Source organism: Telopea speciosissima, chromosome 1 (genome assembly GCF_018873765.1).
Source record: "Telopea speciosissima isolate NSW1024214 ecotype Mountain lineage chromosome 1, Tspe_v1, whole genome shotgun sequence".
In the NCBI taxonomy this organism is placed as follows: Eukaryota; Viridiplantae; Streptophyta; class Magnoliopsida; order Proteales; family Proteaceae; genus Telopea; species Telopea speciosissima.
The window spans coordinates 69,305,417-69,356,449 of record NC_057916.1 but is presented as its reverse complement, the minus strand read 5'-3'; the positions used below and the strand labels follow the sequence as shown (position 1 = coordinate 69,356,449).

At 38.5% G+C, this 51,033-nt stretch overlaps 4 protein-coding genes across 5 annotated transcripts; all 4 read left to right on the top strand.

Moving 5' to 3' along the window:
* The first annotated feature begins 3,994 nt into the window (after positions 1–3,994).
* On the top strand, positions 3,995–6,023 carry LOC122643387 (probable aquaporin TIP2-1). Its single transcript, XM_043837014.1, has 3 exons — positions 3,995–4,149; positions 4,238–4,488; positions 5,591–6,023. Exons 1-3 carry the CDS (start codon positions 4,023–4,025, stop codon positions 5,960–5,962), a joined length of 750 nt encoding a protein of 249 aa, XP_043692949.1. The 5' UTR covers positions 3,995–4,022; the 3' UTR covers positions 5,963–6,023.
* Positions 6,024–11,636: 5,613 nt separating this feature from the next.
* Positions 11,637–13,678, top strand: LOC122659929 (probable aquaporin TIP2-1). The gene is made up of 3 exons (XM_043855092.1): positions 11,637–11,763; positions 11,852–12,102; positions 13,246–13,678. The coding sequence occupies exons 1-3, from the start codon at positions 11,637–11,639 to the stop codon at positions 13,615–13,617; spliced, it is 750 nt and encodes a 249-aa protein (XP_043711027.1). The 3' UTR covers positions 13,618–13,678.
* Positions 13,679–19,637: 5,959 nt separating this feature from the next.
* LOC122659918 (probable aquaporin TIP2-1) lies at positions 19,638–21,705 on the top strand. Its single transcript, XM_043855082.1, has 3 exons — positions 19,638–19,791; positions 19,883–20,133; positions 21,279–21,705. The coding sequence occupies exons 1-3, from the start codon at positions 19,665–19,667 to the stop codon at positions 21,648–21,650; spliced, it is 750 nt and encodes a 249-aa protein (XP_043711017.1). The 5' UTR covers positions 19,638–19,664; the 3' UTR covers positions 21,651–21,705.
* Positions 21,706–33,790: 12,085 nt separating this feature from the next.
* Positions 33,791–49,955, top strand: LOC122648789 (3-hydroxyisobutyryl-CoA hydrolase-like protein 1, mitochondrial). Of its 2 annotated transcripts, XM_043842015.1 has the most exons (14): positions 33,792–34,026; positions 34,101–34,181; positions 34,287–34,355; positions 34,502–34,568; positions 34,858–34,937; positions 36,507–36,590; positions 46,422–46,506; positions 46,780–46,865; positions 46,951–47,072; positions 48,063–48,123; positions 49,003–49,101; positions 49,190–49,291; positions 49,376–49,417; positions 49,509–49,955. In XM_043842015.1, the coding sequence occupies exons 1-14, from the start codon at positions 33,895–33,897 to the stop codon at positions 49,626–49,628; spliced, it is 1,230 nt and encodes a 409-aa protein (XP_043697950.1). In that variant the 5' UTR covers positions 33,792–33,894; the 3' UTR covers positions 49,629–49,955. The 2 variants fall into 2 exon arrangements, with proteins under 2 accessions (XP_043697951.1, XP_043697950.1); XM_043842016.1 differs by lacking the exons at positions 49,376–49,417; positions 49,509–49,955 and having other exon boundaries at positions 33,791–34,026; positions 49,178–49,297.
* Positions 49,956–51,033: the final 1,078 nt, after the last annotated feature.

Here is a 51,033-nt window from a genome sequence, read left to right as displayed (position 1 = left end):
GGAGGGTGTGTGGAATCAGCAGGGGTGGCATTACAACTTTTCATGGAGATGAGATGGTCATTTCCATTAATTGAGTATACTAACTTATCGCTCTCTTTAACAATACCCCACTAATAAGGAATTATACATATAAATAACCTATACTTGTGAATACATCGTCGTGGTTGTGATTTTTTTTTTTTTTTTAAATGAAGTGGGCTATATTGCCCAAGGAGATTAAATTTAATGCTCCTAGAATAGATTTGGTCTTATAGCTACAATTCATTGGAAAGAAGCTGATTTGTTACCCTAACGTGGGTCATGAGTGTCAAATATCTATAATATGCAGCAGGATTTGAACAAGATTGCTACGAAAGTCAATGCCGGTTTACGTGATTGAGAATTATAATTTTAGTCAACTACACAAGTACAGTATTTTTTTTGGGGGGGGGGGGGCGGGGTGGTTTAGAACGCAAGTACATTGATTTACCAAATGTTTGATCTTTATTATAGGGCCTTTTTTTTTCTTTTTTTTTTTTTTTTTTGTCTTTTAGACTATGTGTGGCAACGTTAAAAGGCAAAAAAGAAACGATTCTAGTGTATTTTCTTTTGTCTTTTTTTAATTTATAGAGGAAAAGAGAAGAGCCACTGTCCTGTACTCAATACGAAGAGGACGACCGTTGCAACTTGGTGATCTTTCGAATCGCACAACAGATTCGAACAATGTCTGTGACCCATTTTACATGGAGTTTGAGTTTTAAGAACCCTAAATCGCATGGTTCTGCTTATGATTTTGGAGTAGTAGAAGACGAACTTTTCTGCAGTATTTATCTTCCCGGTCCCCTTTCTTCAAACTCTAGACATCTCTGATTTTCATTTTGTTCACTAAATTTTTTTCTTTAAATGCACTTACATAGTCATGAATTGTTCTACTTATGATTTTGGAGCATGGTTACAAACTTACAGATGCATGAACTTAATCTGAACTGAATTAATGTTTAAACCAATAGACTTCACCTTTCGAGTCTCAACTCTTTCATTGTCCTTTGTATTTAATTTTTTATTTTACTCTTCGGTTGTCACTGTCACGTGGACTTGAGTCATCTACAACCAATAATTTAGTTGAATTGATGAGAGTTGAAAGAGAAAAACTATTAATCATGAAAATAAGAGTGTAAAATAATAAAGTAGGCTTGCATCAGAATCCAATACTGCAACAATGGCGCTCTAGGGCATTGGCATTGAAATTCAACAATTGTGTTTATGGATCGTCAAAGCAAATGCTTTGGAGCGTTCTAAACAAAACCCCCCCCCCCCCCAAAAAAAAAAAAAAAAAAAAAAAAGACAACAAAACAAAAATTCTCTGATCATTGCCCTGGCCTTGTAGACGATGCATCACAAGGATGCTACGGGCATGTTTTGATCTCCAGCTATGATCTTGTAAAAATTCATACCCCTCTTAAGTCCTTACTCATTGTTAAGTAATTTTCTGCTTAATCTTGCGTATCAATGAGGATGCTTAGAGTGTTCTATGTACATCGATCATTCTCTGTTATCTTTATTTTGTAAGCACTTTTAGAGTAGCATTTGAGATATTTTTATTGTCATACTAAGAGAAAGTTATTAGATTTCCACCCAAGAGATTGGTTCTCAAAGAAAGAACAAGTGGATATGGAACATGATTATATCAATTGTTTTTGTTTTTGTTTTTTGTTTATTTCAACTATGGATATATGTGTAATAATAATTGATTCAAATTCATGGATGTACTATCTAAACAATTTTAGTAGTTTTTAATTGTGATATTTGGCTTAAAAAAACATTAAGAATAAAAATTGGGCGAATGTTCTTTGAATCGCAACACACTGAGGTATTATAGGTTGCGCTTAGACACATGAGGCAGGACACGACGAGAATTTCTATCATTCAGGGGGGTTAGGGCTGTCATTTTGCCTACTCCATTTCTCTAGGGGCAGATTGCCCCTTCTTTTTTTGATGAGAAAATAAAATATATTAAACGATTAATTAGAAATCATGTACGCGGATTTAGTTGAGTAAGCAGATTTAGCTAGATTGCTAGGTACTGCACTACAAAAAGGATCTCCCTTAGACGTATGGTAGATATCAGGTCCTCGGTCGTTTATCTACAATAGGTCTTTTAATAGAGACCAAGGCCAAGGATTAGAAGTTGGAGATGGAAGAAGATTAGTGATTTGTTGATTTGAGCACCACACTTCTTTAATCTTCAACTCCAAATTCATTGATAGATCAAGTCATGTTCTAATATTAATAACATTTGGATCAATTCCACTGCAATTCTTAATATAGCCTGCCGCAAGCAAATGGAATCTACCATCTAGCAAAAAAAGAACAGATCATCTTACTAAGGTTACTCGGGATTGCTGGTGTCCTGCACAGATTAAAATAGGATAATTGAAATAAGGAAGAGAAGAAAAATTAGCTAAACCTACCTCATCTTCAATATCCAAGTTTACATAGTGGAATGCAATAGGGGGGTGGGTAAATATCCAAATTAGACAATCAACTTTTAGTCTGTTTTAAAATACAAGTGGGATCAGGCTTTTCTAGATCAATCACCACTTTGTTTCTAGCAGTCCAAATAAAGTAACACTTAATAAAAAAAACTTTGAAAAACCAATCTAAAGAGCTCTTATCTAGGTTGCGATTAAATAGGGTCTCTATGCAAAAATTTTCCAACGATGAATGTGAGAAGCATTCAGTTTTTAGTCCCAACGGCCCAGCAGTCTAGATGTGTTTGGTCCAGTCACATGAAAGGAATGAGTGCCAGTAGGATTCGACACAACTTCCACGTAAAGAACGAGCATGATCGACCTGAAGCCACTTGGAAATGATCTCCTCGACAGGAAGATCTGCATTTAACACTTGCCAGAAAAATATTTTGAATATAGGGTGAATTTTCAATTTCCAGAAAAATTTCCACCAAGAGGATTAAAAAGAATTATTATTGGAATCAAAAGAAATTAAAGATTTAGTTGCTAGTTTAGTATTAAATTTGTCATTCTTGGCCAGAGTACACCATCAGCTGTCATCTATCGAGGAAAAGTTGATCCTGTAAATATGAGAAGACATGCAAAGGAATTGATTCATCAATACAGGCTGAATTTCATCTAGAATCAACAACATAATGCAACGGTTGCAGCCTGCCCCTTGAGCAGAGAATATTTTCTCATAAAAATTATAGTGTATGTGGCATTTTATGTCATTTTTGATAAACACAAAAAACTATTACGTTAGGTGCGATTCATCCAGATTTTTATTTTTCTTTCTAGTTATGGAAATAAATTTTTTCCTTCAATATTACCATACAACATTTAAGAATCCATAAACGATAAAAAAAAAAAAAACACACACACACACAGAAGAAACATGTACAACTGTGCGGACCCAGAGCACGTTCACATCATATGCTGGGTCTTAGTCCCACTACTATACAATCATAGAGATATGAACGAATGAATAATTATCAATTTCTTTTATGTTTTGATATACTTGAACCTTGTTAGATCGTGATTACCTTGATTTATTAGACGGGTTCCAGAGCTTTCTCTCAAATCTTGACCACACACCATTAGAACTATACATACCCTTTTTTGCATTTTTAATTTGTGGGTTGCAACACATTAACATTAATTACTAGGTAGGAGGTTGTCTTGACGTTCATAATGTAGAATTTTTTGTTAAAAAGAAAAAAAGGCCGGTAGGTAGGAATTTGGCATCCAATCATACAGTCTCCACTCTCACTGTCTTCACCATAACATCCAAACACATGTTCTAATCAATCACTTTTATTGGGTGGGTTTTTATAACCTTTTATTCCCAAGTGGGTCCATGGCCGGTGCCGGCAATGTTACACCCTGTGAGTAGTCCTATTCTGTCCTTTTTAGACTCTAAACCATTATATAAACACCCATACCTTAAGAACCTGTAGTAAGGAAATCTCTTAAGCCTTAATCAGGAAATTAAGTACTTCTCACCTTTCTGCAACAAACTAATCATCAAAGATGGTGAAGCTTGGATTTGGATGCTTTGGGGACTCCTTTAGTGGTTCTTCTCTGAAGGCTTATTTGGCTGAGTTCATAGCCACCCTTCTCTTTGTTTTTGCTGGTGTTGGCTCTGCAATTTCTTACAGTAAGTGGGCTTCTTCAATCTTCAAATTAAACCCTTTTTGTTCTTTCTTTTTGACAACTTTATTAATGGCTATGTACTATCTATGCAGGTGATCTTACATCAGATGCTGCATTAGACCCAGCTGGGCTTGTGGCCATTGCCTTAGCTCATGCATTCGCTTTGTTCGTTGGTGTGTCCATGGCAGCCAACATCTCCGGTGGTCACTTGAACCCGGCCGTCACCTTCGGATTGGCCGTCGGTGGTAACATCACCATCCTCACTGGCATCTTCTACTGGGTTGCACAACTGCTCGGCTCCATTGTTGCCTGCTTCCTCCTCCAATTTGTCACCAACGGCAAGGTAAGATTGTCTATTCCTGGACAGAGATCCATATTCACTAGTTCCGCCTCGGTTATCTTGGACCTTGGATGTGTGATTCCAGCGCCCATAGGAACACGCAAAAATACCACCTTGCTCTTGTGTGCACTCTCATTGGCCCTGTGCTAGTGTAGACACTACATAACCAGATAGCAACCCTTGCCTTATCTTTATATATTATTGGGATATTTTCACCTAATAGCTTAAGCATTTGAACTGCATCATTAGATGGGCGTATTAGCCGGTCCACATACCTGATCTTGTATCGGTAGATTAACAATTCTTCTTTGGGGTAAATCTGTTCAAAGAATGATTTATTTATAGAAATTGAGGCCAGAACCGTCTGGTTCGGCTCGACACGGCTGATCCTATATCAGTGGAAGAGTTCTTATTGGGGTTAAATTTGTCCAGAATTATTTATCAAAATTAAAGGCAGAACCGATATGACCAAATGTTATTTAAGTTAGAGGTATAAAAAGGTTTTCAAAAATACTTTGAAAGTATACTTGTCATCATATTATGGGAAAATGAATGCCACCTGATCTTTGTGCTGTGGTGTGTATCTGTGCCCAGACACAGCTGAGTGAGAAATGATCGCCCCGCCCCCTTGGAAGGGTAGCGGTGTGTCAATCATTTCACACCCGACTGTGTCTGGGCGCATGTATATGCCAAATCACACGATCGGGTGATGTTCTTTCTCCCTTATATTATTATCAAAAGCTATCATTGTCATTTACATTTTTTGAGTAAATATGTAAAATGACAGTGTTTATCCTCATTGAAAAAAATAAAAGTTATACTAAAAAGGTCAATAAAATAAAAGGATTACAAATTATTTGACACCTGAGGGTACTACTAAAAAACCCCCTTACATAATTGACAACATAAAAGAAATCATCAATAAATAGTAAAGCAATGGTCCCAAAAAATGAATATGATGAACCCAAACAGAGTGTACTAAACTTTAAATATTGAAATCATTGTTTAAACAAGGGAGAGGAAGAGATTCCAAATTCACAGAATATTAGTTCTAATCAGTGAACCTAGTTTCTCTGACCCGGTTCTTTCGGTCTGGTTTTTGCAGTCCGTTCCAACCCATGGCGTTGCTTCCGGCATGTCAGCTCTCGGAGGCGTCGTGATGGAGATTGTCATAACCTTCGCATTGGTGTACACCGTCTATGCCACCGCAGCTGACCCCAAGAAGGGATCACTTGGAACAATTGCTCCAATCGCAATCGGGTTCATCGTTGGTGCAAACATCTTGGCTGCTGGTCCGTTCAGTGGTGGTTCAATGAATCCGGCTCGCTCATTTGGACCAGCTGTTGTCAGTGGAGACTTTGCTGGTAACTGGATTTACTGGGTTGGCCCACTCATTGGAGGTGGTTTGGCCGGGTTTATTTATGGCGACATCTTCATTGGATCTTATGCCCCAGTAGTCGCTGAAGACTATCCTTAAAATTAAGGGATCTGCGCAAGCTCCTTACTTGTTATCTGAAGCTTTTGAGGTTTTCTTTGTGGAATAAACAAATTAATGTGTAAATGTTTGCTTCATTCTCCTCTTCTCTCCATCAAATCCAATGGGCTTTGTAGTTTTGTAAGCTTTGATAGTTTGTACCTTCTTATGTCGATAAAAAGAATGTAGAAGTGTTTTAGATCATGGTCGGACCATTCAGGTCTGGCTCCTGATGGCTAGACCCGGTTCATTTCACCTACATGATTATCCTTGGGGTCCTAGAGAGTGAAGACAAGAATTTAATCCCTCTCACCAACTGAAGGTTTAAAGGGTTCTTCTGACATCAATAAGGGAGATGATTGAGTTTTAAAACTTTAAATAAAGGATGCAAACATAAGAACCTTGCCAAGTAGGGGAGCAAGTTTGGCCCTAACGGATTGAGCCCTCCTTGGCCCGTCCTGAGCCTGAACAAAGTCTGGGTTGAGATACCTTAGACCTGAGCTAAAGTTGGGCCAGGTTAGGGTTGAGGCTTTGGGCTGAACCTGATCCAGCCCAACCCGACCCTCTCTTCTTCTTGCTTTTCTTTTTTCTTTATTCTTTTTCCTCTTCTTCTAAGGTGGCTCATGAGTACACATTTTGGTGAAAGTTTTCCTTTACAAGGTGTGAAGGGTTTCACCAACTCATGATCATCCATGGTCATTATTATTTCCTCCTAATCAAAATTAAAAACACCCTCCTCCCTATTCATGATACCCATCACCCATTATCACAGATCAAAGGCAATCTGGATCAGCTACCCACATGGGGGTTGGTGAGGATAGATCTGACCCCTCCATGGGGCATAGATCCCACACCCCTATGGAAGGTTCAGATCTGTCCCCACCCGTCTCCATATGGATAGAGTGATATGGATAGAGAAGAGCCTAGAGAATTCCAACTTGATTCTACCCAACAAAAAAAAATTTCCAACTTGACAATTGACAACGCTTGCTCAACAGCTAGCCTATAAGGCTCTGGAAAAACAGATGTAATCTTTCTTATGTTTATAATATATAATTTTCATTTTCTTAAAAAAAAAAAAAAACTTGACAATTGATACCAGGTGGGGACCTGTTAATAGAATATAGGGTCTCACAAAAAAAATAGAATCTAGGGTCGATCCTACAACCTTTTGTTTTTTTTGGAAATTATCAGCAACACCACCTCTAATAGCCCCTGAAATTAATGCAATCCCACTAAGCATCAAAATTTCAATTTTGGATCTAAAACTAACGGGTTAACATTTATTCTGTTATGTTTACCAAAAAAACGTTTATTCTGTTAATTAGTGATGTCAGCAGATTAGTTTTTTTTTTAAAGACTATTTTGCCCTTGTTTTTGACCTTTATTTTTTTATTCATTTTTCTTTCCTTTACTTCTTCTTCTCCCGCCACCGCCAGCACCACCACCTCCTCCAACCTTCTCTCGCTCTCCTGCAACCACGCCACCACCCTCTCAGTCTCCCCCGCCCCACCATGCCTTCTCTTCCTTCAATTTCCGCCAAAAAAATTCGTCCTTTTTTAGCGGGTTTCAGAATTAGGGTTCCCTGGTTCTTCTTCTTTTTCTGTTTTAAGGGTTGTGAAGTTGCAGAAATCGAATTGGGGATTAAGGATTGATTTGTGAGAGATGGAGAAATCAACAGCTACAGCGTTGTTTGTAGGATGGGAAGGGGTTACACACACTTCTGTCTTTCTCTTGAGTTTTTATACCCATTTCTCACCTTCTATCTTCGTTTAAGAATAGAAACGAAACGACGAGGGTTTAACCTTAGCCACCATCTCTATCTCTTCTGATTCTAATAATATTCTTTTTTTCCTAAAAAAAAAGTGCTGCTGGAAGCCTGGAAGTAGTAGTATTGACTTCATTTTTTATTCTTCTTCTTCTTCTTTCCCTCTCTCTTCTGTGTATGTGGTAATGGACTCTGCAACTTTGGAGGTGAGAGCTTCTTCGGCCTGCTTCACCACATTGTCGAACCCTAAATCTTATCCTTTGAGGAATTACGGTCATATTGAGGACAGGATATCATTGTCACGCAGGTCCCTGTGGCTTAAATGTGTCCACAATCCCAACCCCCAATCTCATTTCTTCTTCTTCATCATCGTCGTCGTCTCCTCTGAATTCCAATACCAATATCCAAAACCCCAGCTCTTCTGTCCCCTGTTCCACTGTGGCTGAGGCTTCGTTGGGAACCACTGACCTTGCCATCTGCAAGCTTCAACGTTTTGTTTCCGAGTTCCAATCGCTATCCGAGCCCATTGATCGTGTTAAACGCCTCTTACATAATGCCAACCATCTTCCTCTGAAATCCAATACCAAAATCCAAAACCCTAGCTCTTCTGTCCTCTGTTCCGCTGTTGTTGAGGCTTCGTTGGGAACCACAGACCTTGCCATCAGCATCAGACCTTGGTTGCAATGGATCAAAAACCCAGAATCCCAACCACATGCCACTGTCTTCTTCGCCAAGTTCTATGGCCGTGCTGGGCTCTTGAACTTCATTAATGCCGGACCTGAACACCTCCGTCCTGGTGATACCCCTCTGCGGTGTGCTGGTAACGGTAAGAAGGTGGAATGGGGCTGGGGTTTTTTATGTTAGTATAGAGGGTAGTTTAGTAATTGACATTACACTCAATTAACCCTATTAGTTTTTAAGCTAAAATTGAAATTTTGGTGCTTAGTGGGATTACATTGATTTCACGGGCTATCGGAGGGGGTGTCGTTCATAATTTTCCTCTCTTTTTTTCTCTCCCTGTTAGCTATTTGTTTGTTTTTCTTTGCGAAGAGAGAATCTCCTTACGATGAAGATCCCCGGAAGATTGGTTTTTTTCTAGTACAATAGAGGGTGGGAGATAATGACGACAGAGATCAATCATATGGTCACATCATTAGTAGTGAAATAATTCTTCTTCCTCCAGGGGCGAAGGAAAACTTAATTATAACTGAAAATATCAAATATCTGTAATATAGAAGAAGTGCTAGGAATGTCATGCGGGTTTACGTGATTGCAAACTATAATTTTCATCAACTATACAAGTACAGTATTATTTTTTTTTTCGTGTGGGTAAAACGCAAGTACAATATTGGATACTTCTTCCAACTCCATCCCGTTCTCCATGGCCCTTTGAAGTTCTGAACCTCTTTCTACAAATACTGGACCGTGTCAAAGGAGTGTCTTTTAAATCTCTTCATGAACCTTCTCTTCGTGATTGGCTAAAGTATTATAATAGACTAACTCATAGAACTAATACTTGTTATCTTTTTGACTCTCATATTCATTTGCCCTTCTAATATATAAATATTTCTTTTTCTCATTAAAAAAAAAAAAAATACAGTATTGGATATTGATTGAGGCGTGGACTAGACCATTGTCCAGATAATAATATTCCATTAGAATGCAAAGTTTTACTTATCACAATGAGATCAGATATATCACATAATTAAAATTTAAATCAGTCTAACCCTATTTTGATTTACCAATTATTCATGTTTGATCTTCATTATAGGTCATTGTTTTGTTCTTCAATCACTAAAATAACAAAAATTAAATGAAACTTAACTCTTGTAGATCTCAAGATTGTAAAATATTCGCTTCTTCCAAATTTTAATTTCTAAAGTTCTGACCGATTTAGATCAGAACCAATAGAGACTGATCCCGTGTTTGATTCCATATACTTTATCAATCGACTATAATTTCTGATTCTCTTAGGAGTCTTATAGTAAGCTCTTCTCTCGTATTCCATGTAAAGTCCCACCTCTATCTAACTGTTTGCACCCTGTTTTTGGTCAATTGGTCAAAGATAAAACAACCATTAGGAGATATATGATCGATGAAGGGCATCCACAATTCCATTTGAACTCATGTGATCTCGTTCAAAAGAATTATGAGGGGTATTGTTTACACCCTATTTTCGATTTATTTTAGTCATAGAGAAATAGACTGAAATCTATTTCAGTCAAGACTAACCTGTTAGTCAGTGACCAAAAAATGGTGAGAAATTGATCAATGATCGAAAACAGTCAAAAAACGGTCATTGGCCAATGAACGATCAAAGATTGACAGATTGGCAGTGACCGATAAACGGTCAATAGGGTGGTTATAACCAATTCTCAAAGAAGTGGATAGTTGTGAAATTTCCTGATAACTACATAAACACCAAAACTGCTGAGGATGCCTATAAAAAGAGAAATTCAAAACAAAGGAAGACACCCAACAAATCAACCCAAGTCTTTTATCTTAGGAGCAGTGTAACGTAGATTTTCACCTAACAACATGTCTTTTGGCTTACTTCAAAAGACATCCATTTTCATCAAGTTGCAAGCTTCAATAGTTTCTAGAAAGTAAGTGATTTGATCATAGAGTTGTAGTGTGAATACCAAGTTGTAAGTCCCATCAATTTCGAATTTGACAAGTTGTAATGACTTCAACAAATATGTTTTACAAAGTAAGAAATTTGATTTCTTCTTCTTATTTTTGGCATTTCAATCTTTGTATTTTTAATAATCCTTGGAGTACCAAGGCACCGGTAGAATCCATCGTCGCCTGGGGCAAATAAGAACACTCTCCCCAATCAACAACGGTCTCAAGACCGAAGGATTTTAGGGGAAGTAGTAACGTTCACATCATATGTTACGTCTTAGTCCTACTACGTGTTGGTATTATAAACTTATATAAAGCTTCTACAATCACAGAGATGTGAAACAATGAATAATTATCAATTTCTTTATGTTTTGCTATACTTGAACCTTGTTAGGACGTGTTTATCTTAATTAATTAGAAGGGTTCACAGCTTTCTCTCAAGTCTTGACCCCACCATTAAAAAAAAACAGGGGAGAAAGAACGGTAATTGGTGTTGTACTTGGGTGTTTACCTACGTCCAAACACAGCCCAACACGAAAAAGGCCTCAAGACCTATGGGCGAAGGGAAAGTCTTAGGTAGACAGTCTTTATGGAGTATAGACTTCCCAAAAGGTAACAGAGGCATACAAAGGTTTCCTCGAACAAAATGGAGATTGACCCTCGAGTGCAAAGACAGAAAGGAGATTGACTGCAAGACCCACCCATCGAGCAAGGATGAAAGTCGACAATAGTGATCCGACGGTACCAAGTGGAAGCTAGGACCATCATGGAAAAAGGAAAAAGACCAGGGACAGCATCGGTCTTTTTACATCTATGTCTAGACATAAATACATGCTCAGACACAACACCGGTTAGCGTAGCTTTTTCCCCACCCCCCTCCAAAAAAAAAAAAAAAAAACGCCTACTTTATTTTTTTTTAATATATGGGTTGCAAGTTGCAACACATTTACTTTAATTACAAGGTAGGTAGTTGTCTCGACGCTCATAATGTAGAATAAAGGCCGGTGGCTAGGTATCCAATCATACGGTCTCCAGTCTCACTGTCTTCACCATAACATCCAAACACATGTTCTAATCAATCACTTTTATTGGATGGGTTTTTATAACCTTTTATTCCCAAGTGGGTCCATGGCCGGTGCCGGCAATGTTACACCTATGAGTAGTCCTGTTCTGTCATTTTAGACTCTAAACCATTATATAAACACCCCTAATAAGGAAGTCTCTTAAGTCTTAATCAGGAAATTAAGTACTTCTCACCTTTCTGCAACAAACTAATTATCAAAGATGGTGAAGCTTGGATTTGGATGCTTTGGGGACTCTTTTAGTGGTTCTTCTCTAAAGGCTTATTTGGCTGAGTTCATAGCCACCCTTCTCTTTGTCTTTGCTGGTGTTGGCTCTGCAATTTCTTACAGTAAGTGGGCTTCTTCAATCTTCACATTAAACCCTTTTTGTTCTTTCTTTTTGACAACTTTATTAATGGCTATGTACTATCTATGCAGGTGATCTTACATCAGATGCTGCATTAGACCCAGCTGGGCTTGTGGCCATTGCCTTAGCTCATGCATTCGCTTTGTTCGTTGGTGTGTCCATGGCAGCCAACATCTCCGGTGGTCACTTGAACCCGGCCGTCACCTTCGGATTGGCCGTCGGTGGTAACATCACCATCCTCACTGGCATCTTCTACTGGGTTGCACAACTGCTCGGCTCCATTGTTGCCTGCTTCCTCCTCCAATTCGTCACCAACGGCAAGGTAAGATTGTCTATCCCAAGACAAGATCGATAACTTCACCAATTAAACAAAGAAAATCTAACATTTTGGTTAAGATGTTCCACGTCGGTTATTTGGGACCTTGAATGTGTAGCTCCACTACCTTACCCCTATGTGCACTCTCGTTGGCTCATGTACTGGTGTAGACACTACATAGCCAGTTAGCGTTCTCTTGCCGTATCTTTATATATTATTGGGATATTTCCACCTGATAGCTTAAGCATTTGAACTGTATCATCAGATCGGGCGTATTAGCCGGCCATGCTTGGTACCGTTACATACCCGTTCTTTTATCGGTGGAATGATTCTTGGAGGCAGATCTATCTAGAAAATGGTTTATTTATAGAAATTGAGGGCAGAACCGTCTGGTTTGGCTTGGCGCAGCTGATCCTATATCGGTGGAAGAGTTCTTATTGGGGGTAAATTTGTCTAGAATCATTTATCAAAATTGAGGGCATAACCCATTCAACGAAAAGTTATTTAAGTCAGGGATAGAAAAAGATTTTCAAAAATACTTTGAAAGTATATTTATCATTAGGGAAAAGGAACACTAACCAATGTTGTGCTTGGGTATGTACCTGCGCCAGACACAGCCTAGCATGAAAGACCGGTGTGCCCTTGGATCTTTCTGCCTTTCTAGGGGATGTGTTTAGCATTGGACACCGATTAGCGTTGGTCTTTTCGCGTTGGGCACCGATTAGCGTTCTTTCCCCCTTATCATTATATTATTATTATTATTATTTGGATAGATCTTATCATTATATTATTATCAAAAGATTTCATTGCCATACAGAATTTTCGATTACATATGTAAAATGACAGTGTTTTTCTTCATTGAAAAAAAAAAACGTTATATTAAATAATAAAAAAAATAAGATTATAAATTATTTGATACCTTAACATACTAATTAAAAAACCCCTTACATGAAGTCATCAATATTAGTAAAACAATGATCCCAAATAATGAATAGGATGAGTCCATATAGAGTACTAAATATTAAATATTGAAATGATTGGTGTAAAGTGTAAACAAGGGAGAGGATGAGGATCCTAATTCACAGAATATTAGTTCTAATCAGTGTACCTGGTTTCCCTAACCCGATTCTTTCGGTCTGGTTTTTGCAGTCCGTCCCAACCCATGGCGTTGCTTCTGGCATGTCAGCTCTCGGAGGCGTCGTGATGGAGATTGTCATAACCTTCGCATTGGTGTACACTGTCTACGCCACCGCAGCTGACCCCAAGAAGGGATCACTTGGAACAATTGCTCCGATCGCAATCGGGTTCATCGTTGGTGCAAACATTTTGGCTGCTGGTCCATTCAGTGGTGGTTCAATGAATCCGGCTCGCTCGTTTGGACCAGCTGTTGTCAGTGGAGACTTTGCTGGTAACTGGATTTACTGGGTTGGCCCACTCCTTGGAGGTGGTTTGGCCGGGTTTATTTATGGCGACATCTTCATTGGATCTTATGCCCCAGTAGTCGCTAAAGACTATCCTTAAAATTAAGGGATCTTCGCAAGCTCCTTACTTGTTATCTGAAGCTTTTGAGGTTTTCTTTGTGGAATAAACAAATTAATGTGTAAATGTTTGCTTCATTCTCCTCTTCTCTCCATCAAATCCAATGGGCTTTGTAGTTTTGTAAGCTTTGATGGTTTGTACCTTCTTATGTCGATAAAAAGAATGTAGAAGTGTTTTAGATCATGGTCGGACCATTCAGGTCTGGCTCCTGATGGGTAGACCCGGTTCATTTCAACTACATGATTATCCTTGGGATCCTAGAGAGTGAAGACAAGAATTTAATCCCTCTCACCAACTGGAGGTTTAGTTGTTTAAAGGGTTCTTCTGACATCAGTAAGGGAGATGGTTGAGTTTTAAAACTTTAAATAAAGGCTGCAAACATAAGAACCTTGCCAAGTAGGGGAGGAAGTTTGGCCCTAACGGATTGAGCCCTCCTTCGCCTGTCCTGGCCCGTCTTGAACCTGAACAAGGTCTGAGTTGAGATACCTTAAACCTGAGTTAAGGTTGGGCCGGGTCAGGGTTGAGGCCTTGGGCTGAGCCTGATCCGGCCCAACCCGACCCTCTCTTCTTCTTCCTTTTCTTTTTTCTTTATTTTTCTTTATTTTTCTTCCTCTTCTTCTAAGGTGGCTAATGAGTATACATTTTGGTGAAAGTTATCCTTTACAAGGTGTGAAGGGTTTCACCAACTCATGATCATCCATGGTCATTATTATTTCCTCCTAATCAAAATTAAAAACACCCTCCTCCCTATTCATGATACCCATGTCATCTCATAAACACCCATCGGTCAAGGGATTCTTCTATCACAAATCAAAAGCAATCTGAATTAGCTACCCACATGGGGATTGATGAGGATAGATCTGACCCCTCTATGGGGCATAGGTCCCATAACCTAAAGACAGATCCCACACCCCTATGGAGGGTTCAGATTTATCCCCACCCGTCTCCATGTGGATAGAGTGATATGCACAAAGAAGAGCCTAGAGAATTCCAACTTGTTTCTACCAAAAAAATATATATATATTTCCAGCTTGACAATTGACAACGCTTACTCAACAGCTAGCCTATAAGACTCTGAAAAAACAGATGTAATCTTTCTTATGTTTATAATATATAATTTTCATTTTCTTAAAAAAAAAAATTAAAAAAAAATAAAAACTTGACAATTGATATCAAGTGGGGACCGGTTAATAGAATCTAGGGTCTCACAAAAAATAATAGAATCTAGGGTAGATCCTACAACCTTTCTTTTTTTTTGGAAATTATCAGCAACACCACCTCTAATAGCCCCTGAAATTAATGTAATGTCATTAAGCATAAAAATTTCAATTTTGGCCCAAAAACTAACGGGTTAACATTTATTCTGTTACGTTTACCACAAAAAAAAAAAAAAAAAACATTTATTCTGTTAATTAGTGATATCAGCAGGTTAGTTTTTTTGTTAAAGGCTATTTCGCCCTAGTTTTTGACCTTTATTTTTTTATTCATTTTTCTTTCCTTCTTCATCTCCCGCCTCCGCCGCCACCACCACCTCCTCCAACCCTCCTTCTCTCGCTCTCCTGCAGCCACGCCACCACCCTCTCAGTCTCCCCCGCCCCACCATGCCTTCTCTTCCTTCAATTTCCCCCCAAAAAATTCGTCCTTTTTTAGCAGGTTTCAGAATTAGGGTTCCCTAGTTCTTCTTCTTTTTCTGTTTTAAGGGTTGTGAAGTTGCAGAAATCGAATTGGGGATTAAGGATTGATTTGTGAGAGATGGAGAAATCAACAGCTACAGCGCTGTTTGTAGGATGGGAAGAGGTTACACACACTTTTGTCTTTCTCTTGAGCTTTTATACCCATTTCTCACCTTCTATCTTCGTTTAAGAATAGAAACGAAACGACGAGGGTTTAACCTTAACCACCATTTCTATCTCTTCTGATTCTAATAATATTCTTTTTTTCCTAAAAATAAAGTGCTGCTGGAAGCCTGGAAGAAGTAGTATTGATTTCATTTTTTATTCTTCTTCTTCTTCTTCTTTCCCTCTCTCTTCTGTGTATGTGGTAATGGACTCTGCAACTTTGGAGGTGAGAGCTTCTTCGGCCTGCTTCACCACATTGTTGAACCCTAAATCTTATCCTTGAGGAATTACGGTCATATTGAGGACAGGATATCATTGTCACGCAGGTCCCTGTGGCTTAAATGTGTCCACAATCCCAACCCCCAATCTCATTATTTCTTCTTCATCATCGTCGTCGTCTCCTCTGAAATCCAATACCAATATCCAAAACCCTAGCTCTTCTGTCCCCTGTTCCACTGTGGCTGAGGCTTCGTTGGGAACCACTGACCTTGCCATCTGCAAGCTTCAACGTTTTGTTTCCGAGTTCCAATAGCTATCCGAGCCCATTGATCGTGTTAAACGCCTATTACATAACGACAACCATCTTCCTCTGAAATCCAATACCAAAATCCAAAACCCTAGCTCTTATGCCCCCTGTTCCGCTGTTGTTGAGGCTTCGTTGGGAACCACAGACCTTGCCATCAGCATCAGACCTTGGTTGTAGGGATGTAAACGGATCGGAACCATGCCATGTCTTCTTCGCCAAGTATTCTATGGCCGAATACGGATACCTCTAAACGGATTAATGCGGACCTGAATTTTCACCATCCGTCCTGGTGATCCGACCCTCTCTGCGGTGTTCTCTCTAACGGTAAGAAGGTGGAATGGGGCTGGATTCTCTCTTTCATCATATTCTAGAACTTGTTTAATCCTCAAAAACCCTAAAAATCATTATTTACTTAATTTTTTATTATTAAGTATTCGGATTTTTTTGGACGGATTTTAATCGGAGTATTCGGATTATTTTCCTGATATCTCTAAACGAATACGGATGCCCCTAAACGAATACGGATGCGACGTGGATTCGATTTCTGGTTATCCATTTACATCCCTACTGATTGGTTGCAATGGATCAAAATCCGAATCCCAACCACATGCCACTGTCTTCTTCGCCAAGTTCTATGGCCGTCTTGGGCTCATGAACTTCATTAATGCCGGACCGAACACCTCCGTCCTGGTGATACCCCTCTCCTGGTGTCTTGGTAACGGTAAGAAGGTGGGATGGGGTTGGGTTTTTAATGTTTTAGTGTAGAGAGTGTTTAGTAATTGACATATCCCGTTAGTTTTTTAATCAAAATTGAAATTTTGGTGTTTAGTGGGATTGCATTAATTTCACGGGCTATCGAAGGGGGTGTCGTTGATAATTTTCCTTTTTTTTCTTTTTTTCTTTTTTCTCTCCCTATTAGCTATTTGTTTGTTTTTCTTTAAGAGGAAATCTCCTTACCATGAAGATCCGGAAGATTAGTTTCTTTCTAGTATAATAGAGGTGGTAGATAATGAGAACAGAGATCAATCATAGGTGCCACATCATTAGTAATGAAATACTTAACTTCTTCCGCCAGGTGAAGGAAAACTTAATTTTAACTGAAAATATCAAATATCTGTAATATAGAAGAAGAGCTAGGAATGTCATGCAGGTTTACGTGATTGAGAACCTATAATTTTCATCAACTATACAAATACAGTATTATCTTTTTTTTTTGGTAAAACGCAAGTACAGTATTGGATACTGATTGAGGCGTGGACTGGATCATTGTCCAGATAATAATATTCCATTAGAATGCAAAGTTTTAGTTATCACAATGAGATCAGATATATCACATAATTCAAATTTAAATCAGTCTAACCCTATTTTGATTCCAATTGATTCATATAACCATCTTTTGATTTATCAATTATTCATGTTTGATCTTCATTATAGGTCATTGTTTTGTTCTTTAGTCACCAAAATATAAAAAAATTAAATGAAACTTAACTCTTGTAGATCTCAAGATTGTAAGAAAATCTTCGCTTCTTCTAAATTTTAATTTCTAAAGTTCTGACCGATTTAGATCAAAATCAATAGGGACCGATCCCGGGTTTGATTCCATATACTTTATCAACCGACTATAAGATTTCTGATCCTCTTAGGAGTCCTATATATAGTAAGCTCTTCTCTCATATTCCATGTAAAATCCCACTCCTATGTAACTGTTTACACCCTGCTATTTTCGATCAAAGATAAAACAACAACTAGGAGATATATGATCGATGAAGGGCATCCACAATTCCATTTGAAATCATGTGATCCTGTTCAAAGGAATTATAAGGGCATTGTTTACACCTTATTTTCGATCCATGTCAGCAATAGAGAAATAGATTGAAATCTGTTTCAGCCAAGACTAACCTGTTAGTCAGTGACCAAAAAACGATCAGAAAACGGCCAATGGTCGAAAACGGTTAGAAATTGATCAATGATCGAAAACAGTCAAAAAACGGTCATTGACCGAAGAACGATCAGAGACTGACGGATTGCAGTGACCAATAAACGGTCAATAGGATAGTTATAACCAATTCTCAAAGAAGTGGATAGTTGTGAAACTACCTGATAACTATAGAAACACCAAAACTGTCGAGGATGTCTATAAAAAGAGAAATTCAAAATAAAGGAAGGCACCCAACAAATCAACACAACAAGTCTTTTATCTTAAGAATAGTGTAATATAGATTTTCACCCAACAAAATGTCTTTTAGCTTGCTTCCAAAGACATCCATTATCATCAAGTTGCAAGCTTCAATAGTTAATGTCTGACAAAGTTATAAAGACTTCAACAAATTTGTTTCTGGGAAGTAAATGATTTGATCGTAGAGCAGTTGTAAGCCTCATCAGTTTCGGATTTGGCAAGTTGTAATAACTTCAACAAATATGTTTTACAAAGTAAGAAATTTGATTTCTTCTTCTTATTTTTGGCATTTCAATTTTTGTATTTTCAAAAGTCCTTGGAGTACCAAGGCACAAATAGAATCCATCGTCGCCTGGAGCAAATCAGAACACTCTCCTCAATCAACAACGGTCTCAAGATCGAAGGAATTTAGGGGAAGTAGTAACGTTCACATCATATGTTACGCCTTAATCCCACTACGTGTTGGTATTATAAACTTATATAAAGCTTCTACAATCATAGAGATGTGAACCAATGAATAATTATCAATTTCTTTATGTTTTGATATACTTGAACCTTGTTAGAATGTGTCTATCTTGATAATTAGAGGGGTTCCAGAGCCTTCTCTCAAGTCTTGACCCCACCATTAAAAAAAAAAGGGGAGAAAGAACATTAATTGGTGTTATGTTTGGGCGTTTACCTACGCCTAGACACAGCCCAACACCAAAACGGCGTCAGGACCTACGGGCGAAGGGACAGTCTCAGATAGATAGTTTTTATGGAGTATAGGCTTCCCAAAAGATAACAGAGGCGTACAAAGGATTCCTCGGATAGAACGGAGATTGGCCCTCAAGTGCAAAGACATAAAAGAGATTGACTACAAGACCCACTTGTCGAGCAAGGACGAAAGTCGACCTTAGTGATTCGACGGTACCAAGTGGAAGCTAGGGCTGTCATAGAAAGGCGAAATGGATCAGGGGCAGCATCGGTCTTTTTATGTCTATGTCTAGGCATAGGTACATGCCCAGGCACAATACCAGTTAGCGTACCTTTCAACACCACCACAACCCCCCCCCCCCCCCCAAACAAAAAAAAAAAAAAACCAAACCAAACGTCTACTTGGTTTTTTCAAAATTTGTGGGTTGCAAGTTGCAACACATTTACATTAATTACTAGGTCGGTAGTTGTCTCGACGCTCATAATGTAGAATTTTCTGTTAAAAAGAATAAAGGCCGGTGGCTAGGTATCCAATCATACGGTCTCTCACTGTCTTCACCATAACATCCAAACACATGTTCTAATCAATCACTTTTATTGGATGGGTTTTTCTAACCTTTTATTCCCAAGTGGGTCCATGGCCGGTGCCGGCAATGTTACGCCCATGAGTAGTCCTGTTCTGTCATTTTAGACTCTAAACCATTATATAAACACCCCTAATAAGGAAGTCTCTTAAGTCTTAATCAGGAAATTAAGTATTTCTCACCTTTCTGCAACAAACTAATCATCAAAGATGGTGAAGCTTGGATTTGGATGCTTTGGGGACTCCTTCAGTGGTTCTTCTTTGAAGGCTTATTTGGCTGAGTTCATAGCCACCCTTCTCTTTGTCTTTGCTGGTGTTGGCTCTGCAATTTCTTACAGTAAGTGGGCTTCTTCAATCTTCAAATTAAACCCTTTTTTTATTTTTTTTATCCTTTTTGACAAATTGATTAATGGCCATGTACTACGCAGGTGATCTTACATCAGATGCTGCGTTAGACCCAGCTGGGCTAGTGGCCATTGCCTTAGCTCATGCATTTGCGTTGTTCGTTGGTGTGTCCATGGCAGCCAATATCTCTGGTGGTCACTTAAACCCGGCCGTCACCTTCGGATTGGCCGTCGGAGGTAACATCACCATCCTCACTGGCATCTTCTATTGGGTTGCACAACTGCTCGGCTCCATTGTTGCCTGCTTCCTCCTCCAATTTGTAACCAACGGCAAGGTAAGATTGTCTATCCCAGGACAGAGATCGATAACTTCACCAATTGAACAAAGAAAATCTAACGTTTTGGTTAAGATGTTCCGCTTCGGTTATTTGGGACCTTGAATGTGTGGCTCGAGCATCCAAAGCCTTAGACACAAGAGCATGCAAAAGTACCACTTTGCCCCTGTGAGCACTCTCATTGGCGCCTATGCTGGTGTAGAGACACTGCATAATCAGTTAACGATCTCTTGCCCTATCTTTTTATACTATTGGGATATTTCCACTTAATATCTTAAGCATTCGAACTGCAACATCAAATCGGGCGTATTAGCCAGCCATGCTTGGTACCGCTACATACCCGATTTTGTATCGGTGGAATGATTCTTGGAGGTAAATCTGTCTAGAAAATGGTTTATTCATAGAAATTGAGGGCAGAACCGTCTGGTTCAGCTTGGCACGGCTGATCCTATATCGGTGGAAGAGTTCTTATTGGGGGTAAATTTGTCCAAAATTATTTAACAAAATTATGGGTAGAACCCATAAAATGAAAAGTTATTTAAGTCAAAGATATAAAAGGATTTTTAAAAGTATATTTATCATTAGGGAAAAGGAACACTAAGCAATGTTGTGCCTGGGCGTGTACTTGTGCTAGAGACAGCCCAACGCGAAAAGATCGGTGTGTCCTTCGATCTTTTTGCCTTTCTAGGGGATGTATTGGTCTTTTCGTGTTGGGCATCGATTAGCGTTCTTTCTCCCTTATCATTATATTATTTTTTAATTTTTGAATAAATCTTATTATTATATTATTATCAAAAGCTTTCATTGTCATACATATGTTTTCGATTATATATGTGAAATGGCAGTGTTTTTCTCATTGAAAAAAACACATGTTATATTAAAAAAATAAAAAAAATAAGATTATTTGACACCTTAGCATACTATTAAAAAAAACCCCTTACATGAAGTCATCAATATTAGTAAAGCAATAATCCCAAATAATGAATAGGATGAGCTCAAGCAGAGTGTACTAAACATTAAATATTGAAATGATTGGTGTAAACAAGGGAGAGGATGAGGATCTTAAATTCTTAATTCACAGAATATTAGTTCTAATCAGTGTACCTGGTTTCCCTAACCCGATTCTTTCGGTCTGATTTTTGCAGTCCGTCCCAACTCATGGCGTTGCTTCCGGCATGTCAGCTCTCGGAGGCGTCGTGATGGAGATTGTCATAACCTTCGCATTGGTGTACACCGTCTACGCCACCGCAGCTGACCCCAAGAAGGGATCACTTGGAACAATTGCTCCAATCGCAATCGGGTTCATCGTTGGTGCAAACATCTTGGCTGCTGGTCCATTCAGTGGTGGTTCAATGAATCCGGCTCGCTCATTTGGACCAGCTGTTGTCAGTGGAGACTTTGCTGGTAACTGGATTTACTGGGTTGGCCCACTCATTGGAGGTGGTTTGGCCGGGTTTATTTATGGCGACATCTTCATTGGATCTTATGCCCCAGTAGTCGCTGAAGACTATCCTTAAAATTAAGGGATCTTCGCCAGCTCCTTACTTGTTATCTGAAGCTTTTGAGGTTTTCTTTGTGGATTAATAAACAAATTAACGTGTAAATGTTTGCTTTATTCTCCTCTTCTCTCCATCAAATCCAATGGGCTTTGTAGTTTTGTAATCTTTGATAGTTTGTACCTTCTTATGTCAATAAAAAGAATGTAGAAAATCCCCTCATGTTGTTTCAGATCATGGTCAGACCATTCAGGTCTAGCTGCTGACGGGTAGACCCGGTTCATTTTAACTTCTTAATTTATTATCCTTGCGACCCTAGAGAGGGAAGACAAGAAATTAATCCCTCTCACCACCTGAAGGTTTTAAGGGTTCTTCTGATATCAATAAGGGGAGATGGTTTGAGTTTTAAAACTTTAAATAAAGGCTGCAAACATAAGAACCTTATCAAGTAGGGGTGCAAATTTGGCCCTAATGGCCCAAGCCTATCCTTGCCCACCTTGAGCCCGAACAAGGCCTGAGTTGAGATACCTTGGCCCTGAGTTAGGGTTGGGTATGGTTAGGGTTGAGGCCTTGGGTTGAGTCCGGCCCGACCCAACCCAACCCTGTCTTCTTCTTCTTATTCTTCTTCCTAGCAAGGCTAGCCTATGCATCTCCCTTCCCCCCCCCCCAATGGTCAGGGCCAATCAAGGTCAGCTCAGCCCGACCCTGAGGGTGGGTTTGGGTTGGATTTTTCCGGCCCTGAGTCAAGGCTTGGGCCCAGCTAAAGGGACTTCGGGTTGGGCTGGGGTTTTAAGAGCCTTAGCCCAACCCGACCCTGTAGCAACCCTATTATCAAGCCTAACAATTTCTTTTTCAATGTCTAATTGGAATACACATCATTTTTGGATAATTATATATAACAAGAGTAGAAGATTGTTGTCATGTTGCATGGCTCCGGCACAAGCATGAGAGTCAATGAGAGCGCGTGTAGGGACATCAATGGGGATGAAATTTTTTCATTTCAGGAGGCGGGGCGGTTTTTTAATGTGGTCCTGTGTTTGAGTGCAAGCTGCATGCATCCTGGCAGAGATGTTTTTCCCTAATAATAATTCTTATTGACGTCACATCGAGATGAAGGTCCAAGTCATCTCTTTCTGATTTCGATTCAGTTGAATGAGTAAAGAATTGGTCGAAATCGACTTGAACTCTAAAAACCTTTTCTAGATTAGTTGATTTGAATCAACAAGAATCAAAATCATGCTCAACTTTAATGTGGTCCTGTGTTTGAGTGCAAGCTGCATGCATCCTGGCAGAGATGTTTTTCCCTAATAATAATTCTTATTGACGTCACATCGAGATGAAGGTCCAAGTCATCTCTTTCTGATTTCGATTCAGTTGAATGAGTAAAGAATTGGTCGAAATCGACTTGAACTCTAAAAACCTTTTCTAGATTAGTTGATTTGAATCAACAAGAATCAAAATCATGCTCAACTGATTCGATTGATCCTGCTGGTGGATCCGGTTTCACCCGATCCACACGCCCACCTGGGGCAACCGTGGGCCCATAAGGGTCCATATAGAGTTACTTGGAGAAAGGACCATTAAGGGTCTCCTACTCGTACTCAAACACAAAAGAGGGAGGGGGAAGCAGGCTGCAGATATAAGAGAGATCTACAACTGCTTCCCCAATTGCGTGAAAATCTCTCAAGTCTTCTTCCTCTCTGATTGTGTGTAAGTGTATCTCAAAAGCTTCCATCACTGCTCTAAGGTTTGGAGAGTGGAATATTGTTCTTTTACGATCACCTATCGAGAGCACCGCCGCAAGGAAGGCTGTTTGCATTCTCTTCTACTGTTCGTGACACATTCACTTGGCTATCGATCAAGGATGTCTCGATCCGTCTCCGCTGCGTTCTCGCGACTCCGTGCTTCAAGTCTTTGTTATCTTGTGTTGAGTACCAGAGATTATCACAAGGGGATGAATAAATTCTCATATGTTATGGTAATTATGAGCTACATGAATCTAAGATTAGGGGACTGCTTCGAGGACTATAGCAAGCTAAGGAGCAAGGACATACAACCTTATCTGTATTGATGGACTGTATACAGGTAATCGACTTGCTTACTCAAGGAACAAAAGAGGGATGGTCATGGGGGACTTAAAATCTATTAGTGGATGTTGATATGTTCATTAAAAATTTTGATGTTATAAATTTCATTAAAAAAAATCTAAGGATGTTGTCTCCATTTCTCCATAGTCCACAAGTGGGCATTCAAGGTTAGGTTGGATCGGATAATGTTTCTAATTTTCTATTTAGTAAATTACATGTTTTCTTTCGTAAAATTTAAGTTCCCATCCCCCTATTACTCCGAGACTTTAAAAAAGGGCTTTCCTTCCAAGGGTTTAAAAAATTGGTGAATTGTAGGGGGTGTCAATGGGTCGGTTCGAGTTGTGTCGGTTTCGGTGTAGGAATGGTGAATCCGAAACCAAACAAATAAGGAAAGTTCAGTTTCAGCTCAATTTGGTTTTGGGTTGTATCGATTTGTTATTGAGGTTGATTTTGGTTTCGATCTGGTTTGGGTTCGGTTTGACATGCATATGTTATACAAAAGCTATGGAAATTTTGACTTTTTTTTAATGGATTTCTGGTTGTTATCGGTTTGGTTTTGGTTTCGGTCCGGGTTGTTGAGCCAATTTCGATTTGGTTTGGGTTCTTTCGGCTTCCGGCGTGGTTCGATTCGGTTTCGAGATCACAACCCCAATCTGAAACTTGTCCAATAAAAAAATCGATGTGGTTCGGGCCAGTTTACCCTGTTTTGTCTCACTTTTGACACCCCTAATGAATCAAATTGGGAATCGGCTGGGATCGATTCCAATTTTTCCGTTTTGAATCGGAATATTCACCCCCAGATACCCTGATTTTTACCATAGGGTTAATCAGACCAATTCAGGCTGATTCCAATCCAATCTGAACCGAGAATCAGCCTATACAAGTGACAGTCAGCATACAAGAATATTTTGATGATTATGTTAGTCATAGAGGTCAGTGGATGTTGAAACAATTCATAGGGGTATTTTGGTCATTTGATAGTGATGTAGGAGTGTCTGAGATTATGTGGTAGTATGTGACACTTCATTTCAGTGCTATACAGTGTTTGGAAGCCTAGGACAGCTTCTTGTGAAGACTAGATGAATCAAGAATGTTGATTTCAAAGGATTACGCACTGGCAGCGTGTTTGTCAGAATTTTTGGAGGGTCTAATGGCAGAATTGGGCGGAGAAATCTACATGATAATTGTAGTTCATAGAGTCTTCTTTGAAACACAACTAGAATCACGCAATTTTGAGTTCGGACGGCGAAGTTATAGTGATTCCTATTTGGTCACCTGAAAATGAAGGGCATTTTAGATATTCCGACTTGTTTTTAGATTTTTTTTTTTGGGTTTTTATCACGTACCCCCCAAAGGTTTGACATAATTATGAAAATATAGGTTCTTAACAGTTAACCGATACCCCCATTCCGTTAGTCTAGGTTTAACAGTGTTAAAATCAAGGGGTGAACTGAAAAAAATGCCCTTACAAGAAAAATAAAAAAAAACCTGCAACTCATCTTCCCCAAACGATTCGGGGAAGATGAGTTGTAGTTATGAACACCACTGGGTTCTTGAGATTTTGAGTTGCAGATATGAACCTGGAACTTTTCTTATTGCGTCTACTCGCGCTATCTTCTTTATTCTGTCGTTTCTCTTTTGCTCTGATCTGTCCATTGTTCCTTGCCTTGATCTTAAACCCTAAATACTCCTTTGTTTGAAACACAACGAGAAGATGACGGGAAGTAACCCTAAGGGCTTCTCACATAAGTCGTCTTCTTCGTCATCCCATCGCAAAAGCAGATGGGAATCTGTAAAGAATATTAATCCCAATAGTAATTCTGGCGCCGCCAGAGATACAAAGCTCCTAAAACCTTCATCGAATTCTAAAGATGATTCCGCAGCTCCTGACCCATCGAAGCTCCCTCTCGATTCAATCCCTTCATTAGCTCTTGGTCATTTTTCGCCTGGCGGAGGTCGAGCTGGAGCTTCTTTTCCGTTTCAAAACCCAACTGGTATTGGTCCTCCTCCTCCGTCGACTTATGGCTTTCACATGCTTGAGCTGCGAACCATAGCGTTGGCCGATGGTAGCACTCGGTCTTACTTTGCTCTTCCCCACGACTATCAAGACTTTCTGCCTGCTGATAGGTTCTTAGCATTAGGGCGTGAACCTGGCAGTCTAGGGTTAGGGTTTGATAAGCATTTCCCTGCTGGTGGGTTGAGTCCCGAGGGAGGCTTCCGTCGTGATGGCAATGAGCCATTTGGTCATGGAGGCGGGCAATTTGATTACTGGGATTCCTTAGGGCTTGATGGGCGGGTGTCACCTGAAGCTTCATTGAAGAGGAGGTATGGAGATGAGGATGAAAGGGAAGGCAGAGAGAGAGAGAGACAGATGAGGTTATAATAAAATTGTTGGAATCCAAGCCCAAAACCTCAAGAACCCAATGGTGTTCATACCTGCAACTCATCTTCCCCCAATCGTTTGGGGAAGATGAGTTGCAGTTTTTTTTTTTTTTTTTTTCTTTCTTGTAAGGGCACTTATGTCAGTTCACCCCTTGATTTTAACACTGTTAGACCTAGACTAACGGAATGGGGTATCTATTAACTGTTAAGAACCTCAGGGGGCACGCAGAATTTTTCAAAACTGAGGGATTTTTTCATAATTACATCAAACCGGGGGGTATGTGAGAAAACCCCTTTTTTTTTTTTGGATTCCCTGAAAAAAACCAGTAAGGAGTTTGATAATGTGGCCAATTTAGATTGGCAGTACTCATCGTCACAGACACGTGACTGCAAACCGCCCACGCTTAAAGATGTTGAGAAACGACGAAGTTATGCTCAAGATTCTGTTATGGGCATTCTGGTTGGTTGGGTGTACTAACAAAATAGTACAGAAGCATGCATTATATCAAACATTATGTGACCGAGGTAGAGCCACGTCTGCAGATCTCATTTCAAAGGCAAAGATATAAGAGTAAAAGATGCGTTGATGCATGTTGACCGTACGCTCGGGAAAGATTTCTCCGCAATTGATATCATTTGTAGATGCACGCAGCATCTCTACACCGTGCAGAGATTTCACAATACATGGCGCTGCATCAAATAGACTGTCGAGAAACAAAGAGCATGTAGTGAACGTGCACCCGAGAGTGTCTACATGAATCTAAATGGAGGTTTCCCATTTGCCCTGTAAAAACCACCAGAGTTTGATTCGAGTCCAACGATTGAAACCTGTATGCCCCACCCCCGACAAGGTGGACAGTTCAGATGTGACAGATTTCGTCACTGATTCCACGTTTTAAAACCCCATTTCCCCCCTATTACTACTACTTCGTATAGACCAAGCAGCGATCTGAGTCGCATACTCCACAGCTCTGAGTGAGAGAGGCTTTTCTTTCTTTCTTTCATTCTTTCTGGAACTAATTCGCTTCTCCCCTGCTCTAGTTTCTAAATCCGGTACGAATTAAGTTCTTGGTGGTTCTTGAACCTCTTGATTGATAGATGATGAATATGGAAGAGGAGAAGACGATTAAGAGACAATGTCTGGGTTACGAAGATCGGCCTTTTGAGGTAGCAGATGTTTTGATTAATGTTCTTTCGAGGCTACCTGTGAAGATCTTCTTGAGACTCAGGTGTGTATGTAAACGATGGCATAATCTGATCTCTGATGATCCTTATTTCATTAAACTCCATTCTCAGCAATATTCCAAATCGAAACAACCTCTTCACTTCTTTACATCAAGTCCAAGCGATTCAACGAAAAGGGTTCTCTGGCCCATTTTCCTAACATCCATAAACACAGAAAAGAATCAATTAAGTAGATTTAAGTTCAAATCTGAGAATGTTTACGCCAGCCTCTTACCTACTCGTTTCGATCTGGTTTGCATTCAAAACGATGAGATTGTTCATATTTGTAATCCCAGTACACATGAATTCGTTACATTGCCAAAAGGCCCAGAACTTCCTTTCCCCCTTCATTACTCTGTTTATGGTTTCGGATATGTTGAGTCAACTGACCAGTATAAAGTAGTTCGTTTTATCGCTCCTAATTATGGCCTTGTAGAAAGGGGAATCATTGTTGATCCTGCTTCATTAACCATGAAATGTCAAGTCTTTACCTTAGGAATGGAAAGAAGGGTCTGCTCTAGTTCTTCTTGCTCTTCTTCTTCTTGGGCTTGGAGAGACGTGGTGGATTCTCCATATCATATAGGCCGTTCTAGTTTTCCAGCTTTTGTTAACGGAGCCATCCACTGGCTTGTCTTCTATGATCATTTGATTGATAATAAGGTCTACAATGGGCATATGATTGACCCTAACAATACGATCGCCGCGTTTGATGTCGAGAGTGAAGAATTCAGATTAGTCCCACATCCTGAAGGTTGTCCTGATCTTGGGTCTTTACAACCCAATGCACTCCAGTTGGTGGAGTTGAAAGGGTTGCTCTGTCTTTCATGTGTCAAAGGTTCTACAATGGACATTTGAATGTTTAAAGACTATGATCATCATATCGGTGGTGGTACATGGGTGAAAAAATATAGTATTGATCTAAATGTCTTGCCCTGTACCTACCGAATAGATTGGAAAAACGATACAATGGGATATTATGCACCTAGAGACATTGAGGAGAACACAAAGGTGCTTATTGAGGCTTCTCCCAAAGGTTTAGGGTACGTTTGGTAAATGTCTCAACAAAGAACGGGTGTTCTTGACTAAGAACGTTCTTTTGCGTTCTTTGTTTAGAACGGGCGTTCGAGACCAAAAATGACTGCTTTGGTAACGGTCTCAAGAACGCCGTTGAACAAAAATGGCGTTTGGTAAAACTCGTTCTTCCCTATTTGATGTTAATTACAAAATTGCCATTTCCTTCTAAATTACACCAATAAATACTTGTAAAACTCTTTTCTCTCTTACCAACCTTGGCATAAAATTAAAATATCTCATTAACATAACCAAAGTAATTATAAAAATATACCAAATTTAGAAAATACCATTAAAATTGGGTTCTTATGTGGATTAGTGTCATAACCGACAATGCTATGAACATTGAATAAAAATTGGGCCTCGGGATTCGAACCACCATCCCCTTGGAACATGGTCAAGTGCTCTACCAATTTGAGCTAAAGACCCATCAAGTACTCATTGATTAGGGGACACAGGATAAAGTATTGTTAATTAATTTACTTTGTTCTTCCCAGTAGTACTTCCTACTATTTTTTTTTTTGTTGTAAGGTGGTACTTCCTACTAGGACCACCAAATACGTGCAAAAACATACAATCTGGTCAGCTTGTAAACGTAATGGATCCATCACAACCCTATAATTCGAAATCACTAATGATGGTGGCAATTGTCTAACAGATGGATCCATCACGCCCTATAATTCAGAAATCATCTATTAGGCAAGGAGTCATGTAGAATTCATTTGCCGTATGAAAGACTATCTTGACATCAATCTAATCAAGACAACTCTACTTAGATGGGTTGATCATAGCCCCGAAAATGGAATTGCTACTCACCATTCTCTTGTAATAAAATTAGCAATCGAAGGCTGTCTCCTCTAGTGAGCTCGGGGTTTTTTATGGTTGGGGGAGGAGGGGAGGCCAGGCCATGTTTTGGTCATAGGCCCAACACATGAACCCCAACAATTTCTTATATAGAACCCCAACAATTTCTTATATAATCGACCGCATAGGGTCCGGTTTGAGTTTCAATATGAACATATGACTTCAATCATTATTCGGTCATGTGTTGAAATTTAAAATTTACCTCGCTGGTTTGTTAGTCCATAATAATGGCTGGACTTGTGCTATTTTAGTTTACTGGTTTCAAAATTTTTTTTTAAGTTAACATAACTAGGATTCCTCCAAAGCTTTCCAACAACAGCTTGGTAGGTTACTCTTTCCTTTTAATCTTAACCCATGGAGTGGTTTTCTTTAGAATATGCTCTCAAACATTTGAATTCGAGAATTATATGTGGTCTCCTCTCATGGCAAGAATTTGAGGATGAGAGCAGGAGAGTGACATGACACTCCTATCCCCGTGGATTTGGTCAATAAGATCACAACATCTCACTCCCTCTCAAGGACTCATCGTCTCATCCCAAAACCCAAGTTCAAGTACAACCAATAAACTTGCAACCACTTTCTCCCAAGCCAATAAAACTCTCTCTTTCTTAAAACCCTCTCTCTTAGAGACCATTGAGAAAGAAGGCCCTCCAATCCGACATTAGACACACACACACACACACACACACAATGTAATATCCAACTCGAAACTCCATGCATTCCATCAACAACAGAGACCCACAATCTCAACTTACAACATAATCAAGAGATCATCTCTTCAAAAAAAAATGTTCTTTTTTTTGAAGAAATAAAAAAGCAAATAGAGAAGAACACTCGATTCGCATTACCATAGAAGGATAAAATCATAAGGAAGAAAATCGATACAAAATTTATTCAAAATTTATTCAAAATCAAGAATACAAAGCAATTTCTATTCGTAAATAGAGAGAGAAAAAAACCCAACTAAATCGAGTAAACACCATTACAAAGAGAGAGCAGAGAGCTACGATCTCGCTACCTTGCTGAGAGAGTGGGAGAGAGAGAGTCACCTTCACACTTCGATTCTGCAGGCATGGTCGTGGTAGAGAGGATCACGCAGAATCCTTCAAGTTGTTGCTCTAAATCCCGAGACAAAAAACGAAGTGAGAGAAAGAACGAGACAGAGAGATAATAAAATCATCACGAGAAAGAAAGAAGAAAGACGCAAAAGCAAGAATCGGAATGACTCAAAGATAATAAAATCCCCAAAATCCATTATACCCATACATCCATACCTAAAAAACAAACCGTAAAATCACAAGATGTATGAATAAAATCCCCAAAATCCCTAACATCCATTCTTAAAAATCCAGACGAAAAATCAATTTTCTCAACAAATCCATAATCATACCTTTCTAAATCCTTCAAATTTTAGGGATGTAGATCCAATTCCCGAGACACATGGGATGAAAAATTCAGACCTGGGTCGATCATCACAAAACAACGATCGAGAGAGAGAGAGAGAGGGAAAGAATGAGACAGAGAGAGAGGCAGAGAGAGACAGAGAGATAGCGAGATAGAGAGTGAGAGAGGGAGAGAGAGAGCGAGACAGAGAGACAGAGAGACGTGAGGGAGAGAGGGAGAGAGCGAGAGAGAGATAGAGGGCATGGTACCTCGAGTTCTCTTATGGGTGGTCTCCTTCGTTTCCCCTTCTTCTTCCCTCCTCTTTGCAAGTTTCTTTCTCAAGCCGTGAATCCAATGAACCCAATTCCATATCAATTGCAACAAAGTCCTATTGACGAAGATAGAGAGAGCGTGAGGGAAAGAACGAGCAAAGAGAGACAGAGATAGCGAGATCCATGCATTAGTTTCGTACGTAGAGAACACTAAAAATAATACTTGTGGTTTTGATCCAAGTTTGATAATGTATATTGTTCTTGGACATTGTATCGAATAAAGTTTAATATGGAACATAACACTGTTCAATATAAATATAATTTCAAGATTTAAGAATCTTGATTTGTTAGAAAGCTTTGTTTTGACAACTTTCTAACAAGTTCAAAATTGCTTTTAAATCCGTTGCTTAAAATGATTTTTTATCAGCTTTAACTCTATTATGCAGGGAAAAACATTGAAGTAGTAAGCAAAAGCAAAGGAGTGGTGGGTTCTTCATGTAGACCAAGATTCCGATTTAGTAAATAGTTTTTTTTTTTTTTTTTTTTTTTTTAGATCCTACTCGATGGCATTGTCGAAGGTGGGTTCTCAATAATCTTTTATACATGTAATAGGTAGGGTATGCCCTCCTTTCATTTTTTGTATTTTTTTCTTTAATAATACAATATACATTTTAGTAAATAATAATAATAATAATAATAAAGAAAAAAAGAAAAAAAAGAAGGTTAACTCCGCTAGTGTTTGCTACCGGTCTCAAGCTCCTGATAAATGAGGAGGGTTGCAAAAATTTGAACTTTTGTGGTCAACGTCACATTCTCACCAAGATTCTAAAACTCGTGGTTTCGACTAAGTTTCGGCCAGCCAAAATCTGAGTTCGTCTTGGTTTCGACAATATCTTGGTCGAAACTGGAACTTTCTCCAGGTTGACTGAACCTTGGTTTCGAGGCCGGTTGTTTTTTTGCCTTGATTCTTGTTGTGCTACATATTTTTGACATTTTAAATTTAATCCATGCATTAGTTTCACATAGAGAACACTAAAAATAATACTTGTGGTTTTGATCCAAGTTTGATAATGTATATTGTTCTTGGACATTGTATCGAATAAAGTTTGATCGAACATAACACCTTCAATATAAATCGATTTAAGCAATCTTGGATTTGTTAGAAGCTTTGTTTTGACAACTTTCTAACAAGTTCAAAATTGCTTAAATTTGCTTTATATTGAAGGAGTTATGTACTAAACTTAATTTGGTGTACGCAAATGTCAAAATTGCTCAATAAAAGTTTTGGACATCAAAACAAAAGAATATTTTATCGCACTTTTGGGTTTTTAGCAATATTTTACCATATTAAGATTATGAAATTTTTAAATTTAAGAAAAACCCTAACATTAGAAAGTTAAAAATTGCACCGACCACCGAAAATCCAATTTTTGTTCTTGAATTGGGGGGTTGATTTTTTTTCCTTTTGAAATTTGATTTCTTAATTATTTTTATTGGATTCAAATAGGGGGTATTTGCTTATTTATAAATAATATCTTATTAGGCATAAATAAGTGTTTGCCCTAGTTAATGGCATACTTAAGTATCTATACTAGTTTCGAGCCAGGTTTCCCCAAGTTCGATGGGCATAAATGTCGAAACTTGTGAAATTACCAACATCTCAGTCGAAACTGGTTGAAATCATCGAATTTCGATCGAAACCTTGGATTTTTTAAAATCACCCCTCAACCATGGAAGAAAAACTCGACCAAAACTTGTCGAAACCACTGAGTTAACTTGGTTTTGCAGGTTTCTGAGACGAATTGAAGGGTGATTTTAAAAAATCCAAGGTTTCGACTAAAATTCAATGGTTTCGACCAATTTCGACCGAGATGTTGATAATTTTGCAAGTTTCTGACACTTATGCCCATCAAAACTTGGGGAAACCTGGCTCGAAACCAGTATAGATACTTAAGTATACCGGTTTCCAGGCCAGAAACCAGGACAGACACCTATTTATGCCTAATAAGATATTATTCATAAATAAGCAAATACCCCCTATTTGAATCCAATAAAAATAATTAAGAAATTAAATTTCAAAAGGAAAAAAGTCAACCCCCCAGTTCAAGAACAAAAACTGGATTTTTGGCGGTAGGTGTAATTTTTAACTTTCTAATGCTAGGGTTTTTCTCAAATTTAAAAATTCCATAAATCTTAATATGGTAAAACATTGCTAAAACACCAAAAGTGCGGTAAAATATTCATTTGTTTTGATATCAAAAAAAAAAAGTTTCATTCAGAGTGGTTTTGACGGCATTTACGCACTCCAAATTAAGTTTTACCGGTACATAACTCCTTCAATATAAATTAGATTTAAACAATCTTGAACTTGCTGGAAAGCTGTCAAAACAAAGCTTTCTAACAAATCCAGGATTGCTTAAATCTGATTTATATTGAATGTGTTGTGTTCCGATCAAACCTTATTCGATACAATGTCCAAGAACAATATACATTATCAAACTTGGATCAAAACCACAAGTATTATTTTTAGTAATCTCTATGTGAAACTAATGCATGGATTGGATTTAAAATGTCACAAATAGGCAGCACAACAAGAATCAAGGCAAAACAAACAACTTCTGGGCCTCGAAACCAAGGTTCGAGTTAGCATGGAGAAAGTTCCAAGTTTTGACCGAGATATGATCGAAAAACGAACTCAGTTTCTGATTGGTCGAAGAAACCCGAGTTTTAGAACCTTGTTTTCAACTCGTCTCGAAAACTGTAAGACCGAGTTAACTCGGTGGTTTCGACAAGTTTCGGTCGAGTTCTTTCTTCCATCACCAACCCCTTTGTGGAATCGCACGAGTACCCCTTTTGCTTCGATCAAGTTCGACTTCGAACCTCTAATCCACATTCCGCACTCGAGGCTGTCAAAGCTGAATTTCGTCGAAGAGGATTTCTCTTCAATCTCGGAAGTGGGAAATACACGACACTCGTGGAAAAATGCAGAGCTTGAAAGGGCTCTTACTCAAGAAGCGTTCCCTTGGAATTCCTAGATTTCTTCCCCATTACAGAAACCTCTGCACTCATACCATTAACCCAGATGATGACGACGAACTTCAACTTCAAAATCCAGTGAGTTTTCTATCCAATCCTTTCAAGCTAAAACTATTATCGTTCGACTACATACGCCTATTTTGATGTTACAGGTGCTAGTCGAAGGCAAAGCTCATTGTCGAACAGCTATTCTCAACAGACCCTCCGCCCTCAATGCTCTTACAACTTCAATGGTATTCTCCTTTTGTTTTAGCTCAATATTTATGGTTTTGCTTTCCGGGTCTCTCCTATTTTGTTATTCCATTAAGACCCCCTACGTTTGTTTCTCTTACCTTCAGGGAGCGCGTTTGAAAAAACTGTATGAATCCTGGGAAGGAAATCCTGATATTGGTTTTGTCGTGATGAAGGTTAGTGATTTCGTTCCGTATTTACTCGAGTATGTCTTCCATTTCTTTCATTTATTCTCCCTCTTTTTCTGTTATTGGTGTATTTTGCTTCTTTTTGTTCCTGTTATACAAAGGCCACACTTTGACATCATTTTTGGAACCTGAAGGGCAGTGGCAGCAAGGCTTTTTGTGCTGGTGGAGATGTCGTTTCTCTCTATCGATTACGAAATGAAGGTAAAATAAGACATTTTCTTCTTTGTTCTTTAAAGATTAGTTCGCGGTGAGAATCTTGCACTTCAATCCGTTTTCTTTCACATGTATTTGGAAATATTTTGATACCAAATTCCTGTTTTCATATGCGTTTTGGAAGAAAACAAATGTATATATTTCAAATTGTGGACCATGTTATCAATGGTTTTTCTTCTTCCAGGTTTATTCATTTCTTTGTTTTGTTGCTGTGCAAATTTTTAGTACTAGTCTAGCAAATCGTTGTTCCTGTAAACTATAGTTTCATTGTATGCAGGGAAGATGGAAGAAATTAAAGAATTTTTCAGGAAACTATACAGTTTTATGTACCTTGTGGGCACATATTTGAAGCCACATGTAAGTATCAAAGATTTCTTTAGCATTGAAACAATTGACATCTGCAGTTAAGCTTTAGCCTGTAATTTCCTTTTTCGGGGGTTATTGAGATATCATTTTTTGAAATACGGTAGTTCTATGTTATGGAATTTTGTCCATGTGACGCTGACTTTCAAATGGTCCTTTTTAGAGTATATTCATCAAAATTTTGAATAACTATGTTAATTACTTTTTGGGGAGGGTTTTATACAAACAAAATTTGTTTTTTCTTATCTTGATACCTTGTTGATACAATAGATATACAGTTGTCCACTCTTTCTAGAACTTCTGATGAAGTACTATATTTTTGGCAGAATTATTTTAAATCATTATGCTCAACCTGCTAAACAACATACTAATGTACTAAACAGCATACTAGTGTACTCTTTCTTGAACTTCTGTTGAAGTACTAAATTTGTTTTTTCTTATCTTGATGCCTTGTTGATACAATAGATATACAGTTGTCCACTCTTTCTAGAACTTCTGTTGAAGTACTATATTTCTGTGCTGCAGACATAAGTTGGAGTTACATATTTTTGGCGGAATTATTTTAAATCATTATGCTCAACCTGCTAAACAGCATACTAGTGATTAAAAGGAAAAAAAAGTATCCAATAAATGCTTGATATTGAATTAAAATAAATCCAATAGGAAAAGGAGCATAGCGAGAGAGTATCTAGGATTAGGTGTTGAACTGCTTGATTGGTTTGATGAGAGTTGTGTATCTGCAGCAGCTAGAAAGAACTACGGAGAGGGCATCAACAGGACATTCTGCTTCTTTTGTAGGCATGATAATTTTGTAATATAAACTGAAGGGAAAAAGTAGTCTGTCCAGGAGTGTGGCTCCTGCGCCCAGACTCCGTGCCCCCGAAATGACCAGCTATGTAAAGCACTAAAGCCGAAATCCCACCCCGTGTTGATGCTTTCACGTGCGCTCCCATTGGCCCTCACCTTGGTGCAGGAGCTGCACTCCCGGACAGAAAACTCTCCCCCCTAAACTAAATTAGGTGATATAAACTGTGATGAATAGAAACTTGAGCCAGTAAAGGAGATTTAAACACCAGCAGTGAGATTTGGGTTGTCGCTGAAGTTTGTTAGTGAAATAGGGAAAAAGATGCAATTCATTTAGAATGAGATAAGAGTTGATGGAAGAAATAGTTCATCTAATCTCTCTGGTTTCTAAATGTATAACTGGCAAACAAGTAATATATGAAGATAGCTTTAAATTTTACAATATCGCTTATGAAATCAATCTATTTCTGCATCAGGGTGTTTTCCAATTGCCAAATAATGATACCAACAATTATGATGACCTATAAGCTGCCGGGTGATATGAAACATGCATAGTTCTTTGAAGGATAGTGTTGCAATTCTTTTTTCCCCCCTTTGTTAACATTGCATTTCTTCTGTTTAAATTCGTTTTTGTATAATAATTTGTGCAATTATTAAGTAAGATTTGAAATTCTATTTTGACCTTCTAACTGACCTCTCCCTTTAGTTTAAGTTGGAAAAGGGAAATACTAACCTTCACGTATGATTTTTTCCATGTAGGTGGCTATTCTAAATGGTATTACCATGGGGGGTGGGGCAGGGGTTTCAATTCCAGGGACATTCCGTGTTGCAACTGAGAAGACTGTATGTATATACCAAAAACACATTTATCTAGTGTTCTCTCTCTCTGGGCATGAATAGTTGATCTTGAAACAAGTCCATTTATTTTGTCTCAGGAAGTCCTCAATGGCTTTGTCAAACACCTAGTAGAGTGTCATACATTTAATGATGATTCTGAAGGTTTTGCTGTGAAATAAACTAGAGGCGCATGACTTTCTATTGAAGATATATGGAGTATTCACTGGTGGGGGGCTTGCATATATTGCTTTCAAGGATGATCAAAATAGTATCTAATGTGATTTGCACATTAAGATTTTGTGGCCCGGAAGGATTAATAATGGTCTTTGTTGAAATGAACATGTCAAACAACACAACAGATATGCTTTATCCAGGAAACTATGAATAATGTTTGATGTAGGACAAAATATAAAGAAAAAGAGGCCAAAACACTGTTCACGTGAACAGTGTCACAGCCCCTGTGGGGGCATATATTGCTTTCAAGGATGATCAAAATAGTATCTAATGTGATTTGCACATTAAGATTTTGTGGCCCGGAAGGATTAATAATGGTCTTTGTTGAAATGAACATGTCAAACAACACAACAGGTATGCTTTATCCAGGAAACTATGAATAATGTTTGATGTAGGACAAAACATGAAGAAAAAGAGGCCAAAACACAGTCCACGTGAACAGTGTCACAGCCCCTTATTTTTGGCTTGGTGAGAATATTCCTTGAAGAATTGTGGGGGCAGATTAGTCTTTTAAGTATTAGTGATTCAAATCCTTAAGTGAAGGGCAATTTTGTCATTCTTCTAAAGCTAATAAGTTGAATTGATGGGGACCACAGGCTGGAGATTTCGGCTGCAACAATTAAGTCATCCAAGTGGGTCCCACAAGGAGATTTAGAAGAGTTTAGGGTAAATTACATGACACCCCCTGAAAATCGAACGATACTCAACTCACCCCCTCTTATTTGAAAATACTCACCTGTCCCCCTGTATTAGAGCACTATATTACAACTTAGTCCCCACCGTTAGTTTTATGCGGTTAAGTTATGAAGTCAGGAAGTCAAATATTTTTAAATCGCTAAACTACCCTTGACCAATCTAGAGTTACTTTTTTACCCTTGGATCTAAAACCCCCAAAATCTATCCTCTTCCTCACATGACCTGCAACTCAATCTCCGCCAGTCCATTCGAGACATGCATCGAAGAAGAAGATCCAAGAATTGACGATACTCTGTTTTTCTAGGCAGAATTGAGATTTCTTTGCCGAAATGCTGCAAGTTCTAGCGACCAAAGAGGGTGATTTAGGGTATATATTTCAGACCATAAAATAAAAGGAAAAAAAAACGATGGAATGAAGCTGCAGCAACGGATTTTCCCCAGCCACTTGTCGATCTCAAGGCTGGAAATATGAAGACCAGTAGTAGGGAATACAAACCCCACAAACGTTCAATGATATACAGAGAACTGATATAAACTGCAGCCCAAAAACTGCAAATCTGAAGTAAATAAACCCAGAATTTGGTGATTTTGCAATAAAATAAGATCTGGGGTTCAGATGGACACCAAACTAGGATCGAGTGGCCTTCAAGAAAGGGGGTAATAATCCCCTAAAAACTGCGCTAGATCTTCTGGTCAGATCATAAACGATAGAGGATATCGAGCTGAAAAAAAAACCTTGAAAACAGAGTATTGCAGACCTTGTTTGGAGATTTCTAATAGTATATAATCGGGTGATCAGACCAGCTTCAAATCTGGATCGAGTAACCTTACCAAGTAGATGAATAAGTACCTGAAAGATAGAAAGAGATCTGCTGGCTGGATTGAGATTTATTTAAAAAATCGATGCTGCTAGAATACAGTTTCAGAACTTGATGACGCCAGCCATAAAACTTGATTTCTGTAGAAAAATCTCCATAGAAGGCACAATAGATGTAAGAGCATAGGGTGTAGATGGAAGTTAGGCAGCGGTGCTACAACACTCGAGCAAGAACTTCTTAGACTTTCAAAATAAGTGTTCATCAAAGCAGCAAGAGCTGCAAAAGGGCCAAACCAAAGAACAAATCAAAACCCATCAAGGTTGTGTACATCTCAAACCCTATAAAGGTAAAGACCACTGCCTCTGAGTTCAGGGCTAAGGTGCAAGAGCTCACCGGCAGAGATTCTTGTAGGCGGCGGCGATACTGGAAGGTTCTCGGTCGACGGTGGCCTTCAAATGGTTTGGGTATCTAAAATGCATTTTCTACAAACGTTGGGTACCTCAATTGTCATTGTTTATCGTATTTTGGTTGAGGTTAAAATTGTCTTTTCAGTTTTTGGATCGTTTAAAGTTAACATCGTTACTCTAGAGGGGGACGGATAAGTATTTTCAAATAAGAGGGGGTGAGTTGAGTATCATTTGATTTTCAGGGGGTGTTGTGTAATTTACCCAAAATTTTATTTTGTTTCTATTTTATTTCAGTCCTAGTTAATTAGAGTAGTTTCTATTTTCATGTTGCAACATATTATGTTAAGTTTCTATTTCTCCTCTTACTTGAGGTGCAAGTATAGCCCTCTTTATATTGTAAAGGCCGTTAATGCCTCTCCCCACGATTTACATAGTTGAATGAGAATTTGCTTTGCTGCAAGTATGATTGTTTCTCAAGTTGTGTGTGACTTAAAGGGCTGAAGGAGCCTGGCTGAGCGAGCCAAATCCACCTATCCCAACCCTTCCATTGCCATCTTCTCCAACGAGCCTGAGAACTGCTGTGATTATTCCACTACCAAGGATTCCACTCGGTTTCTGTTGCTGCTGTTTCAAGTTGCTTCTGCTGCTACTGGAGATCATCACTCGAAGCTTGAAGGCACTTCTCCAACACTGTTGTTGCTGTTGCTGGTGAACAATATTCAAGGTTGAAGACATCTCTCACTCACTGTGATTGCTGCTGCTGGGAGATCCATCGATTGGAGCTGTGCTGCACCTCAACTCTTTGGCTGCAACCTTCTAATTCCATAACACCTTCAAATCAACCCCAACCCTGCTGGGTTTTGAAACTCAGTCTCCCCCTTCCACTACCTCCACTTGATTGACACTTCCACCCCATCCCACTGCCTGAAACTCACATAATTCCCATACTTCCTATTTTCATTCTCATCCTCCCCTCTCCAATTCCAACCATCAGAATTGATCAAAACTTGCAGACTAGGCTTCATTCACCAAGCCTTACACTTGGTTACTGCTGGAAGCCCAGAACAACATTGTTTGGAAGGTTTCTCCAAACCTTCTATTTTGGTGACTCTTTGATATCTCTACTTCCGACCATCAGATCTGAACCAATTTTGGAGGCAAGCTTTCCCTTACTATTCTCTACACTCGATCCAAGTGGGCTGGCCATCACTTGGCTGGTTTGATCATAAACCCTAAGTTTCTAATTCTGATTCTGTTCCTATTTGAATTTTTGTGGGTTTTTTGGGACTGGTATTCTAGTCTTACATTAATGTTATTAGTAAGGTAAAACATGTGAGATGCAAGACCTATTTATTGTGATTATGTTAAATTACTATTTTTAGGATTTAGTAAGTACGACTATTAGACTTTTGAATATTTTAGTGAACGTGATTTAGTGTTAGAGAAGAAAAGTGTTTTGAGTAAATATGTAGACATAGTTAAATATATGTATAATGGTTTAGTGACTAGTGTACGAATGGGGAGGGGGGGGGGGAAGGGACAAGGTATTGAATTCCCAATTACAATTGGGTTACATCAAGGATCAGCTGTAATGCTTTATTTGTTTGTCCTAATCATTGACTTGATGAGTTACTAGAGACATTTAAGATCAGATCTCTTAGTGTATTCTTTTTGCTGATGATATTGTTTTGGCAGATGAAACAAAAGTAAGGATAAATGCAAAGTTGCAAAGTTGGAATTATGGAGATCAGCCTTGGAGTCAAAAGGTTTTAAGATGAGTAGAACAAAAACAGAGTATGTGGTATGTAACTTTAGTAACAATAGGATTGAAAATGGGGTGGTGAAAAGTAATGATAGGAAATACTGCAAAGTGAATATTTTAAGTACTTAGGTTTAATCATATATACTACAACTACAACAACAATAGCAACAACATAACCTTATCCCAATTAAATGGAGTTGGCTACATGGATCATTGTTCTCCAATTAGCTCTATTCGAAGCCAAACGTGGTAGAAGGCCTAGGCTATGCAAGTCTTTCCTCACCACAACTCCTAGAGTTATTTTAGGCCTGCCCCTGAATCTTTTAGATCTTTCAATCTTAATCAAATCACTCCGCCGAACTGGAGCATCCGAAGGCCTCTGTTGAACATGCCCATGCCACCTAAAACGACTTTCTCGTAGCTTGTCATGAATTGGAGCTACTCCCAACTCAGCTCTAATGTGGTCATTCCTTACTTTGTCCTTCCTAGTTTTGCCACACATCCATCTCAACATCCTCATCTCCGCTACACTTAGTTTATCTATATGCTCCTTCTTAACTTCCCAACATTCTGCACCATACATCATAGCCGATACTATAACAGTCCTATAAAATTTTCCTTTTAAGCTTTAAAGGAATATGCCGATCACACAAGACTGTGGACACATCTCTCCACTTCAACCATCCTATTTTAATTCTTTGAGCAACATCATCCTCTATATCATCTTCTTTATTTATGATTGAGCCTAGATAGTAGATACATAAAATAATCACTTTGTGGAATCTCCCTCTCATCAATATCCATCACTTCATTAAAAGTCCTAGTGTAACTAAAGTTACACATCATATCCTCCATCTTTGTTCTACTTATCTTAAAACCTTTGATTCCAAGGTTGATCTCCATAGTTCCAACTTGGTGTTAATCCCTGGTTTTGTCTCGTCCATCAACATAATATCCTCAGTGAAAAGCATACACCAAGGAACCTCATCTTGGATGTCTCTGGTTAAATCATCCATGATAAACGCAAACAGATAAGGGCTTAAGGCTAATCCTTGATGTAACCCAATTGTAATTGGGAATTCACTACCTTGTCACCACATCTTCATGCTAATTATGTCCACATATTTTACTTGAAACCCTCCTACATATCTTTAATTATGTCTATAAATTTACTTGAAACCCTTCTCTTCTCAAGAATATGCCAAATTAATCTCTAGGACTTTGTCGTAGGCTTTTTCTAGGTTAATAAATACCATATGGAGATCCTTCTTGCCCTCTCTACATCTTTCCACGAGCCTCCTAAGTAAATAGCTTCCATCGTGGATCTTCCTGGCATAAAACCAAATTGGTTCTCTGAAATAGTAGTTTCTTTTCTCAGGAGGGTTTCTATAACCCTCTCCCATAACTTCATAGTATGGTTCATTTGTTTTATGCCTTTATAGTTATTGCAGCTCTGTATTTCACCTTTATTTTTTGTAAATCGGGACCACAATGCTTCTCCATCTGGTATTTTCCTTATACTCATAATCTTATTAAACTACTTGGTTAGCCAAGATAAACACAGATCTTAAGCTCTTCCACACCTTCAATGGGATCCCATCTAGGCCAGGTGCCTTGCCTACTTTCATCTTTCTTAAAGCTTCTTTTACTTCAGACACCCTGATTTTGCGTATATATTTACGACATGTGGTGTCTAGATGAATAGTGCAGTCTTCTGGGGTGCTAATGTGCTATTACTCAAAATGACTTCATTGAGTAATCTGTAAAAATATTTTTTCCATTTCTCTTTAATGTCCTCATCCCTTATTAGTACTCTACCATCTTTACTTTTAATACATTTACATGGTCGAAATCTCTACTCTTCCTTTCTCTCATTCTAGTTATCTTATATATAACTTTTTCCCCTTCCTTTGTGCTTAGGTTGTGTTGAGATTGACTACTTTACCCGATAGGGGTAATTTAGTCTTTATTAGTTTAGTTATTTTATGCTTTAATTCTTCCTTTTTTGTTTTTTTATCTCCTCTATCCGATCTCTGTTTGGAGTCCTAGTTGTACTAGGAATTCCTAATAGGAATAGGATTGGGGATTCATACTTTGATTGTAACTTGATATTATTATAAATAAGGGGCTGGGTGATCGATCTAAGACACTCAAGCATTCATATTCAAAGCTGCTTACAGGTTGTTATAAAGGTCTTCATATTTCTTCGCATTTGCTTTCCCTACAATTATCTTAGCTTCATTTCTGGCAAATCTATACCTTTTTTTATCCTGTACATCCTTAGTCCTTTGTCATGTCTTAAAACTATCTTTCTTAGTCTTAATGACTACTTGAACCTCGTCATCCCACCACCAAGTCTCCCTAGTGGAATGTCGTTTTCTTTGTGATTCCCCCAAGACCTCTTTACCAACCTTCTTAATACATGTTGACATCTCGTTCTACATTGCATTGGTGTCTCCCTCAAAGTCCCACTTTCCTTGTTTGACCACTTTATCAGTAAATGTTTCCTTGTTTGACCACTTTATCAGTAAATGAATTATCTTTGGATAAATAGGTTCCCCCATCTTACAATTCTGTGTAATGAGGCACATATCTTTGTCCACCAATCTATATTGAGTGATAAGGCCCTCCCTAGGTATAACCTTACAGTCCCTACAAAACAATCTATTGGACCTTCTAGTTAGGAAGAAATCTATTTGGCTGATATGATGACCACTTTTGTAGGTGACTAGATGCTCCTCTCTTTTCAAAGAAAGTTTTCACAATGGATAGATCATAAGCCATAGAAAAATCTAAAACTGAGATCCCCTGATTCCACTCCCCAAAACCATAACTCCCATGTGTGTGCCTTCATAGTGAAAGACAATACATATGAAAGGGTTCTAATCAAGACAAAATCAATAAGCTGGTCAAACCAAAGACAGAGAACTACTTGATGAAAGAGAAATGAACAGACAACACCGAAATGCATAACCTAAAGACTTACAAAAGAAAAATGACGCTCTTTCAGGCACAAAATCAACAATGGCAACCAAACAAGTTCAGTAAAGTGGATGATGCAAACAATAGGAGGTGAGGCTACAAGTAATGAAACAACTAGATACAAGCAGAAAAACAACTTACAAAACAAAGCAAAAAAGTAACAAAAAGTATCAAATTGTTACTGGAGGGTCTCCATCTAATTGAGCCAAATGATCTTACTGCAGAAGAAACTATGGCAACCGGTGGATCTCCACTCGACTGTTCCGATAGATCTTATTGCAGTCATGTAGCCGAACTCTGGAAAATAACACCGCGAACAGCAGGTCTCAGATTGAGAATAGCTCGGTTGAATCCCAATCGAAAACTCAAAAACCCCATCTCATGAGGGAAGACTCTCGTGGGAGTCGCTTACCTGAACGTCTCGAGGTGTTCAGGGATGGGGGAAGTGAGCGTAAGAGAGTCGGGGATGGGGAAAGTGAGTGAGAGAGAGTCGGAGGTGGGGAATAGGGTGGATGAAGTGCAGAGATGCATTCAGAGTGTTGTGTAATCGAAGTATTCCTTTAAGACTCAAAGGAAAATTTTATAGGAAAGTTATATGACCAGCAATGATGTATGAAGCCTAATGTTGGGCAGCGAAGAAACAACATATAAACAAACTTAGTGTAGCTAAATTGAGGATGTTAAGATGGATGAGTGGTAAAAAGAGAAAAGATAAAATAAGGAATGAATGAATTAGAGCTAATTTAGGAATAATTCCGATACATGATAAGTTGTGACAAAGTCATCTGAGGTGGCATGGACATGTGCGGACTTTGAGTGCTCCAATACGGAGAGGTGATTTGATTCAGATCGAAGGAGCTAAAAGATCCAGGGGCAGGCCTATTGATGTAAATATAAGGAGAAAGAGAAGAAAAGTCCAGCAGCAGTCCCATTGAGTCCAGCCCTTAAGCCCACTTGCTGTTCAAGTTTAGGCTCAATTCTTAGGCCAGGTTTGGGCCCATTAAGGACCCCTCCTTATGTAAGCAGGCTACTAGAAGACCTCTTAGTTATTTGTTTCTATTTTTATCATTACTTGTTTAATAATAGGTTGTTGCTGTTATGTTACTACCTAATAGTTAATATTTTGGAAGTCACTAGAATACTTCTATTTCTGTAATATAAACTAGATCTATTGATAAGAGAAGAGGGCAGCAGTAGTCGCCCACGATTTTTGATACTAGAGTCTTTGTTGCTACAGCTGCAATGTAGTGTGTGAGCAGGAGCTGTGAGAGACAGTAGGAGGTCTGGTGGGATACTGGTTGAGGCCTTGGGTGAGAAATTCAGGTTATAACATTCTTCCTCTTCTTTTCTCTTCTCTGGTTCTGAAACTCAGGTATGTATGTATGTCAGCTTTATTCCAAGTTGAATACTACGGTTTGTTGTTGATTGAAGACTGTTGAAGCCATCTTATATGCTGCCATTGCATACAGTTGTTTATACAAGGCCACGGTGTCTATTTCTTCCCTTACTGGCCAACAACAATAGAGTATTGATTCTCCTATATCTGACCATCAGATTGGAGTGTTTTCTTGTGGTTGTTTGCTGCTAGTCCTACCATTCCATTGACTGGAATATTAAAGCATTCCCCCCTACGGATTGAAGTGTACTGATGGTTACTAAATCTGAGTCTAAGTTGCTATTTTTGCCTACTGAGGTGTTTGGATCATCCGACCATTAGTTCATGATGAACTTTTGAAGTGTTGTTCCATCATACATGACCTTCCATCTACTTCAGTGTGAGCATGATCTGAGTTGTGGTTTGGTTGCTTCCATGGTTTCTAATTTTGATCCTAAGTTGTTAATTATGTGAATTGCTGATTTGAAGATTCTGGTTGCTGCATTAATTTGATCTGTAGGTATTGTGTTCTACCTCTTGAATGGAGCATGTGACTTTAATCTTAGGCTGATCTGTTCTGTGAATGTGAATATATGACATTGTTTCTATTTCTGGACACTAGATTCTATTTTCATTCCTTGCTAATAATTTGAAACCTGACTATTGGATCTTCATCCTACTTTGAGGGATTGTTGTCCTACTCTAGGAGAAGTGGTGAGAAAAGACATGCATAGCTTTGGGCTAGTTACAAGTATGACTTCATATTGAGCTGATTAGAAAAAAGGATCCATGTAGCAACCCCATGTAGTTGGGATAAGGCTGGGTTGAGTTGAGTTGTATGACTTTTACTGTTTTTGTAAAATTTGGTGGTGTAGTTGAATTGGAAAAGTTCGTTATAATTGGGTTTTGGTTGGATTTTAAATCTTTTTTTTTTTTTTTTGGGTGAATTGGATTTTAAATCTAAGAGTACTTCAGGAGTTTTTAGTTGTTTTGATGTTAGTTTTCTACAATTAGGATTTAATTGTTCAAGTTAGAGTAGGGTTAAGATTGTGGAGTGATTTATATCAGCAAGCTATGATGGACATTGAAATTCAGATATAGTTATGGAAAAAAAGTATTTGGTTGCCTGCGGTATACTTTTGAGTTGCTTTTTGTTATTAGCTGCAGTTAATAGTACTGCTGCTGGCCTCTGATTCTTACTTCTGTTTGGATGTGGATTGCTTTCTTGCTTTTGATTCTTAATTTGTTTATGCCACCAGATCATAGATTATGAGGTCTTGATCAAATTCTTAGTTTTAGCTCCCCCCACACAGATCTCGTGGAATCTCAGGATATAGTTGTCATGGTCAAGGCAAGGCAAGGTGCTGGCTATTAGAAAAAGGCAATTTGCTGCCTTGCCCTGTCATACATAACTTAGTTGATTGTTCATGGTGTATATTGTTAGAATAAACCCTGTTAAGATTCATTTTACTATATACCCTTCTTTTTCCCCTTTAAAATTTTATTTATTTTTGTAGGGGATGGCCATGTCAACATTTCCTAACATCATGGCAAAAATTGCAGGTTTTTGCCACACCAGAAACTATAATTGGTTTCCATCCTGATGCTGGGGCATCCTTTTACCTTTCACATTTACCTGGCCACATAGGTATTCTTGTATTGCCTCTTTTTGTTTTGATTTCTGTGTAAAATTAAGTTCTGCTTCTACCTTTTCTAGATATACATCAGAAAGTTCAATTTCTTGTGGTTTTTGTGTATAAAGTTTAGCTGCCTATAGGAGATGCAACAATTGAGAACATGTGATATGATCCATTAATCATTTGTGTATCTATATCTATTATCACTGTTACAATTATTCATGTTCTCTGATTCCTGTTATTGCTCTTCAAATGTGATGTTTATCTATTATTTATCTTTGCAGGGGAATACTTGGCTCTAACAGGAGAGAAGCTGAATGGGGCAGAGATGCTTGCTTGTGGGCTTGCCACACACTATTCACTGAGTGCAGTTTGTTCTTTTGGTCTCTCTTTGATGTTTGTTGCTAAATGCCTGCTATTTGTTGGCCACGTAACTGATTTGCTCTTTGTAACAGAGGCTTCCTTTGATTGAAGAACGACTTGGTACATTAGTTACAGATGATCCTTCTGTAATAGAATCTTCTCTTGAGCACTATTGTGACCTTGTCTATCCGGACAAGAAGAGTGTTTTTCACAGGTTTTTCATTTGTTCTTCCTTCAGATGTATATCTTTATCTGTTTAAGTAATCCTTTTATGGTTCCATCTTCCATGATTTGTTTTTTATTTTTTTGCTAAAAGAGTAAAAGGTACTTCCATGATTTGTTGTTTCATAGAATCTCCACTTAAATGTAATATTCTGACCTTCTATATTTAAACTCTTTGTAATGTTTTAATGGAAATGTTTATGGTATTCCAGGAAATGTGTGAGAACTCATAATGGAACTTCTTTTCTGCTCTTTTCCTTTTTTGTATTTTCAAATGTGTCTAGAAATCAGCATCTTGTAAATAGTCAAATGGTTGACCATGATTTGATGAGGTGTCAGGTATTACACCTTTATTATACAGTCCCAGTTGAAGATAAATGTTTTAACACATACCTAGCTTCCAGAAAGTCTTTATTTTTGTGACTCAAGTCCTTTTTACCTTTTTTGTGCATGCGTGCGTGCCTGATGTTTGTCTGTGTCTGTGAGCATGTGTGTGTGTGTGTAATTTCAACATTTCCTTATTTCTATTGCATCAACTTTCCCTTTGACCAAAGTGCCCCATCTAATAAGATGATTCTTGAATTTTAATGCCTAATTGCCCTTTTCTTTATTGGTTTTCTTCATGAAGAAAGGGTCAAAGGGAGCATACTCATTATGAGTGTAAGTGTATTTGATGGCCTTTTAAGTTCTCTCCCCGCTCAAACTTGTGTAACCCTTCATCTCACTTCCATTCTCTTTTGTCTGTCATCTCTCCTCCCCCAACCTCCCCCCTGTTCCTGATGGATCCTGTAAAGGTTATGGTCTCTGATCCTTGTGGGTTTTCTTTGAACTTGTGATATTTATAATGAGTCGCGACCTCTTACATGTGCACCACATGAATGTATGCTATTTTATTGACATGTTAGCTCTGCACAGTTTTTTTTTTTTTATGATGTTTAATTTTTGAAAATTGCTGATGTTATATCTACGCTTCTATTTTCAGGATTGATACAATTGATAAATGTTTTGGCCATGATACAGTTGAAGAAATTATTGATGCCTTGGTGAGAACGAGTTAATTTGCGTCTTGACTTGTGAATAACCTTCTTGTTTCTTAAGATTGGAAGAGAGAGTTCCCAGGATTCAACATGATTTTTTGTTAATTGAACATGGGCTAATTGTCAGATTGAATTGTTGAGGTCATCCATGCTTGCACTTTCCATATGAGATAAACATTTTTTTGGTTTTTATTTTATACGCCCATGCCCCACTGTCCTCGTTTAATCTTTGTCATATATCTCTTCAATAACACTAAGCCTCATGATATCTTTGAATCGGAGCTTAAATTTCTTTCAATGGACAAGTTCTCTCACTATACATGTGTGTTGAATGTGTTTTGTGCCACCTTGAAGACCAGGCAAAGGACACGCACACACTCACACATTGTTACATACGTATAGTTATGATTTTTCTCTTCCTGCCAGTGTGTGTGTATGTTTTTCCCCCTATAACCAACCCCTCTCTATTTTTATACTCTTTTTTAAGTAGAAAATACAATATCCATATCCTGGTATGGTAACATTTTTATCTGTAACCATATGTACTCACATGGATGATGTATCTGTATGGATGTCCAATTGAGTATCATTGTGGCAGTATAGTTGGCAGCCCAAAGGGGATCGACCCACAAGTTAGCCATGCCACCCTTGGTAATTATAAATTTTATCCAATGTAACAATGTATGAATGGCTGGTTCATGCTGTTGAGGTGGATTATGAAAGTTAACTAGTGCCCAATCCAGAGGGTTCCCTATCTTATGGTCTGGATTGGCTGCATTTGCCTGGCTTAAATTTGAGGAGACAGAAATTTCAAGTTTCCAAATAGAGTTCATTCAGAACATTTAAATAACTGTGATTATTTGTCAAGTAATTGAACTTTCTCAGGAAAGCGAGGCAACCCGATCAAACAATGAGTGGTGTAGTTCGGCACTCAAGAAACTAAAGGAGGCCTCACCTTTGAGCTTGAAGGTCTCTTTAAGATCTGTGAGTCTCTTGTAACTTGTATCTTTTGGCTTTATTCTGCACTACTAGCATGATTTTTAACATGTTCCAATGTTAGTGACTGGTTTAGATACGAGAAGGTAGATTCCAGACTCATGATCAGTGCCTGATTCGTGAGTATCGAATGTCTCTTCAAGGGATATTCAGACAGGCCTCCAATAATTTCTGTGAGGTATCAACCTCTTGCTCATCATTCAACTAAAACAGTTGTAGTTGTTTGTAATATTGTCCATCTTATTTTTATGTAATTTCTTAGGGTGTCCGGGCACGATTGGTGGACAAGGACCTTGCACCAAAGGTATTAGCAGTACATGCTTCTTCTTATGCATTATGAACAGAAATAATTTAGAGATGATGTTACTAATGAGCCAACTGTTGGAAATATGCAGTTTGATCCTCCAAGTTTGAATCAAGTATCTAAAGACATGGTGGATAGCTACTTTTTGCCACTTAGCGAGTTAGAGCCTGACCTCGAGTTACCTACAAAACTCCGAGAAGCATTTACCTGATTGGAGATTTATCCAACAGTTTTCATTTTACACAACTAGCATTTGGCAAATTGAAGAAACAATTTACCTTTAGAATACCTGCCATATGGATGTGGTGCTTCTTTCAACAATTCATCCTGCTGCTGATTATTTGTTCCAGAAGACTGATGGATGTTTTCATTGATAGGCACTGAGAGTTGATTTACAATTGCAGCCCAACTTCATGATTTGGGATACTCCCACATTTTTTAGTAGCAACATGTTCTATTTGTTTATTGATTGCCATTTCTAAACATTTCGTTGTACTTCTTGAATGTGCAATGGAACTTATGGTGAAATTGAACACTCTTTGCCAGACTCTGTGAGTGTGTGTGTGTGTGTGGAGGGGGGGGGGGGGAATTACTCAGGCAAATAGACTTAAAAACCGGACCGGATTGTCTGGTCAAAATGTGGTTTGCTGGATCTTACCATCACTCTGGTCTCCAGTCCTGTGAAAGTATGGAAATACCTATTAAACCGGGTAAAACCAGAATCAGACCCCTTTCCCTTTCATTCTCTGGTCTCTTTTCTAAAACCATGACTCATTCCCAAAATCTTTTAGGTAGTCAATGAACTGAAGCAAACTATAAAGGATGCCATCTAGGGTGAAGAGAATATTTTCATTTAAGGTGAATTGGTGCTATGATTTGACTCCGGAGGTTGTACTAGCAAATGTCATCGTTAACTAGCAAATGTCATCGTTAACTGAGTGCAGGGAATGTTCACGTATTTGAGCGTACATGAATGACTCACAACTGTTCATGTACGCTCACGTACGATTCGAAAAATGAGTTGAGACTATTTGTGCGTGCATTCACTTGCACGTGCATTTTAGGTGTCAACACTTGTCTTTTTTTGCTTCCATAGAGATTTCCATTTTCACCGCGGTTTTAGGAATTAGTATCGAATACAGGGTTGGTCTCGGCCGATATTGATCCAAATTGCATCATATCGGTTTAGATTGAACAGATTACCCATCTTTCATTTAAAAAACCTTTGTTTTTTTAAACAATTTTTTACCCTTTGTTTGTAATGATCCACCAATATGGGATTGGCCAAGAATCAGGTTTGGAGACCGCTGATACTGATCCGGATCAGGCGATTCTGTCGATCTGCTACTGATCCATAAAACCATGCTCTTCAGCCTTTAAATGACAGTAAATGGGACAGGTGTTGGCACCTTAAGTGTACGTGCAGAGGATCTAAACTCCCAAAAAATATCCTTTCTCAATCCAATCGAAGAACCTGTTTCTATGGATTAAGAAATTCTCTCTTCAACGTGGGTGAAGAAAAAATCAGTCCAACATTAAATGCATGAATTGGGAATCTGAGATTGAACTAAATGATTGTGGCTTTGTAAGCTTTGAGTTGAGCTGATAAAAGCTTG

Bases quoted from the DNA above. Each gene is read 5' to 3' on its own strand.
- LOC122643387 (XM_043837014.1), top strand. From the start codon at position 4,023: ATGGTGAAGCTTGGATTTGGATGCTTTGGGGACTCCTTTAGTGGTTCT. The intron at 4,150-4,237 runs GTAAGTGGGCTT...CTATCTATGCAG, and splicing joins TGGCTCTGCAATTTCTTACA to GTGATCTTACATCAGATGCT. The intron at 4,489-5,590 runs GTAAGATTGTCT...TGGTTTTTGCAG, and splicing joins AATTTGTCACCAACGGCAAG to TCCGTTCCAACCCATGGCGT.
- LOC122659929 (XM_043855092.1), top strand. From the start codon at position 11,637: ATGGTGAAGCTTGGATTTGGATGCTTTGGGGACTCTTTTAGTGGTTCT. The intron at 11,764-11,851 runs GTAAGTGGGCTT...CTATCTATGCAG, and splicing joins TGGCTCTGCAATTTCTTACA to GTGATCTTACATCAGATGCT. The intron at 12,103-13,245 runs GTAAGATTGTCT...TGGTTTTTGCAG, and splicing joins AATTCGTCACCAACGGCAAG to TCCGTCCCAACCCATGGCGT.
- LOC122659918 (XM_043855082.1), top strand. From the start codon at position 19,665: ATGGTGAAGCTTGGATTTGGATGCTTTGGGGACTCCTTCAGTGGTTCT. The intron at 19,792-19,882 runs GTAAGTGGGCTT...TGTACTACGCAG, and splicing joins TGGCTCTGCAATTTCTTACA to GTGATCTTACATCAGATGCT. The intron at 20,134-21,278 runs GTAAGATTGTCT...TGATTTTTGCAG, and splicing joins AATTTGTAACCAACGGCAAG to TCCGTCCCAACTCATGGCGT.
- LOC122648789 (XM_043842015.1), top strand. From the start codon at position 33,895: ATGCAGAGCTTGAAAGGGCTCTTACTCAAGAAGCGTTCCCTTGGAATT. The intron at 46,507-46,779 runs GTATTCTTGTAT...TTATCTTTGCAG, and splicing joins ACATTTACCTGGCCACATAG to GGGAATACTTGGCTCTAACA. The intron at 47,073-48,062 runs GTTTTTCATTTG...TTCTATTTTCAG, and splicing joins AAGAAGAGTGTTTTTCACAG to GATTGATACAATTGATAAAT.